The following is a 67,665-nucleotide window of genomic DNA, read 5'->3' on the forward strand; positions in this document are numbered from 1 at the left end:
AGCCCCCGGCGACGTCCACACGCAGTCACGGAAGGGAGACGCCCACTCGCCAGAGGCATCAGGCAGGGTTTATTGTAAGAACTGTACAAAGGAGCCCATCTGCCCACCAGCTTGGGGCCTGTGCCTGCCAGACCAACAGGAACAGGTTGTGTCTGCCCAGGGGGCGGCCTGGACCCTGCTCATCTCCTCATCCTCCGCAACCTGCTCGCAGTCCCGTGGCGAATGTCCAGTCCAAGAGATTTCAGTTTGGGGCCAGGGGAAGGACAGGCAGTGGGGCAGGGTGCTGGGCAGGGAGGAGGCTGACCCCTGCCGGGGGACCCTGGGAAGGCAGAATCACTGCAGGGAGAGATGGATGGCGTGGAGTCCTCTCTCCACCGAGGAGACTCAGGCTGGAGGTGGGGAGGAGGGCCGAGGCAGGGGGTAATGGAGAGAAGCAGAGGACGGGGAAGGAGTGGAACACACGGGGCGTGGTGGGGAGGGCTGCCCAGCAGGACGGAGGCGGTGGGAGGGCAGGACGACAAGGACAGAGGCGCTGGCCTGTGGTCGTGTGAGCACACACACAAACACATTATGTTTTCAAAGTTTTGCTGTTTCCTGAGTTTTAATCAAACTGTTCATGAAAAAACAAGAAAAAGAAGAGGCACTTAGGCCAACAGGGGACGCAAAGGGCCAACGTTACTGCACGGATTTGCACCTATACGTTTGCTCACCAGCACAGGCCCCCGCTCACACATACTGACACAGTCACAAATCAGGCCTGCACAGAGGACACATATCAGCCTGTGCTCCAACAGGGAACTTCAGACACTACAGGGGCACACTGACACAGATATACACAAATATATACATACATACACTCACAGCACAGGCCCACACTCATACCTGCAGGCATGTTCACATAAGCAGTCCTGCACAGAGGACACACACACACACACACCATTCTATATTCACAGTCTTTCAGATACTATAGGGACACACTGACACACATATACACAAAAATACCCATACACACATGCATATGCAAGTATCAAGGTTCTCAGTGGCTTGCATACACATAGTCACACACTTGAACACACAGCTCTAGGTACATACAAGTAGACATACAGGCCACAGCCACACAGGTGCACACACAAGTGAATAAATCCAGCTACCCTGAGCATATCTTTCAGTCCCTCCTCCCTCCTCGGCCTCTGTCTGTTCTCTGGGAGCCAGCAAAGGCCCGGCGCCATCACATCCAGATCAGTGGTGGCAGCAGAAGTGATGCCCGACTTTTCAGGCAGCAGGAAGTGGGAAGGTTGACCTGAGCCCGGTGAAGACTTTCTGTGACATACCCTAGTGTCGACATCTCTAACATGAGCTCAGCCATAACATCCTTAGGATCAGTTTGAAGAGAGGGAAATTAGGATGAAGGGGAGGAAGTGCTGGGCATGAGGAGAGCTGAGAAGGAGACCGCAGAGGCGTCAAGGGGCTATGAGGAACCCCGGTGGTGCCAATGGACAAGTGAGGAATGGAGGGAGAGAACAAGAATCTTACTGAGCTTCAGGGTCCCTGACCCCACCCCAGTCTGGATGCTTAGGCCAGGAGGAGCCTCAGCGCAGATGTACAACTGGTGGGACCACCCTGTAATATCCATCCATGCTTCCTAGAAAAAGAAAATTCCCAAGTGGAATCCTTCCTTCTGCTTTTCCCCTAGGGGCCAGCCAGGGGAGCCGTGGGCCTGGACAAAGCCTGGAAAGTGGTTCAGGGGCCGCAATCCCAGCCCAATGCATCAGTTTCCATCAGCCAATTAGGTTATGGGAGCCATTTCTATTCCAGTGACATTTCCCTTTGCCAGAGAATTCCTGAGTTGGCAGGGTGAAGCTGCATCCCAGGACGGGGTTGGAGGGCTGGCAACACCCTGGGGTCAGGTGTCTGTACTCACGGAGGTTAAGACGTCTTTGTCTGGGGTGGGGTTGGGAGACCTGAGCCACTTCCTGGGGAGAGGCCTGTAGCCCTTAAGACTGGAGATAGGAGGGCAGCCAGTCCCTCCCTCGGAGGATGGCTTCTCCCCAAGTTGGGGGCAGAGATTCTGATGTTCTGACCGTCCCCTGGGCCGAGAGGAGGGGGTGACAGGGCCCACTTGAAGAGCAACTTGAAGGCGAAATCATGGAGGCAGGGGCCTCAGGCCCAGCATGGAGCCCCCAAGAGGAATTCCCATTTCACATGGTCTGGGGAGGCAGGTGCTTGGGCCGAGGGGTCAGCCTAGCACAGCCAAATCCTGTTCCCCGTGAGGGAATTGGACGTAGCCTCAGATTCAAAGCCCTGCTTCCTCAGCGTGCAACGTGAATGCAGGGGGGCTTCCGGGGCTATGCCAACGCTCAGCTGGCCACCTCACCGCTGCCCACTAGACAAGAGACTCTTTGACCCCTGGGCGCACCGTCTGCCCTGGTGGTTGGGAGGGAGAGGGGGCAGTGTCTGAGGGGCCGATGGGCATGAGCCCCACGGCAGGCCCAGTGTCCCCTGTCGAGGCAGTCTCCTCAGCCTTGCTCAGCACACTGCTGTCCCCATTCTCGTGGCCATACAGCTTGCCCATGGTGCTGGCGAGCAGCCCCTCCTTCTCCGGGGCCCCGTCCCCGTTGCCGTCCTGGCTGTGGCGGTACATGTAGGACGCCTGCTTCACTGAGCGCTGGAGCAGGTGCCGGCGGTAGGCCCTCTGGATCTTGATGGCACACACCTCCTCGTGCTTCCTCTTGAGGGTGGTGGTGATGGGCTCATAGGAGACCTTGGAGGGGTTGGCCGCCATGAACTTCTCCTCCATGGTCTGCTTGAGGGCGTCCATTTCTCCAGAGTCACCCAGGACCTCTTTGGTCAGGGCAAAGAGGATGTCCAGGCAGTGGATCTTGTCCCCTGGCACCATGGGCAGGTCCAGGGTGATGAGCTTGATCTTGTTGGGTTTGGCGAGCCTCAGCGGCTCCTGCAGGGTGTCCACGAAGTCGGAGAGGCGGCTGTAGGCGATGAACTGCGTGGCGTCGGGGTCGAACTTCTCCCAGGTCTCATAGAACATCTCAAAGTCATCCTCGCCAAGGGGCTCGCTGCTCTCCTCCGTGGCCACGTTGAAGTTCTCCAGGATGATGGCGATGTACATGTTGACGACTATGAGGAAGGAGATGATGATGTAGCTGCAGAAGAAGCAGATGCCTATGGAGGGGTTGCCGCAGTCACCCCTGACGCTAGTGCCGGGGTTCTCCAGCGTGGGGTCACAGTCAGGAGGTCCGCTGTTGAGGATGGGGTTGAGGAGCCCGTCCCAGCCGGCCGATGTGGTGATCTCGAAGAGGCAGATGATGCTGTTGCCAAAGGTCTCAAAGTTGAACATGTCATCGATGCCTGACTCCTTCTTCACATAGGCAAAGTTGGACATGCCGAAGATGGAGTAGATGAACATGACCAGGAAGAGGAGGAGGCCGATGTTGAAGAGGGCGGGCAGCGACATCATGAGGGCAAAGAGCAGCGTCCGGATGCCCTTGGCCCCGCGGATCAGCCTCAGGACGCGCCCAATCCGTGCCAGGCGGATCACACGGAACAGCGTGGGTGACACAAAGTATTTCTGGATCAGGTCAGAGAGTGCGAGGCCTATGGGGAGAAGCTAGTGAGGTCTGCTGCCTTGAGGGGAGGCAGGGTAAGGGGTGGAGAGGCTTGTGGGGCTCACAGGGACTGGTCTCCTATTTTCTTCTCCAGAAAGGGCCTGCAGAGGCTTAACCCCCAGACCACTGCCCAAATGACCTGGCCAGTTAGGCTGGGCTCTTCCAGAGGCCTTGGGGCCAGGGGCTGCATCTTTGCCCTGACACGGGAGGTGGGATATGCCCAAGTTGATGGGGCCCATTCCCAAGGCTGTTTGCAGATGCCATAGATAAGAGAAAATGCATGTGTGTGTGTGACTCTGGGCATATCACTTAACTCAGTGACTCAGTTTCCTTAGCTGTAAAATGGGGGCGATATCAGTACTTGCTTTGTAGTTTATTATGAACAATTAGTGAGATAATGCCTGCCAAGGGCACAGCACAGTGTCAAGCATAGAGTAAATGCTCAACAAATGATGTCTAGTTACTACCATAACTACATGCACGTCCAGCACTTCTCTGGTGTGCACAGACACTGGAACTGCCTTCTCACGTTTTCCACTAATTATGTGGGCACATGTGTGCACATCTTTTGGTAAGATGGACGTTGGTTGAGGTATGTTCATGTGCGTGCAGGAGACAGGCTGCACCCAGCCTTTGCCCCTAAGCGTGAATGCCAGGCTGTGTGTGTGAGTGTGTCTGTGAGCCAGCCAGGGCCATGGGCAGGAGTGGATACCTGAGGAGGGGAGCCCTGGGCATCCCTGAGGGGCTCAGCCCGGCTCCGCCCTGCCCTGCTCACCCACAATGGAGAGGATGACAACCACAAAGTCGAAGATATTCCAGCCGACGGTGAAGTAGTACTGGCGTAAGGCAAACATCTTGAGCACACACTCCCCTGTGAAGACGATGATGAAGACCATGTTGATGTTGTACAGGATGTCCACTTTGAGCTGGCTCTGGTCGTCCGTCTCCACCATCATGGTGACCATGTTCAGGCAGATGAGGATCATGATCGTGATGTCAAACACCTGCTTAGTCACGAAGTCGTACACCACGCCCTGGATCTTGTTCTGCAGCACGGGTGGGGGGACAAGGAAGCACGTGGGTGCATATGGAGTGGGGGGCAGCGGCCGGGGCCCGGACAGGACATGGACAGGCAGGAGACACAGGATGACCCAACAGCAGGAGAAAGAGAAGAAAGAGAGGGGTCAGGCCTTGTGGTGGGCCTGCTGGGAGGGGAGGGCTGGCTGGCCCCTCTGAGGGGTCTGAGGCCAGGTCTTCCTCTGTATGGGGTCATTGGGCATCCTTCCTTACCCTGGGAATTTCCCTCTCTCAAGGTTTCCCACAACCCCCTGCCCTTCTCCCAAAGCCACCGCTTACTGGGGAGGATAGCTGGGCACCGTCTTCCTTCCCCTCCTGGGGGCCTTTGCCCCAGAGGACACTGAGAGTCCCAGGGGGAGGAGGTGGATGGACATGGGCGGGCCAGGAAGTGCAGGGCCAGGCGAGGGGAGTTCAGCAGGCTGCTTTTGTGCAGATAAAAAAGAGGTGCTCCTTCCTGCAGGGGGGACCCGCCTCACGCTAGGGACGCGGCACGCTGCCCGCACTGGTCCCCTCTAGCAGGTGCCTCCTCCAGGCTCTGACCACCCTGGTGCAGGAGGAAGGGCCCAGGGGGAGGGTACCTGGGGACGGGGAATTGGCTTCTGCGGTTTCTTGGAGCCCAGCTTCTTCATGGCATTATAGTATTTCTTCTGTTCCTCCGTCATGAAGAGGTCTTTCCCTCCAAAGTATAGTGGGATGGGGCCTGTAAGGCTGGGGTGGGGGGCCTCTTTCTCTGCCTCTAGGATCCCATACCTCAGGGACCACCCTTACAGCAGCCCCCAGCCCTGCACGGGGGGTCAGATTTGGGGGGTGAAGGGTGGAGGGGGACTGAGGATTCAAGTTCCAGAGAAGGGAGGGGCGGGAAGTGGGGGTGACGGGCAGAGGGGAGGGGCCAGCGGTGCCTCACAGCCTGCTTCGGACCAGGCTCTTTCCACCCATATCTCGTTGGGGCTCTAGAATAGCCAAGCCAGGGAGGCGGGATCAACTCCGTTTACAGATAGGGAAACTGAGGTTTGGAGCAGGCCAGTCACTTGTTCCGGGTCACCCGGTGGGATGTGCACCCAGGCTTCTGCCTCAACCGTGCCCCTGGCAGGCACCGTTTTTGAATAAATGAAGGAATGAGTGGGCGAAGGAAGGGAGGAGGGAGACCAGGGATGGGGGCAGGTGGAGGGCGTGGGGGGGGCATGGGAGGGCAGGGGGAGGACACGGGGGTGTGGGCAGAGCGAGGGGAGGGCGTGGGGGGCGTGGGGAGGGCCGGGCGGGCTGGATACTCATCTTCTTCTTCTGCTGATTGAAGTTGTCGATGATGACGCCGATGAAGAGGTTGAGGGTGAAGAAGGATCCAAAGATGATGAAGATGACAAAATAGAGGTACATGTAGAGGTTCACCTCGTATTGCGGCTGCTCCTCCTTCTGCGGGGCCACAGGACAGGGCGGGGTGTGCCGGGGTGGGACGGGCACGCGGCCTCCCCCGGCGCCCCATCCCACTGCGGGCAGGACAGGCCTCGGGCCCAGAGGAGGACCCCACCCTCTCCCAGGCTCCAGCTCTCGGGGGCTCCTGAGGAGGCCGCAGGGTGGGGCGGGGAGGGTCACGCAGCCCTGTGTCTCTGGGCTGAGTCCTCTCCCCTCGCTGGCTCAACAGCCTCATCTCAGCAACCATCACTCACCTCCCGGGAGTCCACGGCCGCGTACATGATGTCCATCCAACCCTTGAAGGTGGCCTGGGAGAGGGCAGTTGAGGGTGTGAGGGGAGGGGGTTTCTTGCCGCTCCTATCGTCCCTGAGCGTCCCTCCCCTCTGCCGCCTGGGCCCCCCCCCGGAGGTTGCCACCCAGAGCCCCACTTTGGCGTCACGGGCGTCACAGAGAGCCCAGAGAGGCCCAGAGACGACCACAGGGTCTCGCGGCATTGGAGGCAGGGTGGGTGGCCCCTAACAGGGAGTGACAGGGGCTTGGGCGCACCCAGAGAGCCTGGGGCACCTCCGCCCCGTGCGGCGGCACTCACCACCTGCAGCAGGGAGAGGTAGCCCAGGCCCACGTTGTCGTAGTTGACCTTGACGTTGAGCCAGCGGACCTGGCCCGTGTGCATCAAGCTCTCGCACTCGGACTTGTTGTTGACCTCGGAGATGTCGAATCGCTCAGAGGTGGTGGTGTTGATGCAGTAGTAGAACTTGCCGGCAAACAGATTGACGCCCATGATGCTGAAGATGAGCCAGAAGATGAGGCAGACGAGCAGCACGTTCATGATGGAGGGGATGGCTCCCAGCAGGGCGTTCACCACCACCTGGGGGCCACGGAGGCCGTCACCGCCAGACCCTCGCCCAGGGGGTGCGGGAGACCTGGTGTCCTCTGAGACGGGGCTCCCCACCTACACACTAACTGGGGGGCCAGGCAGAACTGGGCATGGTCATTCAAGGAAGGCTTCCTGGAGGAGGTTCAATCTGCAGAAGCGCCTGTGGGGGGAGCAGTTACATGCCTGGCTGTGTGCATGTGTATGTGTGTGTGTGTGTGTGTGTGTGTGTGTGTGTGTGTGGCAGTGAGGGCTGGGGGTGGGGGCTGCCGGCTGGTGGTCGGGGTGGGCTCTCTGCTTGGCCGGAGATGTCTCTGGAAGCAGCTTGGCCACGGGTCACCAAGCAGAAGACAAACACACACTCCTTCCTGGGCCCCCGTAGGAAACTCGGCCCACGTGACCCAGCCCCTGCTTATCTGCCCCCAGCCTTAGAGACCCAGACCTGGGCTCAGACAGGAAGGCCTGGGGGTCTTCACAGCAGCAGGGCCCTGGGTCAGGGCTCTGTCCCCCGCCAGCCCTGGCCGCGGGCCCACCGCACTATTCCGGGCTGAACTGGAGCCGGGACGGCTCCAGGGAGAAGTGGTTGGTGGCCTCCAGACCGAGTGGGCGGCACAAGCCTGGGGTGGGGGCGGGGTGGGGGAGGGGAGGCGCCTCCCGGGCTGGGCACTGCCGAGCTGGGTGGCTGCGGGGCTCCACTTCCCCTCAGCGAGAAGGAACAGGAAGGCGCGCCTGGGCCGGGCACCCTGCGGGCCTGCCACCGGCGCCTCGCGGCCTCTCGGGACTTGGCCCTCCCAGCAGGCCTCGCTCGCAGCTGCCCCGCCTTCAGGAGGGCCCCGTCTTCCCCACACCCTGTGTTTCCCCGGCCAGGCTTTTCTAAAGGGCCTGAGGGGACACTCTCCAAACTCAGCAGGACCCCCGAGCTCAAGGTGGGCAGGCTCAGGGCCTCGAGCACCTTCCCGCTTGCTCAGGTCTCAGAATGCTGGGGGGGCCCACCGGGGTTGGGGGGACACCCAGAAACCCCCAACCGGCTCTCCCTCCTCCTCTCCCCGCCGCCTCGGTGCCCTCCCGGCCCCTCCCGGGCGCTGCTGCGGCCTCTGCCGCCCCCTGGTGGTGGCTGGAGTACAGGCGCACGTCCCCTCCACCCCGCCCGGCGGGGGGCTGCCCCCAATCCAGAGCCCCGGTCGGCACGCACCCTCATGCCCTCGAATCGGGACAGCGCCCTCAGGGGACGCAGGGCCCGCAGCGTCCGCAGGGACTTGATGGGCCCCAGCTCCGAGTAGCCCAGCCAGTTGGCCACCAGGCTGATGATGGAGACCTGCAAGGGGGAAGGTGGGGGTGAGCCAGGCGTCTCCCCACCCTCCCTCCTCCACTGGCAGGACCACAGCCCCCGGTTCCATCGCAGTGGGGTCATCCATTAACCGCGGACAATGGTAAGCGGCAGGGAGGTCACCCACGTCCCCGGCGGGCCGGCCAGGTGCCCCGCTAGCATTGGCAAGGATCCTGAGTGACCCTCCCACGCACCACCTTGCCCCCTGCGTGACCCCGGTCCCTTGGGACAAAGAAAATAATCCCTCCGACAGGTGTCCCCAGCCCTAGGTCCCCTCCCAGGCAGTCCTCTATCCAAGAAGCGGGGGCCGGTCCTCGCCATGGGTGGCACTGCCCTGCAGGTCCTCGGCCACAGGGCAGGCCCGTGTCTCTGGCTCCAGCCCTGGGCCGGGCGCCGGGGGACTCACGTCCACGATGAGGAAGTCCAGCCAGCACCAGGCATTGGTGAAATACACCTTGAAGCCGTAGGCCACCCACTTGAGCAGCATCTCTATGATGAAGATGTAGGTGAAGACCTTGTCGGCGTACTCCAGGATGGTGCGGATGACCGGCCGCTGCTCGATGTAGATGTCCTCGAAGGCCTGGGGGCACCAGGGGACCAGGGCGGCTGGGCCGGGAGGCTGGCCAGCAGCACCCCCCACGCCCCGCCCGAGGCCGCTGGGCCAGCCCAGGCTCGGCTGTGGGCCCCTCGCACGCCCCCCACATCGCCCCTCTGTTCCCCTCCCACAGGCCTAGCAGTAGAAAAACTAGGGGGTTGATCAGTGACGCGTCTTCAGTACTACCTGACCCCCCCGGTCCCCAAATTCCCAGGGCGTTTCCCACGTCTCTACTGGTCGGCTCAGCGTGCAAAGGGTCAGACCCTGCAGAGCTGGCGAGGCCCAGGTGTGGCTCTCAGGAAAGGAGCCCGCTCTGGCACACCCTTGGAGTCGGCGTCCCCGGCCGCCCAGGTGTGGGAAGGAGGGAGCCCCCCGGGGGGTGGGCCCGGCCCCTGCCCGGCCCCAGGCAGCCTACCAAGGCCCCGCTGCTCAGCAGGATCATGAAGACGATGAACGTCTCGAACCAGTTGTGCTCCACGATCTTGAAACAGGCCCTGCGGAGGGTCCACCACTTCTGCCCGCGGCCCTGGGAGATGTCCACGTAGAGGCAGGGGCAGCGGTTCACACAGGCTGGGGAGGCAGGGCCCAGGCACCGCGTCACGGCCTGGGGGCGGCCTCCGGGTGCCCACCAGCACGCTGCCCCCAGCCGTCCCGGGGTGCCCCTCTCGGGCCCTCCACCTTGCCGCCACCCTGCCCCAGGGTCCCCCAACTCCTACATCTGGGAACCGGTCAAGAGGCCCCTCTGCGCCCTCTCCATCCCCCACACTTCAGCTGCTGCCAGGGCAGGCACGCAGAGGAAAAGACGGGGTGCAGGCCCCAGCCCTGTGGTTGTCAGCCGGTCACCCTGCCCCACCTTGCCCAGGCAGCCTCCACTGCACACACTCTGCACGGTTTTTATTTTTTAAATCCTTTGGGCAGGGAGCAGATATGGCTCAAGCAGTTGAGCACCTGCTTCCTACATGGGAGGCCCTGGGTTCAGTTCCCGGTGCCTCCTAAAAGCAAACGACAAGCAAACAAATGGAAAAACCAACTCAGGGGAGCGGATGTGGCTCAGTGGTTGAGCGCCGGCTTCCCACATGCAAGGTCTGGGGTTCAATTTCTGACCCTGGTAGATTAAAAAAAAAAATCCTTTGGGTGAAAATGTTTTCTCAGGCTGTCTCTGAAGGCTGGGCGGGCCCCTCTGCCTGAAGGTGCAGATGAGGAGGATGGTGGCCATCTCAGGAGCAGCCACTGCGTCCCCTCGGAGACGGGCACTGGCATTACCCACTGCCCACGCTGTGGCTCGGAGGGCCAGGGGCCGGCACGCTCCACCCTGGGGTGTAGCCGTCCGAGGTGAGGCAGGGGCGGGCGGCATCCGGGAAGAAGCCCCCCACTCCCCCTGGCTTTCGGTGACTCCCCAGTCCCCAAGGCAGCTGTGTCCCCTGCCAGCTCTGGGCCCTGCCTGCCAGCCCCTTGCAGCACCTGCCGGGCGGGGGGGCGCCGGCTCTCACCTTCGGTGAAGCACTCCTCGGGCTGCTCTCCCTCGGGGTCCTCCTCGGCCTGCTCTTCGGGGTCCTCCTCGGGGGGCTTGTAGTCAGCTGTGCTGCAGACGGAGGAGTTCCCGTCGTAGAGGGGCACTGGCGGCTTCTGTGGGGGCCACAGGGTCACGTGATCCCCGGGGCTCCCAGGGGCCCCTGACATCTTCCCCCCCGGCTGGCGCAGAGGGAGGTCAGGATGGGAGACCGGCAGGGAAAGAGGGGCTGGGACAGGCACCCCCATTCGCTCGGCCCTGGGCTATCAGGCTCTGCGACGTCTCGTGCGTGGCCGTGGTTTTGTCTTTGTGGAACTTAGGTCTGGAGCAGGGAGGACTGAAGCCTGGGAAGGGGCAGGGAGGGCTTGAGGAGCCATGGGAGGGTGTCGAAGGCAGGGGTGGCCCGGTGGTGGCTCAGCTGGGCTGAGGGTGCGGGGAGGTGCGGGGAGGCGTGGAGGGAGCCAGCAGAGAAGTAAGGGGCCTGAAAGTACATTTGAGGGGACAGGGACATGACAGGGGGTCAGGATGGAGCTGGAGGCACCCCAGCCTGCACATAACAGGCATGTGGTGACTCCAAGAGCTGAGCCTTCCCACCCCTGGGGTCTGTTTGGCGGAGGAATCCAGAAAGGATGGAAAATTTTCCCCAGCCAAAGCTCCTGCCCGGTGCCAAGGGAACTTGATCAGAGTGAGGCAGGGTGGGGGGAGGCTGGCGCTCTGGCCTGGCCAAGACCTCCCCCCACCTCCTCCTGGGGCCATCCCAGGCCACCTCCCGTGACCCCCAGTCTCCGCTCCTCAGGGGACCCCTTCGTGGCTGGGGGTGGGGTCCCTGAAGAGGAAGACAGAGAAGGAGCAAGCCAAGAAGACAGCTTGGGGCAACCCTGGCTCCAAAGTGGTGATCAGGGAAACAGGCGCTCCTGTTCCCAGTTGGCAAAAAGGGAAACTGAGGCACTGAGCTGCTTTTCCTGACTGTGTACTCCAATGCCCACAGTCCTGCTTGGAGCCAGGCTTGCCTCCCTTTGAAGCGTGCCCAGGCCCCGTCCCCTCCCAGAGCCTGCACCTGGCTGCTCTCCAGGCCTTCCCCCACCAAGCTCCTCGTACCGAGGTCAGTGCCACACTTCCCCGGATATTTATAGCTCGGCAGGACTTGGCCCCTGTTAAGTCAGCGTGTCACATATTTGGGGGGAATAAGGAGTCAAGAGCTTTCAGGGCAAAGTTCATTCCAGCCCTGGTGCTAAGCCAGGCCCAGAGCTGATAAGGTGGGGTGGGCAGGGGTCTCTGCCTTAACTTATGTACTCATCCCTCCCCTGCCAGAGCTGGAGGGGGTTAACAGGGCTCAGAGTCAGCCTCCCTGGGAGGCCCTGGCTGGGCCCGGCCTCAACCCTGACTCCTGAGGGTGACTGCCACCCTCCTTCCAGTGCCTTCCGCAGCCTCACAGGGGAGGAGCAAGAGGAGGGAGCGACTGGCCCAGCCGCAGACCCCTTGCCCTGGCTGGGTGGGTCAGGGTCCTGGCCCTGAGGCTACCTCCGGCTCTCCCTGCCCCTCTGGGCCCTGTCCTCAGAGTTCTTGGCCCACAGTGGAAGGCTGGAACCAGCCCTCGGTGGGGTCTAAGCAGAAAAAGGTCATAATGAAGGAACTTGGCAAGCCCAGAGGGCGCTGAGAGAGGCCTCTGGGGTCCCAGTCCTGGGGCTGTGGTGCCAGGGGAAAGAACCTCCTGTCCGAGAGCACCACCTGCTGGCCGGGGCTCCCAAGCTGGGATGAAGGGAGGCGCTGAGTCTCAGAACGTAACAACCGCGTTCCAACGAGGGGACAGTCACCAGGCACAGAGAGCTGTGCTTTTCAGGCAGCATCTCATCTGACGCTCACAACGATGCACGAAGATGGTATCGGTGCCCCCATTTTACAGACGGAGAAGCCGAGGCTCAGAGAAGTCTTGGGACTTGCCCGAGGTCACACAAAACTCCGCACCCGGGTCCATCTGTCCCCCAGCCCTTCCCGCCGCACCCTGCGGAGGCCTCACCTTGCCGTCCTCGGGCTCCGAGAACGTGTCGGTCTCCTCCTCGGTGGGCATCTCCAGGTCGGACTCCTCGGAGGCGATGGGCACCTGTATGGTCAGGTAGGGGTTGTTGATAAAGTTGAGGTGGTCCAGCTCGATGCCGCCGGGGGGGCCGTCCGCCAGGTGGTTCAGGATGTGGTGGTCCTTCTTCAGGTCCTGCTCATCCTCCTTGGGCGGCGGCTCCTTCTTCTCGTCCTCGGGGGCGCCCTCCTCGGCCTCCGCAGCCTTGCAGGGCTCCCCGAGGCCGAGCATTATCTCCTTGGGGCTCAGGATCTTGCCATGCAGGAGGCCCAGGAGGAAGGCCTTGGCGAAGCCGATGCCCAGCTTGATGCGCCCGATGGCGATCTGCAGGTTGTTCATCTCGCTGTCGTCGTCGGAGGCCGCCAGGCTGTCGGCGCTGAAGGAGCTCAGCAGCAGGGCCAGGAAGAGGTTCAGGACCTGGGCGGCGGGGGGGCGGGGGCCTCCGCTCAGCCTCGGGCCCTCGGGGCGCCGCTTTCAGCCAGCACGAGGGGCGTCGGGCCCACAGCCCGGCCCTCCACATGCTGGGCATGAGAATGACTCACTTAATGGAACCCTCCCAGCTCCCCACTTTGAAGATAGGGAAACTGAGGCCTGGGCTTATGATGGGACTCTGCCCAGGGCGGAGGAGGCAGGCTTTGGGGAGGGACGCGGGGTGACGCTTGCCAGAACTCTGCCGCTCATCTCCACTGCCGGGGGAAGGGGGTGTCACGGAGCACAGAGCAGGACTCAAGCCTCCAGGCTCCCAGGAGTGTTGGGAACCTTGGTCTCTCGAGCCTCTCTTCCTCTTCTGTCAAATGGGACTTTCAATAGACCCAGTGTACACTAGCGCTCAGACACCTGCCCTCTACTTTTCTGGAATGGGCACCTGACCTGCTGCCATTCACCCCCTCTCCTCTCCCTTGGGGCTCCCTATCCCATCTGCTCCTGGTTCTCTTCCTCCACCCCTACTGGGAGGGACTTCGGAGGCCACTGGTCCACCCCTTCCACTTTATTTTCCACTGGACAGACACTTCCTGTGTCAGGAGGGAGCGGCTTCAGAGAGCTCACAGCCTAGCAGAGAAACACGTTTGATCAGACAAGCAGTGGGTTTGGATGGCAGTATAGACTGGAGTGTACGAGCTTTGAAACTTAGGCTGCCTGGCTTTGAACCCCAGTTTACTAGCTGTGTGTCCTGGGGCAAGTCACTTCACCTCTTTGTGCCTCAGTTGCCTCATCTGTAAAATAAGGATAATTCTAGTACCGCCCTCCTTGCACTGCTGTAAGAATTAAATGATCGGGAGCAGTCGAGCACACAGCAGGTGCGCAGACATGCCAGCTATTATGCGTGCAATAACAGCAAAGTGTACAAGATACAGGGAAGAGTTTGATTACCTGAGGCCAGTGCCTTCGTTGTATGGCTGAGGAAACTGAGTCCCAGGGAGGTGGAGTGACTTGCCCAAAGACAACAGTACAGCTGGGACTGGAACACAGGTATCTGGCCATTGCACAGTTCATTTAGACTACAGTGTGAATGGCACCCTGCAGGCGCACAGCCCCACCATTCCAAAGAGTAGGGGAGCCATGCGGGTGAAGGCTACACGTGACCACCCCCTCCAGGCCCTCTCGCTGTCTCCTCTGGCTCCTCCAAGGTCTTTTCGCCATTGTCTTAACTATCACCTTAACACATCTTGAAAAAAAAAGTTAATATTGTCATCTGAAGGATGTGCTGGGGGATCCCTCCCCCACCCCATCCTGTGCCTCTTGGCTCCTTTTCTGCCTTTTGTACCCCACCAAAGTCTGTCTTTCCTCTCTTGGGGGCGGGGGGGGGGGGGGGGGGGGGGGGAGAAGCATCCAGTTGCCAGAAACACATCTGAGATGGGAATTAGCTGCTCTCTGGGTCAGCAGGGTTTGCACACGGCTCCTGCTGAGACAGAAATAGCCGCCTCAGGCGAGGCGGGGCAGGGGTGGTGGAGGAGGTGGACAGGAGGGGGCGGACGCACTCCCCTGGGGCGCTGTGGGGTGAGTTACGTATCACTTAGTCACTTCCTCTTCTCCACAATAACCTAGAGGAAGCGTCAAGGGCCGTGGACGCAGGGGCACGGGTCCCCATGCTCCCTGGCTGGGCGCCCTGGTGCCCTCAGGCCGACACCTGCTTCTGAGAGGCCTGGGGGAGGGGTAGGAGTGGGAGGGGACGGTGCCTTAGAGGCTGACGGTGCCACCTCCCTTGGCCACTCCACACCCTCTGAGCAAACCAGGAAAAGGGAGTCTGTCCGTGGGGGTGACAGCCGGGTGCCCACGGAGGCAGCGCCCGCGATGGCTGTGGGCTACGGGACGACTGGGTTCAAATCCTGTGCGGGCGACTAATTTACCTCCTGTGACTTTGTTTCCTCCTCTATAAAACAGAGATAAAGGAGCGAGTCCCTCACAGGGTGGCCGTGAGGATTAAAGGAATTAAAACGCAGAAAGTGCTGGTAAAAGCAACAAAAACGCCGGCCGTCGTCGCTGTTGCTGTTACTGTTATTTCTTTACTGCTGTCACTGTTGTTTACGGTGCACCCGGTCCTGCTCCCAGCTGTGTGGTGCTGCAGATAATTCGACCTGCCGCCCAGGGCGCTTGAGGGCATGCGGGCTAATGCCCCCAAAAGCCTTCCCCAGGGCCCTGCAGGTGGCAGGGCTCAGGTCCTGGGCCAGTTCCTCAACGGCCGTTCTTAGAGGCTGTGCCCGCCCCCTGCGTGCCTGTGGCTCCTGATTCCCCCTGGCCTGGTGGGCCAAGTGCTTTGCTGAACACATAACCGTGCGCTGTGTCATCCTCCCGGCCACCCACCATAATCGCCCCCACATGAGGCAGCCGAGGCCCAGAGAGGTTAAGTAACTTGCTCAGGGCATCCCAGTCAGTAAGCGGCAAAGCGGGGGTTTAAAATGATTTTGGTCTCACGCACACAGAGACAAAAGACCCTGGCAGGCCCCCTCGGTCACCCCCATGCTCTAAAACCTACACCCAGAAACCCACGGCCTCCTGCTCCCCATCTTGCCCCAAGGTCCTGCCAGGTCTCTTCTTTCTCGCCACTCCCCAGGACTCCCCTCCCAGGGCAGCCGGCCTGGGTTCTCCTCTCTCGCTGTCCCTGGGGGCTCGGGACCTTGTCCTGTCGCCTCCAGTCGAGGTGACCCCTCCGCAGCCGGCACGGCCCCTGCCCCCTGCCGGGGCGCAGTGATATCCGAGAAGCGCTGACCCAGCAGCCCAGGGATGCCACAGGCCTTCGCGGAACGTAGGAGGGGAGTCTTCCCACCCCGGTGCCCAGGGGGGCAGCTGGGCGCAGCACTGCGGGCCCTGGCAGGGGCGGCACCCCCTCCCCAAGAAGGGAGGAGCTGGGGTCAGCAGTGTGAGGAGGGTCGCCTCCCCTGCCTGGGCCACCGAAATGCCTCCCCGGCCGGGGCCTCGGGGCCCTGGCTCTCATGGGGCCCTGCCCCAGCCCCACAGGACACGCCCCGGGCCACGGAAGGTGGCAGGCGGGTGCCGTTCGTGCCCTCTCTGGATTCTCCCGGTGCCTGCGCCTGATTCTTTGTTTCAGAGCCTGGATCCCGCAGACCCAGGGACAGAGGAGGGTAGGACGGCGGGGGCAGGCAAGAGGCCCAGGGTGCCGACCCTGCGCGGCGCCTTTTTGCGCTCCGCCTCAGTCCATCCTCCTGGCAACCCTCTGCGGCAGCTATCATTTTTCTTCCCTTTGGCAGCTAAAGGACCCAGCTGGGCCAGAAGAGGGCGGTCATTGGCTCAAGGTCGCCGAAGGGTGAAGGAGCTGGGATGGCAAGGCAGGTCTGCCTGACACCATCATCATCTTACTTTATCAAAACTGCTAGGTCAAGACAGTGCTATTCACGGCAGCACCGGAGCCAGAAATGCAGATCTCCAGGCCCCGCCCCAGTGCTGCTCGGTCAGAATCCCTGGGGTCCAGGAATCTCTATTTTAAGAAGCTCTAGGCATTTAAAAAATGTTAAAATTTGAGGACCACCGGGTTAAGCCATATAAAGGTGCCAACTGGGGGGCAGAAAACCAGTCCAAGAATCACAGGTTGTGTACAGTTGAACCTACTAGAAAAAAGGCCCTTGAACGACAGCCCGACTTAAAGGGACACCTCGGCTGTGGGTTTCCCAGGCGAGGGCGGAGACGCCGCCGGCCTCACTCACCACGAGGTTGCCGATGACCATGACCATGAGGAAGACGGTGAGGCACATGGCCTGGCCGGCCACCTCCATGCAGTCCCACATGGTCTCGATCCACTCGCCGCACAGGATGCGGAAGATGATGAGGAAGGAGTGGAAGAAGTCGTGCATGTGCCAGCGGGGCAGGCTGCAGTCGGAGGCGATCTTGCACACGCACTCCTTGTAGCTCTTGCCGAAGAGCTGCATGCCCACCACGGCGAAGATGAAGACGATGATGGCCAGCACGAGCGTCAGGTTGCCCAGCGCCCCCACCGAGTTGCCGATGATCTTGATGAGCATGTTCAGCGTCGGCCACGACTTGGCCAGCTTGAAGACTCGCAGCTGCCGGGCGGGGGGAGGGCAGGGTGAGGGAGGCCCGGGACCCTGGACCCACCCAGAGGGAGCCCAAAGAACCGGAGCAAGTAGCTTGGCTCTCCCCACCCCACACCGAGCAGTTTGGGGAAACAAAAAAGTTCTTCTCTGCTAAGGATAAAGACTAAAGTATTTCCAAGTGGAATTAGGGGTCGGGATTTGCTTTAACATCCTCTCTGTCCCCTCTCATTAAAAGCTGGGGTGGAACATGGACACAAGTGATTTGCTCTTTCTTGCCCCATAGTAAGAAAGGGAACCACTATTTGCCTTTGAAAGTATTGAGAAGTATCACATCAGTCTGTCTCCTTAGCCCTCCTTTCAGCATTAAAACAAAACAAAACAAAAAACAGAGGTTAGTGATTGAAAAGATGAATTTGGTATTTTTCATGTATTCTATCATCCCAGGAGAATACAAAAAGAGCTTTAAAAGCTCAGGGATCGACAGAAATAGGGACTTGAGACCAAGGACATGGCCTTCTCTAGGGCTGACCTTTGGTTTCCTCAAGATGCAGCACCTAAGATGTATTCTTGTGCCCCCATGAATTTATTATTAAGACAAGAAGATACGCTATGCTCAGGGATAAAAAAAATCTATTTTAATAACATTTTTTTAAAAGTTGGCATGGAGGGGAGAGATGAAACAAAAACTGTAGATTGTTGACAGTCACTGAAGCTGGGTGACGGGTACATGGAGGTTTGTTGTACTTTCTGCCTTTGTACAGGCATGAAAGTTTCCATAATAAAGTTAAACAACTAATAAACGTGCTCCCTACGGGGTGGTGGGAAGAACTCTAACTGGGGAGTCCCAACCGCACTACCTAGGGGTTTCCAGAGCCTCAGTTTTCAAGGCTGCAGCAGAGGGCTGAAGTCCCTGCTCCACCCCCACCCAAAGTCTTTACGGAATCAGACCCACGCGGCGCCCCCAGCCGCCCTGGGTGATAAGGAGGGGAGCTCCTTTCCTCCCTATCTGACAGGTAAGAAAGGTTCAGAGAGATTAAGGGGGTGCCCAAGGGCAGAGGGAGACTGACGCCCAGACCTCTGGCTTCTTGGGTTGCCCCTCCGCACCGCCACGTCCACCCCCGCCTCGGCCCCTGGCCCTGGGTGCCTCACGCACCAGCCGGAAGGAGCGGAGCACCGACAGCCCCTGGACGTTGGCCAGACCCAGCTCCACCAGGCTGAGGGTGACGATGATGCTGTCGAAGATGTTCCAGCCCTGCTGGAAATACTCGTAGGGGTCCAGGGCTATCAGCTTCAGCACCATCTCCGCTGTGAAGATGCCCGTGAAGACCTGCGCGGTGGGGTGGGGGTCCCTGTCACGGAGCCTCAGGGAGCACAGGGCCTTGGGAGTGCCCTGCCCCATGCCCGCCTCCGGGCAGAACCTGCGAGAGGGACGCGGGGTGGCGTCCACCCCCACACGCACGCGAGCGTGTGTGTGCGTGTGTGTGCGCATGTGCGTGGAAGGGCCATGCCACCGGGTAAGAGGTGGGTACAACCCAGAAACCTGGGCCCATCAATTTATGGGCTAGTGGTGATGAGCAAGTCACAATTTTGGGAGGCCTTGACCCAAATATAATATTTGACATTCCTAGAGCACTTTGTGTTTACAGTATGACCCGCTGGCTTCCCAGCGGCTGTGAGCCGGGAAGGCTTGCCATGCTCATTCCACAGCTGAGAGGCGGAGACGTAGTCAGGTTAAGCGGTCAGCTCCAGGCCTCTCCGCCCAAACCCAGTTCTTGGGATGCTCAAAGCAGTCTGTTTCTAAACCCTACACCTCTCTACCCTAGTGAGAAGGGGGTCCCGGGACCCACGAAGTCTGTGTGACCTTGGAGGTCTAGGGGAGGCCAAAAGGGGACAAAGTCCAGGATCAATGAAGGACACCAGAGCTGCCCCCAAACCCGGACACAGCAGAGGGCTGCAGAGTCCCTGAAAGCCTCTGGGGCACAGCACCCTCCTCCTGTGGTCACCAGCTGCCCTGGGTCCACAGCCTGCCTGGGCACATGCTGAGCCCCTCCCGGGAGCTGTCTCTGGCCATGGCAGGTGCCCAGACGGCAGCACAGCGTGGGCCGGGGGTGGGCGAGCCAGGCCCATCACGCACACCCCAGCAGCTGCGCCGCTGAGCCCAGAGCACGTCCTTGCTCCACTGGCCCGGCCTGGCCGTGGCTGCCTCGGCACCTCCGTGGGGACAGAGGCACCTGCCTCTCAGGCTGGGGGGTCCAGAGTCTGCTTCTGCTTCTGGCATCACCCACCAGCCCTCGTCCTGCCTCACCCCTGAGGTGGGGGGAGCATCTTGCCCATTGGCCATCCTGGAAAAATTGCAGAGGGAATGGGGAAGGGTGGGGCAGGGCTGGAGGAGGCAGCTTTTTCCTTTGTCAGGCTCCACCAGGGGCTGGCAATGAGGTGATAATGCTCCTAATGGGCAAGGATAAGCGGGCGGATCAGCCGTGTCAACAATAGTGGAGCAGGGATGGGCCCGAGAGGGGATCCCGCCCCGCCATGCCGCATAAGTGGGAGCGAGCAGAGGGGTGAGGGGTGGGGACTCTTTCCAGAGGCCTCCTGGGAGCCCATGGCTAGTTGCCCCCACTTCCAGGTCCCCTAGTCCCTTTTGGGACCATGACAATCTCTGCAAGTCATGGGGAGTCTCGTCACCCAGCAGTCGCTGCCTCCAGGGCATAGATGGCCTGGCCTCCAGACCCCCCAGAGTCCTGACCTTAGGAAGCCCAGTGTCCCATATCCACTATTCCTGAACCCGAATACCCTGAAACCCAAATTCCACCTCTTAGAGGTCACCCCAGGTATCTCCCTAGTGCATCAACTCATGGCCCCCACCAGCTGGGCAGATGAGGCCAGGCTGAGCCCCCCACAGTGGCCTCTGCTTCCACACAGCCTAGACAACCCCAGCAGCCGGCCACCCCCTTCCCATCCTGGCTCGCGTGGCCACCCTCTCCGCGCGTCCCCCTACCAGGTTGCCCACGGAGAGCACGTTGTCGAAGTGCTCCGTCATGGGGTAGTGCTCCATGGCCATGAAGAGCGTGTTCAGCACGATGCAGATGGTGATGCCCAGGTCCACGAAGGGGTCCATGACGATCAGGTGGATGATGTTCTTGAACTTCACCCAGGGGGTGCAGCAATTCCATATGAGCACTTTGTGGGCGCACTTGTACCACCACGGCGGGCACTTCTGGTGGGCCTCTTCCAGCTCTGGGAGTGGGGTCGTAGCCAGCACCTGATGTGGGTGCCCCGCCCTCTCACGGGGCTTGAACTTCCGGCCAACTTTCCAAGCCCCGCCCCCTGACTCTCCCCGCCCCCCCAAAACCCCACCCCCTCAGCGGGACCTGCCAGCTCCGCCTCTCATTGGGGGCCTTCTAAAGCCCCGCCCCGGGAATGCTACCCCCAGAGCCCCACCCTCCAGCTCTTGAAGCTCCGCCCCTCAAAGTCCCGCCCCTTAATGCTCAGACCCCACAGCCCCACCCCCTCAGTGAGACCTGCCAGCTCCGCCTCTCATTGCAGGCCTCCTAAAGCCCCGCCCCTGGAAAGCTACACCCAGAGCCCCACCCTCCCGCCCTCGAAGTCCCGCCCCTCGAAGCCCCGCCCCTTAATGCTCAGACCCCACAGCCCCACCCCCTCAGCCGTGCAGTATCAAGCCTGACTCTGGGTGCTCCACTTCCAGGCCCACCTTCTTGGCGCAGCCCTGAGAGGCCCCAACTGCTCCTCTGTGAACCCTGGCCACCCCATGTCCCCCGGGACTTGGCCCAGGGCCCCGCTGTGGTCCTGCTGTCAGCCCGGGCCCCAGGAAAGGTGCGAGAGGGAGGCCGCTGCAGGGAGTGGGGTCCCCAGTCCTCCTGCTTCCCACCTGCTCCACCTCAGGGGGTTCCTTCCCCACTGCTCAGTCAGGCCAGCCCCTTCGGATTGCCCCAGAGTGGCTTTCTAGAAACACCCCCTGTTCTTGCCACCCCAGCCCTGAAGCCCTAGGGGCCACTCCTTGGCCTGGCCTTCTAGCCCCTCCACCCAGGGGGAGACGCAGCCATGATCCCATCTAATACTGCAGCAGCCTGAGGTGGTGGGTGCCAATGGGACCTCCCATTTCATGGAGTGGGTGACCGCCCCATGGAGGCCCAGGGCTGGGGCATGACTGGAGCCCGCCAGGGGGCCAGCCGACTCCCCCTAACCCCTGTGCCCAGGAATTAGCACCCCTCTCTCAAGGCTGCAGCTGGATCCTGGTCCACTGCGGGTGCCCTAAACAGTGTCTGAGGCCTGACACTTCCTGGACCAATCCCAGGAGGGGCAGGCTTGAGTGGCTTCCCTGGGGCCTTCCCCAGCAGGGCACCCAGACAGACGGACACCTGCAGGCCTGTCACAAAATACAAGGTAAGGTACCCTTGTGAAGTCCTGTAGGGCCCACCGTCTTGGTAAACAGCAAGCTGGCCAGGACAGGGGAGCTTACCTCTCCTGTCAGACCCCTCCTCCCCTCTTCCCTCCCTTGTTTCTTCCTTCCTCCCCACCCCCCATCCATCCATACACCCATCTGCCTCTTTCCATTCACACATCTTTCAGCCTGTCCACCCCTCTGTGGGTCTCTCCACCCCACCTCATTCCCTCACCCTTGTCTTCCTGTGGCAGTGGGAGAAGGGGTGACGGCTGGGGGGAGTCTGTGGCTCCAAAGCTGGGCAGAATTCGACCTTACACCTTTAACTCTTACCCAGAGGACATTTGAGGAAGGATCTCCGGTTTCCGGAGCCGTTGGGCCTCCTGGTTAGTATTATTAGCCTGTCCTTGCCCATTGCCTTGGCAGCCCCCAGGCCCTGCCGGAAGCCCCCAGGCCCCGCAGCGGCTGGGCCTTGCAGCCAGAACCGGGCCAGGTTAAGCCAAGACTATATTTATCACGGCCCTTTCTTCGACACCAATATTAAGTTACTGTCATCCCGAAGCTGGGCCCGGCCCGGCCTGCCCCACCCCTCAGGAGCCCCAGCGGCCTGGAGGGGCAGGAGGTGCCCAGCAGCGTGGGCGTGGGGATGCGGGCACGCACCTTCCATGGCATCCGAGATAGCGCTTTCGGCACTGCAGCTCTGCCGTGGGGCCCCCTTCTCCCCCTCCGACGCCCCTAGGCTGCCGTTGCAGTCTCTGCCGCGGGCTGGGTCCCCGTCTGCCTCCCCGCCTTCCAGAGCCTGGGCAGCCTTGGCCTGCAGACCAGTGAGAGTGGTGGGTATGAGGCCAGCTGCGAGCCAGGGGGATGGACAAGTTGGCTCTCAGAGCTTCTTCTCAGTCCCTTAGGGTGGTGGCCCCTCTTAGCCTGTGCCAGGCCTAGTGGGGTGGGGCAGAGGCCCAATTTTGGGGGTGACAAGGAAGGGACCAAAGTGACTGAGGTGACCCTCAGTCGCCTGCAATTCACGGGATGATGAGAAAATGGGCAACTACCCTCTCGGGACCCAGCCTTTCCCTCAGCACAGACCCATAGGCTGCCCAGAAGAATCACAAAACTATAGGGATTTATGCTGGAAGGAGTCTCGAGGTTTAACTCGTCTGGATTCCTTGTTATAGATAGGGAAGCTGAGGCACAGAGCAGAGAAACACTCTTTCAGCTGCGTAGAAGCCCCGAGCCTGGGGCTCTCCTTTCCCCTGCCTCGCAGCCCTGCGGCCACCCTGCGCCCCCACCCCCCAGCCGCCTGGGAGAAGCCAGTGGCAGAGCAGCCCTGAGGGGCGGGGAGGTCCCCGGGTCCTCGGCCTCCCTCCCTGAGTCCAGACCTTCTCCTGCTCCTCCTGGTGCTTTTTGAACTTCTCCATCATCTGCTGAAACTCCTCCTCTTTCTCCTGGTCCTCGGCCAGCGTGGCCTCGTTCTGCTCGGCGTACGCCATGGCCACCACCGCCAGGATCAGGTTGATGAGGTAGAAGGAGCCCAGGAAGATGATGACCACGAAGAAGATCATGTAGGTCTTGCCGGCCGCTCGCAGGGTCTGGGGGCGGGGGAAGGGGTGGGAGCGTGATGTGGCACCCCCTGCACCCCCACATCCCCACTGCCCAGGAGGGCAAACACAGAGGACCCTTTGCAGATCCTGGGGGGCTGAGGACCTTTGAAGCAGGGTACAGCCACCCTCGACACCCTAGGCCACAGTCCAGGGAGCTTCAACATATATACTTGGGACCCCGCCTTTCCCGTCTCCTGGATCAGAGAGCCCTGAGGTGCCAGCCAAGCACCCCCAGATCAGAGAGTCGGGATAGAAAGGTGTGAATAGGGGCTTTGGGGTCAGCGCCCTCTGGCTCTGCCACAGTGCTGGCGCCCATGAGTTGTCCTTGCTGTTCTGTCACCATCCTTCACGTTAGAAGCATCGCCAGGGACCGGAAGGTCCTGTTGCTCCGGGTCCCCCTGCCTGCCCCACAAGCAGTAGAAGCTAAACGAATGTGTGGACAGGGAAGCGGACTTGGCCCAGTGGTTAGGGCGTCCGTCTACCACATGGGAGGTCCATGGTTCAAACCCCGGGCCTCCTTGACCCGTGTGGAGCTGGCCCATGCGCAGTGCTGATGCACGCAAGGAGTGCCGCGCCACGCAGGGGTGTCCCCTGAACCCCACGCACAAGGAGTGCGCCCCATAAGGAGAGCCACCCAGCGTGAAAGAAAGTGCAGCCTGCCCAGGAATGGCGCCACCCACACGGAGAGCTGATGCAGCAAGATGACGCAACAGAAAGAAACACAGATTCCCGTACCGCTGACAAGAGAAGCGGACAAATAAGAACATGCAGCAAATAGACACAGAGAACAGACAACTGGGGAGGGGGGAGAGGGGAGAGAAATCAATAAAATAAATCTTAAAAAAAAACACAACAAACAAATAAATAAATGAATGTATGGACAGAATTGCCTTTCTCGGGTGCCCTCCTGGTTACGGTATGCCCGGGGCTCCTGGGCCTGGGTCTGCACCAGCTCTTAAGGCAAAGCTGGGGGAGGGTCTGGGCAGGTGGCCAGTGTCAGAGGGGTCCTCTGACGGGCCCCATGCCGCGTCCCTGCCGGGGCCTGGGCCATCCTGGAGTAGGCCTCTCCGGCCCTAAGGGGGCTGCAGGGGCTGAGGGCGGGGGGCGGGGGCAGCCATACCAGTTGGAAGAGGTTCTCCCAGTAGTCCTGCGTCATGAGCCGGAAGAGGGCCAGGAAGGCCCAGCTGAAGGTGTCGTAGCTGGTGTAGCCGTAGTTGGGGTTGCGCCCAGTCTTGATGCACTGGTAACCCTCAGGACAATGCCTGGGGACAGGACAGGGGACTGAGCTTAGGGAGGGAGGGGAGCTCCAGCTGGGAGACAGAGATGGGAGACCCCAAGGGAAAAACTCCCTCAGTCGTGCCTGTGCCCCTAAAAACAGGGCAGTGTTCATCCACGCCCATGGATTTTTCTTTACGCTTCCATCCACCCCAGGTCCTTGTCCCTAATCAGCCCCCACCTTCCCAGGGCCCTGGGGCTCCTTATCCCTGCCCCTGCCCCCAGCAGTGCTCACCCCGCGTCACTGCTGTTTCCACAAAGCAGGGCATCATTGGCGCCGTCCAGGAAATAGAAGTTCCCTTGGGGAGTCATGGGGACAAGGAGGCATGTCACCCACGTAGACACACCACGGGCACTGCACCCGTTGATCCAGACACTAGGGGGATGTCCTCTGGGTGCCCCTTCCCTCTCCCCCAGGGCAGCCCCCAGCTGGCCTCTGGGTAGGTCCATGGCAGGGAGCTCAGCCGTGGTGGTGTCAGCTCAGTGCCTGGCACGGGAAGTTGGGGAGCAGCAGGGGCCCAGCGGGAGCAGGGAGGAGGGTGCGCGTGTGCGTGGTGCCACAGGGGACCTGTGTGGCACGCCTGGCTGAGCGTCAGCGGGGCCAGGACGCGGGGAGCGAGGCTGAGGACGGACGGGGCACCTTTTTCTAGTTGGCAGGAAGGCATAGCGTGGCCCATAGCGGCCGTGCGAGGGCGTGCGTGTGTCTCGTACGTGTGTGCCTGTGAATGCGGGTGTGCGGACATGACGTGGGGGTGGTTGTGAGCGCAGATTGCGGTGAAGGAGAACAGCGAGTGGGTAGGTTAGGGACAAGGGCTTAGAGACCTTCACTCCTTAGAGCGAGTGCCTTAGGATTTTCCACGGCATTGGTTGCCACGCTAACCCTTTGAGGAAGTTGTTACCTCTGCAGGGAGGTCAGGGGACTTGCCAGAGGTTACAGAGCCAGTAAAGGCTGGCTCTAAGCCCAGGTCCTCTGACTCGCAGGGCAGCTCGCCATGCTCTTTGTCTCACAAGAGGCTAAGGAAGGGGCAGCCCTAGAGCCTGCTTGCTTCCCCCGCCCCCTCCATTTTTACCTTCGTCGTTGACGTAGGTGTCCCAGTTGAAGGTGAAGTTGCTCACCCAGCTCTCATGGGCGTGCCACGTGTCGTTGCCATACCACGTGTCGTTGCCGTGCCACGTGTCGTTGCCGTACCACGTATCATTGCCATGCCACGTGTCGTTGCCATACCATGTATCGGTGCCGTGCCACGTGGTGTTGGTGTCGTTGAAGGGGGGGGGCCAGCGCACACACTTCTGCCGCAGGTTTCCCATGAAGAGCTGCAGGCCCACCAGGGCAAAGACGCTCAGGCAGAAGACGGTGAGGATCATCACGTCCGACAGCTTTTTCACCGACTGGATCAGGGCCCCCACGATCGTCTTCAGCCCTGACCGGAGAGAGGGCACGAGTATTGGGGGGCCTTTGCCTATCCTGTCTCCTTCAAGGCTCGGCTTCCTAGGCACAGCTTTCTGGAAGCCTTCCCAGATGAGCCACACCCCTTTCTGATCACATCCTCAACGTGGCGCCTTCAAATGACCACAGAATCCCAACCACTAGAAGAATGGACTATCAAGATTTGATGGGTTGTTGCCAGGTCGTTAGAGCTCCATCCTCCACCAAGGTACACAGAGGAGCTTAATAAATGTCAATAGGCCAGCACTTTCAACGTGTGTTCCACAGAAGGCTAATCTCCAAGCTGTGCCCCTGAAAAAGTGGTTCTATACGTGTAGGAAAGTCTGCACTCTCTTTTCTGCTCTTGGAGAATCGTTATGTAGATTACCCTACTAAAGCCTCTGAAAAGTCCTGCAGAAACCAACAAAAACCGTTTAACTTTGTTTGACACCACATCTCCTTATTCGACCACAGAGCCCTTTTTCTTTTCATGCCTTTTAACACTAAAGGAACAGCAAGGTTCACTCTAAGAAACTCTAGACCGACCTTGAGATATCTTTGGATTCTGCCTCTTTGGACAGACAAGGCTTACCAATTCATAAGGAATTCCAGGGAGAGTCCCATCCTCCATGGAAGAGCCAGAACTACTCCCTGTGGGGCTAATCGTAATGTCTCTTGCGTCAATATTAGTTCATCTCCCTTTCTACCTGAGATGGAAAGCTGCACAGCAGCCTCTTTATAAAAACCCTACTGGCCCTGAGGATCCCGGAAGCCTGGCTCAGAGGAAAGGTTGTTTGGCCTTGGCCTTGTGGCCCATGAGCAATGTGGCCTCCTGTAAGCCCTTCACCTCTAGAGTCTCGCCTTCCTCAGCTGCAGGTTGGCTGTAGGCCGGGGTGCAGGGGTGGGGTGTGGGCCCAGGCTGAGGGTCCCTGCGCCTCCCCAGTACCTGGGATGACCGTGATGGTTTTCAGGGCCCGCAGCACCCGGAAGGTCCTCAGGGCTGAGATGTTCCCCAAGTCCACGAACTCTGTTAGGTACCTGGGTAGGGTTGGAGTAGGGGCTGTGTCAGAGCCAGGGGAGGGTAGTAGGGCAGGAGCCAGGGTGTCTCCAGGCCCAGTGCGAGGATTCCCAAAGACTGCTGGGAATTCAGGGTGCTGGGGCCTTCCACCCCCCTAAGTTTCCTATTGGGGCCTGAGAGTTAGGAAAGGCAGTGCAGGAGCTGGGGACCGGGGGTGGCAAGGATAGCCAGCTCTCCCAGTGGGCAGGGGCCACTGAGCCTGTGGTCTAGGGCTGCCGCATGCCATTACACATGGAGGGGGCGTCAGGAGAGCCTTTGAACCAGACCCCGGGAGGGGCAGCTCCTGGAGTTGGGCGGCTTGCCACCTGCACCACTGACCAGGTGGCCCCCGCGTCCACCCCTCTGCAGGGGTGAGCCCAGGCAGCTGCCTTCTCTGAGGCCTGGCCCCCTTACCCCCACCCCTCCCCCAGCTTCAGGAGGCCCTTGGGCCCTGCTCACGCCATCATGATGACGCTGAAGTCCAGCCAGTTCCAGGGGTCCCGGAGGAATGTGAAGTCGTCGATGCAGAAGCCTCGGGCCAGCATCTTGATGAGAGACTCAAAGGTGTAGATGCCTGTGAAGGTGTACCTGTCGGGGAGAGGCCGGCCAGGGCCAGGCAGGTCACGCCCGGGCGGGGTGCCGGTGGGGTGGCAGGGTTTCTCCCAGGGGGGAGGGTCACAGAAATGCAGCGTGCCACCCGGGGCACTGAGGCCATCGGTGGGGGTGACGGTGACGGGGTGCATCTCCCCCAGAAGATGAGAGCGGTGTCGTGCGGACATCCCGGGGCATGGGGACACTTACTCCACATCCTTGGACCAGGGAGGTGGGTCACTCATGGTCATGAACACGCAGTTGCTTAAGATGGTGATCATGATGAACATGCTGAACAGCGTCGGGACGAGGGTCAAGGAAAGCGAGGGAGCGGGTGGGAAGGGGAGACAGGCAGAGGGTCTCCTCGCCCAGCGCGCCCCGCTTCGCCCATCCCTGCCCCGCTCTGCCCCACACGTGCCCCACTAGGGCAGGATATGAGTGGATGAGCACCTTGATGGCGCCACGCCTGACGATGCTGAAGGGGCTCAGCAGGTAGAGCGCGGGCGTGGCGGAGAAGCGGAAGATGGACTTGCCCTTGTTGAGCACGATGAAGGTCTGGGGCAGGGAGAGAGCCTGTGAGGCCTGGGGACAGACAGGCAGCTGGGCGGTAGACAGACCCAGGGACCCTCCTGGCCCGGACCTTCTTGTCGCTGTAGTAGGGGTCCAGGTCCTCCAGGGGGATGCCGATGACCTCTGGCGGGGGGTCCCCGTAGATGAGGGGCAGGCTCTTGCCAGCCTCCAGGTCGCTGCGTGGCTTCTCTTCGGGCTCCTCGATCTCCATCTGCTTGTTCCGCAGCTGCTGGGCCTCCTTCTCCACTGCCCGCTGTTCTATGGCTGCCAGGGACTCCCGGGTGAAGGGGCGCAGGCACTCGGGGCCCAGAGGCACCAGGGAGGGCAGAGATGGGCGGGCCATCCTTGCATCCTGGGCTCAGGGGCCAGGGGGGCGGCGGGCAGCCTGGACAGCTGCGGCGGGCAGCCCCTGGGGGGCCGGGCGGCCGCCCCGCCCTGGGCCTGCTGTCTGCTGCTCACCTCCTGCCTGGCCAGGGGCAGGCCGGGGAGGTCGGCTCACAGGCCCTGCCTGGATTCCGAGATGTGCCTGCAAGGCCCGGCTGCTGCTGCTGCTGCTGCTGCTGCTGCTGCAGGGGGCTGCACCCAGGAGCATCCCCTGTGCCCTACTTACACTGCACTTCCCCCAGCAGTGGGGTCCCTCAGGGTTGACAGCAAACCTGACTGGCAGCCAGATCCTCTTCAGTCTTAGGGACTTGGGGCCAAAGCCCTGGCACCCTCCACTGCCTCCTGGATCCAAACTCTGGGAACTGTGTGGCTTCAGCCTGTGGGGATAGAGAGAGAACCACATCTGGCTGTGCCCACAGTGGGGTGGAAGGGAGTCAGGGTGAACTGTGGGGGCAAGCCCAGAGAGATGGGCCAGGGTGAGGGGCTGGTGGGATCAGACTAAGGCAGGAACAGCAAATGTACTTCATCCTGAGGGCTGACTTGGATCGACTGATACTGGCTGCCTGGAATTGGGGGTGGAGCTGACTCAGTGGGAGACACTGCTGTGATTGATTAGTGATGCCTGTCAGGGGCACAGGAGGGGAGAATGTGGCACATCTGCCTGTATTTGCCATCTCTGGCTTGGAGGGAAGGGAGAAGGAAGATGTGGGGGGTGTGGGGTCCCCTTTCCTGAGTTTTGGGGAAGCTTGGTTGAACTGGAGAGGGAAGGAACCCCGCAGAGGCACTGAACATCTTTCCTGCGCAGGGACCTGTGGGACCTAACCCATGGGGCTGGCGGGGGAGCTGGAGCAGGAAGCTGTGCATGTGGGGCCACACTAGGGGAGCCTCCAGAGGCTGTCACGGAAGGGGAGGACACACAAGAAGGATCGTAGGGATGAGGAGGTGAAAAGTTCCAAAGCAGGGGTAGGATGAGAGCTCCCAGGCACCATTTTGGGCTATGGTCCCTGTGTGAACTGGGTGGGGGAGAGCGGACCACCAGGAGCCTGAGGCCTGTGTGGGCTTGTGTCTCCTGGGCCAGCCCCTCAGTCTCTCCCAGCCCCTCTTCCCTTCTGCCCAGCCTTCCCGAGCCTGTTCTCTGTGGCCGGGAGGTGGTGGGTCACGCTGGTGGCAAACAGGCCTTGGGGGGAATGACCCATAGGAGCAGGGAGACCACTGCGGCCCATTCATACCCAGCCACCACCAGGGCCACCCGGAGCCACCCCTCCACGACAGAACCCCTGAGATGCACTCGGGGGACAGCCCTCTCACAGTGGACCAGATGCCCACAGCAGCGCCTCTGCCCCAGCCAGTGCTGGCTCTTCCTCGGATTTGGTCAACAGGTGAGAAGGGTGACAGGGAGAGGCAAGAGCATTGGGCAAGCCGGCCATGCCCACCCACACTGGCTCCCTAGCTGCTGCCTATCATAACCGCGGCCAGGGGTGTTTCCCAGGATGACTCTGCACCCTGTCCCTCAGCTGCTCATTGGCCCCATCGTGTGCATGGGGGTGCACACACATGCATGCACATGCACATGTCTGACCTGAACCCTCCCCTCCACGGCCCTGTCATACACCTTGCCACGTTTGTCCCTATCACCGACCCCCCCACACACACATGTCCATCCTTGGCCCTCCAGCTCATTGTCACCAAGTGGAAGACACTGCCCTGCAAGATGGCCTTGAAGGGACCCCGTGGCTGCTGTCACCCAGTCAGTTCATAACTCTTGCTTGTCAACAACCCTCTGATCTGAGTTCTGCCCACTCTCCCTATGGCAATTTGATATTGATATTATTTATGATAAAAGAGATATTGATTGTGTTTGTAAACTGGTCTGTTTCTCTGAGTATGACACCCCTTGGATTGTATTAAATTCAGAGGTTTCACTTTTACTTTATTAAATCAAGATTAGGGCTTTGATTCCACCACATCGTTGGGGAGTGCAGGGCTGAGTCCTCTCCCACCTTGGTGGCCTGATAAAACAGACTCTCACATGGAAGTAGACACAGGAGAGGAATACAGAGGAATGGAGAGAGCTCCATAGACACAGTGGAGGCCCTGGGAAGAGAGGTGAGCCTGATAGTCTACGCCTGACCTTGTGAAGAGAACAGAGCAGCTGAGCCCGGAAAGAAGCGAACCCCAGGGAGAGAGAAGAGCCTTTTGCCAGCCTACAACTGAGATCAGAAGAAGCTGGGACCACGGAGCCTCAAGAGGAAGAAGGAAGGCTGAACACTTGCAGGCATTGTCTGCCATCTTGCATCACCATGTGCAACAGACTTTGGGTAAGAAAGTACCTCTTATGGTACCTCGAGTTGGACTCTTTAGGTCCTCATGACTGTAAGCTTCTGCCCCAAATAAATACCTTCATAAAAGCCACCAGAGTTCTGGTACTTTGCATCAGCACCCCTTTGGCTGACTAATACACTCCCCATAACAGGAACCAAGAAGGACTCCAAAAACCAGAAACGCACAGTCTGGTTCCACGCCCTGTGCTCCTTGGAAGCTCCTCTTGCCTGAGCCACTGAAGAACAGACCTGGTGGTTTCTTCTCAGTTGACCTTCCTGGCCTTCTCTCCAGCCCCGCTCCCCCTCTGGCACTCTCTTTTCGTCCCTGCTCTGATACTCCTCCAGCCCTGTCCCTTGACGATGCCGTTTACTGGGGCCTGCTTTGCAGCCCTGCTTTCACAGCATACGTCCTCTTCCCACCCAGCCTTGGCCTTTGCCGCGGAAGCACCGACCGCCTTCTTTCTGCAGTCTGCTTGGCACTGCCACATGCGTTCCCGCTTCCCCGGTGGCCCAGGTGGGTGCAATGAGGCTCCCTTTTATGTGCAGTCCTAGCCCTCCCGGCTCTTCATACAATTAGTTAGCTCCCTCCTGGTGTGATCTGTAGATTTATCTTCCCCACCTGACCCCCCAAGACCCTTTCAATGGGGTCACACTGAATCCAGTGCCTGGCACATTGGCACATGCCTTTTCAAAGGCTGTCAGTGACTCCCAGTCCTCTATCCCAGCCAGGACCTTCCCTTGAGCTCCAGACCCACACATGGCACAGCCGACTGGCACCTCCTGCCTCTCTTCCCTAGCAGGCCCCCAGCAGGACTCTGCATCTCTCCAGCTTCAGTTCCTCTCCTCCTGCCCTCATCTCCAACCCTGAAGCCACCTCACCTCTAGACTTCCTGTGGTGTGAGGGACTAGGTGTCCTCCTTGGCTAGGTCAGTGCTCTGTTCAGATCCCCAGCCTGCCAAACCCCCATCCTCTGCAGCCAGTACTGCTTTCATTTGGCCCTTACCTGCTCTATTCAGATGACCTCCAACCTGCCTCCCTGCCTCCTACCTGGTCCCCTCCAATTCACTCTCTGCCTTTCTAAAACCACAAATCCGATCAAATCCTTCACTGGCTCCCCACTGCTTAAAAGTAAGCCCAGACTCCTCTGCATGGCTCCCAAGGCTGTCCATGATCCTGTCCTATCTCGTCACCACCCTTCCCCCTGAACACCCACCCTCTGGCCATGCTACCCTCATTTTCACAAATGGGCCCAGCTGTTTTCCACCGTGTGCCTTTGCTCGTGGTCTGCATGCCTCCTGGAGCATGCCTCCTCTACCACTGCCCAGTTAGTGCAGGTTTCACTGGCAGGCTTACTTTCCCACCTTTTGAGAACAACTATTTCATGTTTTCTCTTCTCTCCTCCACACCGCCACCTTCTCCCCATAATACTTCCAGCTGATGACCTTGCCTCATCCTTCATTGAGTAAATATTGGCTGTCACACACTGCCAAATCTACAGAATTTTCTCCACTGCCCTCACCTGCTTCTTTCCTCTTGTTATAATGGAATCATTGTCATCATCATCATCATCATCAAAAACCAGGCCTTCCACTTGGGCCCAGGACCCCAACCCCTCTTGCCTTTCCAAGGAGCTCACCCCCTAGTTAAAGTCTCTACTAAGCTATGAGCAGGCTCCAGCATCTCCCACCTTTAAAATAATGCCAGCGACGACAAAACGATCCCCCTGGCCTCACATCTCCCTTCATCCATTGCCCTATTTTTCTGTTCCTGTTCATGGACATGCTTCTTGGAAAGTGTCTCCACCAGCTGTCTCTACTTCCTTACCTTTTGTTCACTCTTCAACCCATTCCAACCTGGCCTCTGCTTCCCCCTCTCAACTGAAATCATTCTGTCAAGTCACTAACACCTTCTTTCCTGCCAAGCCCAATGAACACATTTCTTTCTTCACCTCCCTCAACCTCTTAGAAGCATTCAACCCAGTTGGCCTCAGCCCCTTTCTGGAAAGGCTCTACTCTCTCAGCCTCCATGATACCACACTCTTGGTTTTCCTCCTACCTCTCTGGCTGCTCCTTCTCAGTGCCCTTTGCTCATCCCTTTTTCTCTATCCAATCTCTGAAGTTTCTTAGGGTTCAAGTGAGTCTGGATGACATCATTTCTATGGTGGTAAATAATGTCATAGGAACATGACAAACCTGCCCTTTGAACTCCAGACCGGTATACCCACCTGCCTACTGGGCCACTCCATGTGGATAGCTAACAGGTATCCCAAATCAAAGGATCTGGAATGAAACACTTGTATTCTTCCACTGTTCCACCCATGGTCTTCCTCAGCCCCGGATTAGCACCACTCACAGAGTTGCTCAAGTCAAAAATCAGGGAGGGGAGGTACATACAATAGAATATTACTCAGCCGTAAGAAGGAATGAAGTACTGATATGTGCTATAACTTGGATGAACCTTGAAAACACACCAAGTGAAAGAAGCCAGACACAAAAGGTCACATAGTGCATGATTCCTTTTATATGACATATTCAGAATAGGTAAATCCAGAGAGACAGATTAGAGGTTAACGGGATGGAGGGAGTGATTATTTAAGGGGTACAGGCTAATTTTATAGGATGATGAAAAAGTTTTGAATCTAGAGAGGTCTGGTGGTTGCAAACTGTGGTGAGTACACTAAATGCCACAAAATTGTACTCTTTTAAAGGGTTAATTGCATATTATGTAAATTTTACCTCAATAAAAAAAGATTGGGGTGTCTCCTTGAATTCTCTTTTTTGTCCACCTTCCATGTCCAGCCTGTCCAAAGTTCTATTAATGCTATCTCCAAAATATACCAACTCCCATCTTTTTCCATCTTCCCTGGTGCCTGCCTCAACAATCTCTTGCAATGGCCTGTTTCCTGCTACCCATTTTTGCCCCTGCCCCATAAAGAAGCCAGTGACCTTTTAAAAACAAGAAACTAACCATGTTGTTTCTCCTGTTTAAACTTCTCTAAAATCGTCCTGCTGCCCTTAGAATAAAATCTGAACTTCTTACAGTGGGCTACCGGTCCTGGTGATCTAGCCCCTTTCTCCTTCTCCCACTGGGTCCCCTGATCGCTCCCCCTTTTTGTAGGCTGTTCCGGTCCTGCTGGCCTCCTTCCAGCCCCTTGGCCACTGGGCCTTTCCCTGCCTTTGGGCCTTTATCCAGTCCCTTGTTCTACCTGGACCCCTTGTCCCCTTCCCTCTTCACATGGCTATCCCTTCTCCTCCCCAGCTCTAAGCTCAAAGTTTTCCTTCTCCAAGAGGCCTTCTTCCTCCCTTGCTATCACAGTCCCCTGTGTTTTCCTTCATTAATTTATCACAATTTGTAATTATTAGTTTATTTGCTTAATGTATTTGTCTGTATCCTGCACTAGATCGAGATACCCAGAGAATGGAAACTGGGTCCATCTAGGTCATTGTGGCCAATCCTGGCACCAGGCACAAGTAGGTGTTCAGAAAGTGTTTACCGAATGAACAAATGAATGGATGAGGCTTCAGATACATTTCAAGAGAGAAAATGGTTCTGGTCTGTTTCATCCATCCACGCGTGCATCCATCTGTTCATGTGCACCCATGGCTAGGACACAAAGACCCACCAGTTGGATGTCCCATCTCCAGAGAGCTCATAGTCGGAGGTAGAGGAGAGAGGTGGACATGGGCACACGTAATGATGGCCCAAAGAGAAAGCGAAGCCTGTCCTAAAGAGAGGATTTCACTGTGCTACGGGAGTTAAGGTGGATGAGCAGTTGGTTATTTCTTGGGTGAGGGAGGAAAGACATAGCTGAGACGTTGGCTCTCAAAGGATAAGTAAGTCATGAACACAGGGAAATTCCAGGGAGACGAATCAGCCAGAGCAAAATGGGGGCAGGAAATAGGGAATGACACTTGAGTTAAGTCTTTGTGGAGCACAGAATGGGTTGAGGGCTTTGGGGGAAGGTGGGTTGGGCCAGCTGGGCCTGGGGATCTGGGCTCTATCCTGCAGCCTTGGAGAGACCCTTCCAGGGGCAGTGGATGGGGGTGGGGCAGTGATGGCCAGCAGGTAGGTTCCTTGTGCCTGCCTAGAATCGATTTCAGTGGGACACCAGTGGAGGAATGAAAGGGCATCTAGGATTTATAGATGGTGACTTCCTGGCAGGGACAGAAGCACCGACAATGCTCCACAGGATGGGCTGGATAACAAGTGGCTCCTTGGGCTCCAACCTGGAGTAAAAGAGACAACCTGATACCTGGAACCCTCCTTCCGCCAGCCAGAGATCAGCCTCCAGCCTCTGCCCCAACCAGTTCCCTGAGGTGTAGCAGCTGAGCGGCTGGGGGGCTCCAGGCGACCTCATCCAACTGAGTCGATGACTGTTGGAGTTGCAAGGCCCTGAGAGATCAATGAGTCCAACTCCCTCATTTTACAGATGGGGAAACGGAGGCCCAGAGAGGAACAGCGACTCACCCCCAATCACACATGAATACATATTCATTCAACAAACATTTTCTGAGCCTCTGCTCCATGCCAGCACTGTTCTGGTTGCCAGGGCCCAGGGGCGGCAAATTCCCTGTCTGCATGGAGTTTGCGTTCCAGAGGGAGGAAGCGGACAATAAATAGGGAAGCAAATAAGATAATTTTAGAGAGTGATAAATGAGACACTGAGCCAGGGCTAAAGCCCAGCTCCCCGGACGCCAGGTCCAGAGCCCATTCGGCAAGTGAGAAGCCCCGTGGGAGCCTCCGTCAACATGGAAGTTTGGGTGGAAGTGGTGAGCAGACAGGGATGGGGCGGGGGGGTAGGAAGGGTCCAGAGCCTGGGAGCCCGGCCGGGGCCAGCTGTCCACAGGCAGGGAGCCGGAGGGCGAGGCGGCTCTTCTTTGGAGCACGTCCAGCCCGGCATTGTCTCTCTGTGGGGCAGCCAGATCGGAACACCCAATTCCAGACAGAGTCTCAGGCCCTGGCCTGGGCGCCCTGCGTGTTCCTGGATCCCAGGACGGCATCAGCTCCTCAGCAGCCCCGAAACTGTGCGGAGCGGGCCGCCAACGAACCCCGAGTCTTCTCACAAACTGCCCTCAGCACAGATCTTCCCCATCCTAGAAACGGTGCGGCTGATGGTTCTTTTTCGAACCCGGGTGTAGGATTTTACATCTACCTCTGTTTAATTCCCCTGCAGCCACGGAATCTCCTCACCTACCGTCTTTTGTGGAGGCCTGCGGGGATGCGACCTCCTCACTCAGCCTGAAGCGCTCCCTCACAGCTTCCCCACAGCCTGTGATTCTGACTGTCCCCAGTTATGGCCAGAACTCAGGACAGACACCCCCCCATATGCTTTCAGAGCCCTCCTTCTTGAGACACCTGTGCTTTCAGGGGAGTGGACGAGACCTGCTCCTCACAGCCTTCCCTGTCCAATCTCGGGCCCATCCCCTCAGAAAAAGAAGGCGGCAGCTAGCCGGCCTTGCTTGGGCCACAGTTACTACCCCTCTTGCTCACCAAGGAGACCTTTCTCCACCAGCAGACCACTGGTCGCCAGCGGGTCTGGCTGTTTTGTTTCTCTGTGTATCGGGAGCAAAATGACCCAGAGCTGCCTGTGGCCCGAGGAGATGCTTCCTCCAGCTTCGCCTGCAGTGAGGGACACAGAAGTGTCTCCAGACTATGGCAGCTTTCTGGGAGACTAAAACCGACCAAACCCTTTTCTTTCCTGGCCAGAGACAGCACGGGGCATCCGGGTGGCCTAATTCCCAAATTCCTGCATTCCTGCTGTGGCCCGGCTCCAGCAGTGAAAGATCTAGCCCATGTCCCCCTGACTGTAAGTGTCAGGTCACAGCATTTTCTCTGCCGGGCCAGGCTGGGGGTGGGAAGGGGTGGCTGTGTTGTTTCTCTGCCAGCGTTTTGGGCCTGGAGAGAAGAGAGTGCAGCCTCAGCCTTGGCAGGCCGGGGCCTGGAGGAAGTCCCCTCCTGGCCTACCACTCTGTGCAGAGGAAATCTGCAACAAGTGCCCTTGGAGGGCGGCCTGGAGCTGGGAGCCTAGAGTGGAAACACCAACACAGAGACCTAGAGGATTCCAGAAACCGACTGGGGTCCCATGGGGCGGGCTAATGCTGATTGCATTTTCCACATGGGGCTAATTGGGTCAGAACAAGCCTCTCTCTTTTATTTAGGCACCAATTCAATTGGTCTTCCCAAGGGGTGAGGGCAATAGTGGTGGCCACACTTCTTTTGCACTTACTGTAAGCCCAAGGCCGCCTTCCTGGTCAGGGTATGATCATGGGCAGCCCCTCCCCCCACGACCATGCCCATTGCCAGCCAGTCCCCAAAAGCTCTCCAAGAACATCGGGTCATTTTCCCTCATCCCTCTGGCTCAGGGCCTGCTGAAATCCAAATCCATCAGATGGGCTGTTTTTGGATTTTGTGCATGAGCCTCCTCCCTCCCCAGCTCTTTTGTCTTTTCTCAAAACCTTTTCTCTCTGGGAGCAAGTGCCTGATGTTGGCCTGAGACGCAAGTCAAAGGAATTTCTCTCAAGATGTGGCATTCCTGGCTTCAGTCAGCTTGGGAAAGAGTCTAGTTTGGAGTGGGAGGGGGTTGGCCCCCAGATCACCACACATTCACCCCTGCTGTGCTCACGCTTGCAGGCACATGAGGTGGAGGCTTCAAAAGTGTTTCTTGAGGAAACAACCATAGGTGCCCTCGTGTGTGTGCCAGGGACCGTCCCAGGGCCTCCCCATTCCGTCCCGGCTAACAAGCTGCAGAGCCAGCGTTCCAGCGCAAGCTCTCTGCCGCCAGACCCCCTGCCGCCCGCTGCAGGCCTGGCCTCCCTCTGGCCTTTGGTGCCCCCTGGGCTGGGCTGGCCCTTGCCGGTTTGTGCTCTACCAATGGCAGAGCAGAGTCCTTGGGCCAAGCCCCTGAAGGGTGTGGGCTGGGGTGGGCTCAGGCCTCCTGGAGCTTTGTGTGGGGAGCTGTGGGTGGTGGGGACGGGGGGGGGGGGGGGCTCTAGTTTGGCAGAAAGCCTTTCGTGGGCTGTGGCTTTTATTTGCTCTAACTGACCCTCACCCTGCCCCCAAATCCCACCCTGGCCCACTTGAGCACTCCCACACACACACACACAAACACACATTTACTGCTTCTGAGTCATTTCCCAGCTGCTCCAAAGGGTGGGGAAGCTGATTAGTTCCACCCAGGCCTGGGGCTTCCTGCCCTCCGTCGGCTTGGATCTTTCCAAGGCGCCCCTGAGCGAGGAGACCCGGACTCCATGGATGCACCCCCACAGCAGGCCTCCCCTACGTGCGTGCCTGCTTCTGCACACGCAGCCGGACCCACCTCACCTGCCCGTGGGCACACCCACCCCCTGCACGCGGCACTGCCTGCTCCTACCCTCTCACCCCAGGAGGGGTCTGGCCTCTCTCTGCACCCCCCTGCACCCCCACCCCTCCCACACCACGACTGACAGGGCTTTTCCCTGCCCGGGGTCTCCTAAGAGGCCAAAAGAGGGTGGATCAAAACTTTCTGAGCCTGGAGGCAGCCAACCTGGTCATCCATCACCCCCCACCCTCCATCACCCCCCACCACACGGACTGCAGCCCCCAGTGGGGTAGGGCGGGCTTGGTGTTCTCCCCACTCGGGCCCCAGGCCCCCGCAGACCCAGGGATGTGGGTCTAGGACAGGCAGGTCCCTCACTTCCTGCCAGCCAGAGCCTAAACCTTGAAACTCTGACGAGTGGCCCCTTAGGGCGCTCCAGTTCTGGCCCTCGGGCCAGCCTCGACCCTGCCACTTGCTTGGGGAACTTTGCACAAACTCAGAAACTGTTCCAGGGGTGTTCTTCTCGCCAATTATCCTGGAAAAAGATCCTTCTCCAAAACCAGGCCAACCCAGACCCTGCCGGCCTCAGAAAAGACAGACGCCAGTAGATCTTTCTTAGATGCATTCCAGGGACTCTGCTTTGCTGTTTTGGCTTCGCAGCCCTCACAGCTACAGTTGTCACGGAAGGGGCTTTGCTGCCCATTTCATATTCTCCCTCCCCAGCCCAGGCACCCACCCTGTCACCATGGAGCATGTTCAGTGCAGGAGAAGGTGGTCCTGCTCCCTGCCCAGGCTCCCTGCCTCCTTGAAGCTCTCTCCTTCTTTCTCTCACCCCACGACATGATACGCCAGTTCAGTGTCACAGCCTGGTGATGGTCATAACGATGACAGCACTTCAGTAGGGCTGACGCTATGCCTAGCACCGCTCTGGGCACCTCACGTGGACATAAGCTCACTGTCCTCACCTCAATCCTATTGTGATCATCACCCCATTTGACAGGCAAGGAAACCGAGGCACAGAGGGGGTAACTGGCCCGAGGTCATTTGTGTATTAAACTGGGATTGGGCGCCCCTCAGCGCTCTCAAAAAGATCACTAGCTATGTTGCCATCCAGGATACAAACTGGTCCCAGATCAGAGCGGGGTATGGTGAGTATTGGGGTTTTACCTGTTCCTCTGACACTAGGGCTCCTGGGGGAGGGTGGGGGGCCTGCAGGGAGGGGGCAGTCTGCCCTTGGAGGCGCACATGGGCTCTCCAGCTTGCCACCCCCTCCCCGATCTTTGAGCCCCTCCCATGCCTCCTGCTGCCCCATCCCCCCAACAAGGGCTGTTGACTGAAAACTGTGGGGAATAAAAATAGCTGTTGCTGAAGAGGCAGAATGGGGGCCAGAGAACACGGAAGGCCTGGGGCACGGGTGGTGGAAGTGGAGGGAACCTGGGATGCCTGCCCCCAGGAGGACTCTTCTGATGGAGCCTGTCCTGGCTGTGGCAGGGCTGGGGACCCCTCCAGGAGTCCCCAAAACTGCCGGGAGCCCCAGCACCTGCCCCCAGCACCTCTCCCCAGGGGCAGGCCGAGGGGGGAGCACTGAGGACTGTGCCCCGGGGCCTTGGGAGCGAGAGCTGCCCCGCCCCCCCAGCCTGCACCAGTGCCAGCCTCTGCCCAGAGAGCTGGGGTGACAGGGTACAGAGCCCCGGCACTACCAGCCGGGCCCCTGAGTGCGTGGTGGGACCCGAGAGCGCCGGTGTAGGCGAAGGCCTCGGCTGCTCCTTCCCCGCCTGCTCTCTGAGGCCTCAGGGCTCAGGTTTTTCATTTCAGTTAAGTGCGTTGCTCTTCTCATCTGGAGCCTCTCCTCTCTCACCTGGAGCCTCTCCCCTCTGAACGGTCAGGCTCTTCCCTCCTCTTGCGAGGCCTCCTCCACGGAGCCTTCTCTGAGAACCCCTCCCCCAGCTGCACCCAGCGCCACCCCACCACCATCCATACCGTTTCTCTGTTCTCGGGGCCACAGTTGCCCCCCAAAGGCAGACCCTTGTCAGAACCACCCCAGCACCTGGAGAGGAGCTCGGTCTCTTCAGCATAGAGCTCAGATCTCCCCTCGGCCTGGGCTGGGGACAGGCGAGGGGGGCAGCTGGGACGGCCTTGCCGCTCCGGCCAGCCTTCTGTGTTGTGAGTCCCCGTCCCAAGCAGGTTCCCAAACGGAAATTACGAGCAGGGCCAGGCTTGGGACAAGGCCCACTTAGGTGGGACCCTCAGGCAACCCTCCTCAAACACTGCTCCAACCTCTGCTCACCCGGGTGAAAGACGCCTGGCATGGAGGCGGGGCCCAGGGGTCCGGGGGCACGTGTGGTCTGGGGGCTGTGCAGCCTGGGGAGAGGTCCCTGCTGCACACCCTGCCTGACAGCGGGACCCCGAGGCCCGGGACTGTTCCTTGCTACCCTGCCAACCTGGCTCAGCAGAAGGGGCTGCGTTCAAGGGCCTCCTGGCTACTTCCAGACCTAACCTCCTAGGGTGGGAGGGGACACGTTGAGGGTCTCCACCTGGACAACCACCTCCCCCAGGGGAGCCCCGTGAGCCTGCAGTCATGACCCCGCCCCTGCCCGCACCGAGGCGGGGACGGCTCAGTCCCTCCTTCCCGCACGAATTCATTCCTCCAAGCCTGAGTGGCCCCACCCTCGGGGCTCTCGGCTGGAGTTCCCTGTCCTTGGCACAAACGGCCACTCTGGTAAGCAACAACTCTCCGACCCACTGCCACTCGGCCCATGAGCCTCCAAAACACGTTCCCCCAACTCCACCTGGCACCGGGTGCCCGGCTCTGTCAGCAGGACGGAGGAGGGGGCTGGGGGCCGTGCCGAGACCCCCCCTCGGGGTTCCCTGTCCCACCCAAGGGTGCCCTCTCCGTCTGTGGCCCCCTTTCTTCCCCCAAGCCCAGCTTCGTGGCTCCCCTCGCCCCCTCCCCGCTCTGGGGGACCCCCAGGGTCTCCTCTCCTTCCCGGTGCTCAGTGCCCAGGGCCTCTCCCCTCCAGGAACAGCCCCTGGTGCCCCAGCGGGCCGGGGCCGGCGGGCAGGGCTGTCCGAGATGTGTCCTCTGCTGCCATCTCGCAGACTCCTGTTTCACCCGAGCAAAGGAGCCGCCTGCCACCCCCCAACCCCGGCCTCCTGCCTCTCTCCTCCCCCCACCCCCTGCCCACGAGCCTCTGCGGCCAGGCCCAGCCGAGTCACCGTCCTGGCTCCGCTCTCCTCTCCCGAAGAAACTGCGGCCCCGTCCCTGTCCCGGGCACCCTGTGCCTGTCCAGAGCCGAGCCTTAGCCAGGGGCCATTTGTGACCAGGGCGAGGACGGCGCTGAGGGCAGGGACAGCCAGCCAGGCAGGGGCAGAGAGAGCGATGACCGGGCGGACGGAGGCGAGTTTGGGGACGGAGGCTGGGTCGACGCACAGGAGCTTGGGCAGGGCCAGGACAGCTGGGCACGGCAGGGTCCCAGGCACGGGCAGCAGAGCCGGCAGGGCAGGGGCTGAGTGGGGCCAGATGAAAGGGTGACCTCCTCGGAGCCAGGCTGGGGCGGGGGCGCCGGCCAGGGTGGGGGCGCGGCGGGCGCGGTACTCACGCGGGCAGGGGAGCGGAGCAGAGGCCGGCAAGCCGGCTGGGGCTGGATCTCTGGGGGACTGGCCCGGGGGGCTGGGCCGCGGGGACAGCTGCTGCCGCTGATGTCACAGGGTCATGAGTGAAACCTGAGGACTGGGCCAATCTTCAGGTGGGAGCCTCGGCCGCCCTGCCCTCGCCGGGTGTGCTCTGGGCGCAGCCTGGACCGCCCGGGCTCCAGGGCCTCCCTGGCCCGGAGTGACAGGCGGGGACACACTTGCCCCTTTACACGCACACCCCCGTGCGGGCACACCCACAGGGGCACACTTAGGAGCCCACACATGCTGTTCTGTTCCCTCCCCGGACAAACTGACAGGCTCATTCTTACACAAGAATCTCCTGTCACGCACATTCCCAGACACACTCCCGGTGTGTCTGGTTCACACGCAGTCACTCTGGCACATGTAAATGCCACACACACACACTTGGCCACACGTCTAAATCAACCTTCATGCATTCACATGAGTGCCTCCACTGCACTCATGTACACACATATACACATATACACATATACACACATGCTTGTGACACACAGGTACACACTCATCAGGCTTGCAGGTATGTGTATATTTTTCTGTATGTTACTCACACATAATATATATTATTCACACACACTCATGCTCAGACAAACACAATTGCCTCATACCACGGATGCTAGACATTTTTCAAGGGTATATCTGTCTGTACCCCCTCCATGGTCGTGCTCACGCACTTCTGCATTTTCATGCATCTACTTAGGTACACGCAGTCGTCTGTGCCCACAGACACACTCCTGTACACGTGAACACTATGCCATGTGTCATGATCACTCGATTCTCACCAAATGTGTGCCTGTCTGTATATCTACCCCCCACACACACACCCAACCGCACACACCCACACATCTACCCAGCTGCTCAGCTGGACCACACAGCAGTCTCAAGGGTCATTTCTCCACCCCCTGACCCCCTTGGCTGGACATCTGTCCCTCAGAGCTCGATGGGGCGGGACGGGGCTGCTCTAGATCCCCGCCCTCCATCCCGGGGCTGTGGGCTGGGTGACCCCTAGTGGAGCTGTTGTGAAATGCCCCCGTCACAGCTCGCTCTGCAAAGCTGGCTCAAGGGCAGACCAGAGTCTCGTGGGAAACCCGAGCCCTGTCCCCCTGTTGTCCGGGACACAGCCAGCCTGGGCACTCCGTGCCCATCCCTGTACCCTGTCTTCTGGAGGCGCAGAGCTCCAGCTGCTGCCACGTACCCCCAGCGAGTTGTGCCTAGGACAGAGGTGCCTTTGAGAGGGTCCAGGCGGCCTGGGGCTGGACCTGGGCCCGGGTATGGACCCGATGGCGCCTCTTCTCCCAGCTGCCCCGCCGAGTTCCCGCCCAGACCCTGGAAACAGCCTCGGCCTTCCGTGAGCCCTTCCTTGGAGCCAAGCCTGGCCTTGGTTTGAGCAGCAATGTCTCGGCCATGGCCGTGGCCACTGGCTCCAGCAGGGAGTCGCCTCACACCCTCAGAGGTGTGCTTTCCAAACCTAGGAGAGAGTGTTAGTGTTCTCTAGACACAGCTTTGTATCTTGCTTGGCCCTCCGACCTTTCTGACAATCACTTTTGGTGTAGTTTTATTGCTAATGCCATCCAAGCATCTGCCCCATCCTGCCTCCCCTTGGCAAGGGGCAGTGGCTTCCAGCGTTCAGGGGGGAAGCGGGGTGCCGTCTCTCCGAAGCTGCTTCTCGGGATTCCTCTCATCGCTCTCAATCCTACCACGTCCCAGCTTACTTTGCTGGTCCCCGTGCCCTTGGCAGGACACTGCCCCCACCTGTGGGCACTGGAGGAGGGCTGGTGGAGCCAGCCGCTCTTCCCATTTATGACTCTGCCCCTTCGGGCTCTGCCTCACCACTGCCCAAAGCCCTGGACTCAGACTTTCTTTAATGAGGGCCGGGAGTAATTGAGGGGAGTTACAACACTGAGGGGGCGGGGCTGCTGCATTCCTTCGTGTGGCCTGGCCACGGATCACGTGTAGTCGTTCTAGATTAGGATATTAAGATGATAATTTTCTGACAGATGGTAGTCAAAACCGTCTAGAGGAAGAGGCTAATTTTTAAGGTGTGCGCAAAAGGGTCATTTGGATGAGGGGGAGGTTGGTGGGAAAACATAAAGCTGGATGTTAAATATGACTTTTTTCTACAACCCAAGGGGAACGAATGCCTCTCTCTCCTGGTAACACGCTTCCTCCTTCTTTGGGGGAAGTATTCCTCCCAGACGCCAAACGTATGCTTCTGGGGACAGGGGCTGGAGGCCCCTGATTACAGGAAGCAGCCCCCACCCTGCCACAGGGGTGGACATGTGGCCCAGGTCTGGCCAATCCTCTTGGCCACAGCAGCTGGTCCAAAAGCTGGGCATGTGACGCAAGCGGGGCCAAACTCTTCCTTCCTTGGGATTTACATGTGCTGAGACTAGAACAAAGATTTTCGCGCTCTCCTTGGGAGTCTCTGGGTTTGTGTGAAGTAAGTGAAAGAAGTCTGGAGCTGCCAGAGGCTGTTTCTCCCAACGTGGGGAGGCGGCCTGTCTGGAGAAGGAGGAAAGGAGAACATCACAGAGGAGGAGAGATGAAGGAGAGGGAGAGAGGGAAGGAGAGAAGGGCCTGAAGACTCCATTTGAGTCCCGGCTCCAACGACTGAGCAACTCCATCACGTCCTTCCAGATCAAACAGCCAGAAAAGCACCCTTCTGTCCTCAAGCTACTTTAGGTTGAATTTCAGTCGTTCACGAATAAAAGAATTCTGCATAAAGAGCCACTTGCCCTGATCCGCAGGAATTGGTCCTGTCGTGGCCTCCCAAGCCTGAGTTGTTCAGTTGGGGCGGTTTCCCTCATGCTTCCAGGGGTCCCAAGAGGGAAGGGCTCTGGAATGCCATCTAACAGCAAGATTCTGGTGGGATGGGACCTCGAAACCGGGTCCCCATCCCAGGGCACCCCATCAGAGGGACCAATGTGCTTCTTAGTCCCCAGAGTACCATTAGGAGTCTGTTAGACAAAATCACACACACACACATCTCACAAGAATAACCATAATTTGCAGAAACAGTACAAAGCCCCTAAGCAGGAAAATGGAATTTCTTCACTGCTGGTTTGCAAGGCTTCTTCTCACCATGCATCCAGTTAGTCCCATAATTCTGCAGAGAGGTATTTAGTTCCTTTCCTTCAACCCTCACCTGCTGGCTTCTTCCAATTTGTGCCTCTTTAGGAACTAAAGAGTCCCAAAAGGGCTCATTGCTGGGGCATGTCCCCTGAAGTGTTCCCTTATCTGTCCCAAAAAGAAGTGTTGACATGTCCACTCCTGTAACAAAGCTACCCTCTTCTCTCCATTTCCATTCAAGGAGGAGGGGGGCAGGCTTGTTTTTCCAGTTCGGTTGTGTTTAATGACTGCACAGTATTCCTTGGAGTGGACAGCCTTAAATACGTAACCGCTCCCCTGTTCTTGGACATTGGGTCATTTTCAATCTTCAACTCTTAAAAATACCGTGATGAACACATTTGAGTATAAATCTTTTTCCATGTTTAGCTTATTCCAGAAATAGGTTTGCAACAGGAAGGACTTTCAGTATATATTGTCTTGGGACACCAAAACAAAACAAAACAAAAAACCCCAACGATGGAAACAAGAGTTTTCCATCGAGGAAAAAAGAAAAGGAAATAGGTGGAGTGTTCAACGCCTCAAAGAAAATAATAGTGGGCAGAGCAAGTGACTGAAAGTCACCACCTCCCCTCTGTTGGACTGATGTTAGATATTTGATAAGCCGAACAGCCCAGGCAGATAAGTTGTGGCTTTTCTTCAAAGGGCAAATGCTTCGGTTTTCTCTGACAAAGAAGTTCATTAAACACCAGAAGTCGAATATTTTCACCTGAGTCCTGATTTCCAAAAATGTAAGTTTTATGTAAGGTTAACATACAACTGTATTCCTGAGGTAATGAAATCATCAGCTCTTCCCCTCTTTTTTCTTTTTTTCTTTTTTTTTTTTTGCAGAAAATGAATTTTATTTTCATGGTCCAGGTTGGCTAAGAGTTGATAGGTTTATAAGATTTTCAGGACCCTCTCTTTTCCACAGCCCCCTTTGGCCTGCTCTGCCTTCCTTTAGCAGGATGGAGATGCTACTCCTTGACAGCCTCTCTTCCTTGAACTTTGCCTCAGTTTACTCCACTGATCATTACATTCCCAGACTAATTTTCTGCAATGTCTATTTCAGTATTCCACTCCTCTAGTATGGTTTTTCCCAGGAGTTTTCAGCAACCCAGGGGCAGACATGGAGAAGGTAGGAGGCTGGTGTCTTCCTTTGGATTCCCCCAAAGCAGGCACTCAGACAAGGATTTGGGCTCAAATAGTTTATCTGGAGGGAGGTCCTAGGCAGCACTGTGAGGGAGTGAGGAAGTGACAGGGAAAAGGAGAAAAGCCAGGTGCCTGGGTGTCTGTCCTGGTTTGAGTCTTTTGTGGACCCCAGAAAGCTATGTTCTTAAGCTAACCCATTCCTACACATGGATGTGGGGCCTTTTGGTTAGATTCAGTTAAGGGACCTTTTAGATTAGATCACTTTAGATTAGATCTCATCAGCCAAGGGTCTTTGATTAGATTGTAGGACCCAGGGTGAGGCGAGTCTTAGTCCTTTTACTGGAGTCTTATATAAATGGAGACACAGAGAGAAAAGAGAGCCACTGCCATTTTACCCTTCCATGTGAGAGAAGACTCCAGGATCTCCTATGGCTGCAGAAAGACAGAGAAACCCCAAGAGGCTGAGAGAGAGGCTGGAATCAGCCGAGCAGCCCTGAAGAGATGAGGCATTGTGCGTGATCACTCCCAGCTGAGCTCACCGAGAACGCGAGCCTGGAGGAGGAGGCAGAGGCTGGCAGACCCGCCATTTTGCCTTGCCATGGGGTAGCAGGTGACCTTTGGTGAGGAAGCATCACTGATGGTGCCTTGATTTGGATACTTTTTCAGCCTCAGAACTGTAACCTTTTACCCTAATAAATCCCTACTGTAAAAGCCAACTCATTTCTGGTATTTTGTTCCCAGCAGGTTTAGCAAACTAAAACAGCAGCTGTGAACAGGACGACCCTGGAGCGGGAGGCACTCAGAGTTGGCCTGTGGCAGCGAGGAGGCTGGGAGGTTTATCCATCAACTCCCATCCCTTACTGGTTGAGGGGTGCTCCGGGGGTGACTTCTGGCCCATCTCTCCTGTGGCCAGAAAATATCCTCAGGTGGAAAGACTGTAGGTGTGTGTGTGGGGTGGGCTGGAGGTATGGATGGGTGCTGACAGCGTCTCTACTGTTGGCTCTCTCTCCATATTTATATCATATATATATGCACACGGTATATATATGCAAATATACATATATAGGCATATCTAGATGTTTTTTTAACAACAATGAGATCTTACTATGCTTACTGATTTTTTTCATTTGACTCTCTTGAACATATTTCCACATCAGTATATACTATACCATAATTGTCAATGGCTGGAAGGCATTCTACTGGGGGCACACATCCCTAGCAGACATAGACATCTGCTATTTCTAATTCTTGGTTGATAGAAACAAAGATGTAAGGAACAAGACAAATCTTTCTAAAATACGGCTGTGCATGTATCACTCTTTACTTCCCTTCTGCTCGAAACCCGCCAACAGTTCTTTTTTTTTTTTTTTAAGATTTATTTTTATTTCTTTAATTCCCCTCCCCTCCCCTGGTTGTCTGTTTTCTGTGTCTTTTTGCTGCGTCTTGTTTCTTTTTTCTTTGTCCGCTTCTGTTGTCGTCAGCGGCACGGGAAGTGTGGGCGGCGCCATTCCTGGGCAGGCTGCTCCCTCCTTCGCGCTGGGCGGCTCTCCTTATGGGTGCACTCCTTGCGCGCTCAAGCGGGGGACACCCTGCGTGGCGCGGCACTCCTTGCGCGCATCAGCACTGCGCATGGCCAGCTCCACACGGGTCAAGGAGGCCCGGGGCTTGAACCGCGGGCCTCCCATGTGGTAGACGGACGCCCTAACCACTGGGCCAAAGTCTGTTTCCCCCGCCAACAGTTCTGCATTACCCACATGGTGGAGCCTAAATTGTAGAGCTTGCCTTACAATCTCCAGTATTCGGAATGGCGCTGTGCACATCTAGGCACATCCTTGCTCTCGGTTTGTTGGTGGTGGTCATTCTACCTGGGTTGAGAATGAAGATGGAGAGGCGCTCCTCTGTGTCACTCCTGCTCACCCAGAGGCTGTATCGAGTTGATGACTGTTAAAATTGATGAGACATACGGGCACAGCTAATGCACAGTCCACAGGCCCCCTCCGCTGGAGTCAGGGACCAAAGCACCAAGAGAGGTGGCAACGGTCTCTCTAGTTCTGGACGCCAGGACGCTGCCAAGGGGAGCAAGAGAAGTGGAGGGGGTGGGGCAGGGTAGCACAGCGGTTGCTAATCCCAGCTTCCTGTCCGGATTTTCCTTGCCTGCTGTTCAGGGCCTAACTTGGGATGGTCGCAGCTGCCGAAATAGATATGCTCCCTCACCTGTTCGTAAAAGCAAAGAAGACCTTGATGACTTCCTGTCAGGAAGCATGCATACTTTGGTAATTTTTCCAAACATGGGAACGGTGGTGCTGAACTCCCCAGCTTCTCCACCTCTGAGAATCAGTGGCTCACCTTGGCCTTGAACCAGGGTTAGCAAACAGCTGCAACCTGAGAGTCAAGGGGCCAGCCGTGTGTTTCCGGCTCCTAATGTGAACATGGCCAGTGCTTCCTTCCTTGGTCTGCTCCAGAAACCCCGGGACGCCCTTCCAGCTCACTGAGTGACAGAGCAGATCTTTGCCCTCTTCACTCCCCTGACCCTCGACCCCCAACCCGACCCCGGTGCTCTTATAAAATTCTCTATTCCTCCATAACTCGTCATCTGAGTCAACCGGCTCTGGGGCCTGGAACCCAAGCGTCAGAGCCCAAAGCCGGCCTCCTCAGCCCACTCATTCACTCGACCACGCTCAGACCCTGTCCTGGGGACGAGCAAGGGGCCGAAGTACAGGGAGGAAGAAGTCTCGATGCCTGGGGAGTCCTGGCGCGGGGGGGTTGAAGGTGGAACCCCCGGGAGAAAGACCGTCTCCTGCCTGGCTCAGGCGGGTCCCCCACACGCTCTGAGTCGGGGACCGGAAGGCAGAGGGGCGGGACCGGCGCACGCGTGGGCGTAGACCTCGGCGCCCTCGGCGTCCCCGCTGTCTCCATGGTAACCTGCCGGCTCACCCGCCATGGCTGCCGAGGCCGGTGGGAGCTGGGGCCACGCCACCGCGCAAAGTGCAGCCCCGACGGTGAGGGCTCAGCCGCCCTTTAGCCGGGGGCAGGAAGTGGGGGTGGGGGAGCAGAGGGGGTCGAACCCGGAGGGAGTTGGGGGGCGAGGAGAGCGACCTCAGCCCGAGAAGAGGAGACTCGGCCGGCGGTGGAGGCGGTGCGGGGCGCAAGCGACCCCTGCGGGGCGGGAGAGGCAAAGCGCGAGGGTGGGGCTGGGGCCCGCGACCCCCCAATCCACCCCGCGCCTGGCTTGGCTGAGTGTCCCCCCTCCCCCAGCCCTGGGTGACCGTCCTGCAGCCCCTCGCGTGGGCGGCCCCGCCTCCGCCTCCGGGCCGCGTGAAGGAAGGTGAGACCCCGGGGTCACCCACCTCCGCGCTGCCCTTCTCCCCCACCCCTCTGAGCTCCTCGGGCGTCTGGGCAGGGGCCCTGGGGTCGGGGCGGGCCGGCGGGGCCGGGGGAGGCCGGGCCTGGGCTCGCTGACCGCCGCCCCTAGCCCTGCTGGAGCTGCTGCTGCTGCAGAGCGCGCAGATGCACCAGCTGCTGCTGAGCCGCCTGGCCGCCGGCGCCCTGGCCCCCCCGCAGGTGCGTGCGCCGAGGGGTGGGGCGAGGGCACGGGGGCGCCCGCCTGTGGGCCGGGGGTGGGGAGTCATCTGGGGTTCCTAACTCGACCCGTCCCCACCCTGGAAAGAGGACGGGCGACAGAGACGTGGACGCCAGCGTGCCCCTGTCTCGTGGCTCCGTTTGGCATTTCTTACGTGCCACGTGGTGGCCCCCACGGGGGTCCCAACACCTGGACCACACGGGCTTTGTTTCCAAGGTTGCCCTGCGCTGCAGCCTCTCTCCCCCTGGACTGCAGGCTCTGTGAGGGCAGGCATGGTGGTACCTGGTGCTGGGCTCGGTGCCTGACACTTATCAGGCCTCAGGAGATCCTGTCAAACAAGGGACTGAGTAAAGAACTGGGAACAGAGCCCAGCATTGGCAGAGCATGAGTTGGGGGGTGAGGAAAGGCTCCGTGGAGGAGCAGGCAGCATTTGAGCCAGACCTTGCAGGCCAGGTAGGGTTTGGACCCTTGGAGCAGGGAGAGGTTTGCTCACCACCGGGCCTGGAGGGCAGAACCAGGAGCCAGAGAGGAGGGGCGCAAGGGCTGAGCTAGTTCAGCCGGCAATGGGTGCCCTGACTAGTTTTGAGCAGGGAAATGGTGGACATGTTTGAAAGGAAGGAGCCTGCAGGGGCCAGCGAACCTTGTCACAGGCCTTGGAGGAGGCCCCTAGGGGGACGTGGGAGCCTCTGAACTAGAGGTGGGGTCCTGCCAGGAGCGCCAGGGAGGTGGGATGTTGGAGAGGGAGGAGTGAATGAAGGAAGAGCTGAGGTTGGCACTGGTGCCTGCGAGGACAGGCTAAGAAGTCGGCCGCAGTGCGGGGGCTGGGTGGCAAGAGGAGGCCGGTGAGTTGGCAGAAAGCTGACGGCAGGTGGAGGAGGGGCTGGCAGGGGACTTCCCCCAGTGGGAAACTGAGGACAGGCAGGAGTGTCCCCCACGCTCACCTCAGGCCCTCAGGAGCTCCTGGGACGAGCACCCCACCATGCGGATGGGACCCAGGTGGGGCCAGGGGCAGCCTGTGGACTGGCCAGCCACCTATTAGAGGGTGGCCTCGGACAAGGTGTTCAACTCTCTGAGCCTCAGTTTCCCCACCTCGCCAGCCTGGGGTAAAAGCTCAGTGATCAGTAGCAGACGCGGAGATGAAGATACAACGGGAGCAGAGGAGTGGGGGCAGGGAGTGCCTGATCCTGGGTCTCCCCTCTGCCTTTCCCATAACCCCCAGGTCTACGCAGATGGCCAGCAGGAGGGGCCTGAGGAAGAGGAGGAGCTGGGAGCCCAGGAGGAAGGGCCCGTGGTTTTCCACCACCACTACCTGCCCTGCCCCGTGCCCACCCTGGGCCCCCTGCTTCCCTGGCCGGCCCCTAGCCCGCCCCCTTGCCCACCCCTGCTCCACTTGCACGGCACCCCCAGGATTCAGCACTACCCTCCTGCCCCCAGGAAAAGGGAGGTGTAAGTGAGGCTGGGGGCCCTGCTCTGGGGTGGGGCTCTCCAGGGGCTGTGGATGGGGTGGGGAGACTTGTGGGCACAGCCCCCAGGCCACCCCTGGGCCTCAGATGGGGTCTTTTCCCTCCCCATCTTAGGAGAGCCGTACCCCCACCCCCACCCCGCAGCGCCACCGGGACTGTGGGAGCAGACGTGCCCCCGGCTTCAGGTAGGGAGGGGTGGGGCTGGGCCCAGTTCTGGGACCCGGGGGGGCAGGGGCCCTGTCGGGGGGCTCCTACTACTGTTCGCTCTGTGAGGCAGCTGGCCTGTCCCTTCCCCCCTCCTCCATGGGGTCCACTGAGGCTGGAGGGAGTCAAGATGAGGGTGCTACTGTGTCTCCCCCAGACTACTATGATGCTGAGAGCCTACCGTGAGGACGGACACTGGCCCAGGACCTACACCAGCTTCATCATGGGGTGGAGATGGCCCTGAGCCCCCCCCCCCTCCAGTGAGCCTGTGGCCTCTGCACCCATGCCTGGCAGCCCTCTCGCCTCCCCACCGTGCCGGGTGCATCAGTCTCCTTGCTGCTCCCCTGAGAGCCGGAGCTGCGGGGCTGTGGCTCTGGGCTGAGCGCTCTAGAAGCCACATAGAAATCCAACGCTGCCCCTGTTTCCTGCCCAGACTCCCCGGGGAAGTAGAGCCCGGCCCCTCAGCCCCTTCCCTTACGCCTCCTGGGCTGAGGGCTGTGAGCTCTCCTCTTGGACTCCTGGGGGAGTGGAGGGGGTGCTGCTTTTCTCAGAGCTCTTGGAAGGTCCCTGAGGGGCCTAGAGTGGGGAGGGCAGGCCTGGCTGTGGGAGGTCCTGGAGCTGAGCCCTCTCCCTTGGGGCCACAGCCCTCACCCCGGGAGCTGGCTCTGTTGGCAGAAGGGAGAGGTCAGAGGGAAGACGTGCTCCCCCCGGGCGTGACCTCAGGTCTCAGGGGACCAGGTGGGACCAGAGCTTCTCAGCCCCATCTGCCAGATGAGCCTGGATGAGGGGGCACCTCCCCAGGCCTGGGCTGACCCTGGAAGGGCCCCGGTGGAGGAGAGGTTGGCAGGAGGCTGAGGGGGACGTGGGGAGACAAGCCCACACCTAGTGGAGCCCCCTTCCAGCATTGGGTGTTATCCCCGAGGAAAGAAGGCGGGCGCAGGGCTAAGTCCAGGGCTCTGTATTCAGGCTAGAGAAAGAAAATGTCCCCTGAGTCCTCTGCTGCTCGTCATACAGCCCTTCAGCCAGGGCCAGACACATCCCAGGAAGCATGCCGAGTTCCCGTGGCCACCGTGCCATCGCCTCGCTGCTCATGCAGACTGCGACCGATAGGCCCGGGGCAGCCTCCTCCAGGCAGCTCGCACCCCGTAGGCACCTGTCCGCTTCTGGTGCCAGTGCTGGCCGAAGACAAAGCACAGCAGGACGGATGTCACAAACAAGAACAGCAGCACCGACACCACCGTGACAATGATGACCAGCTGGTTGTCCTGCATGGGCTCTGGGGAGGGAGGGGCAGTGGCCTGAGAAGGCGTCCCATCCCACCCACTCACTGGTCACCTTGCTATCACCCTGCGTGGATGGGTGTCTGCCCCAAAAGGATTACATAGGAGAAGAGTGAGTGCAGGTCCAGCCACCAGCCAGCCCTCTGTCACGTGCCACCAGCCCTGGGACCAGCATGGCCTGGAGGGTGGGGTGGCCCGGGCCAAGCCCCTCCCTGGGCAGAGCAAGCCACACTCCCCAAAGACAGAGAATGCCTGGGCCACCCAGGAGTTACAGGGCAGCAGAGTTGCAGGGGGCCTGGGGCGTCATCAGGCCGGCCTTCTTGTAGAGAGGAGCCAAGGCCAGAGTGGAGGTTGACTCAGTCACAGTCACACAGCTTGAGAATGCCCCAGCCCCTCGTTTAGCTCTAATGGCCTCTGGGATGATCGGGGTCCAAGCTGGGGGCTTGGGAGAGAGTTCAAGGAAGAGGGAGAGTAAGAGAGAAGCCTCTGGGCTTAAGCTGTCAGGGAGCCGAGCTAAGTTCCTCCCCCCACCATCTGGCTGAAAGTGGGTGCCTATTCCCTCCCCTCTGCCTTTGGGGTCCCCTCCTCACCATAGACCTCGAGGACCTGGGGCTCTGAGGCGCTCCGAAAGACGCCCCCACCCCGAGAGCGCAGGTCCAGCTCTGCCTGGCAGGAGAAGTTGCTGTGGCCGTACTCCCAGTGAGCCGTGCTGTTGAACGTGGCCGTGGCCTCTTGGGGAGCAGGGGTGGCCCTCTCAAAGGTCTCGTTGTACAGGGTCTCCTGGCCACGGAGCAGGGTGAGGGTGAGGCTCTCTAGGGGTGCCACGGCGGGTACCCTGCACTCGATGGTGAAGGACTTGCCCACGGCCACCCAAGCAGGCTGCAGCTTCAGCACCACCTGCTTTGGAGGCTCTGCAGGAGAGAAAGGAAGGAGCTCTGCTCAGGATGGGGTGCAGGCCCAGCGGGCCCCACGAGGCCCGGCCCGCCTCCCGCTGCAGCATCCTCAGATGCCCCGCTGGACTTGCGGGGAAGGGAGCAGCCTGGCGCTCGGCCCGCTGTGGAATGTTCATAGAAGGAGAAAGCAAATTGGGCTGGAGAATGTAGTTTGACGGACGTGATTGTTTCCAGAATGGACAACAGGGAGGGGTCTACAAAAAGAAGGTCCAGAAATTGTACAGCTAACTGGAAAGATCCAGAGTTGGGGTCTGTCTCCCTCCCCTGCAACCCCAGGAGGTAAATACAAATTGCTGAAATTAAACCATCAGATGGTGATGTTGCGAAACTTAGAGGTGCTGCTTCTTGGAACTGGGCGGTGAGCTGTGAGCTTCCTCACCTCGGAGGACCCGCCCTGCTCCCCCTGTCAGGACCACGGCAAGCCTCAGCTGTCGAACAGCTGCCTGGTGGTGGCCCGGGTCCCCACGGGCCTGGGCTTTTGGCTTCCCCTGGCCTCCGCCCCTGCCCAGGCGGGCACATTGGACTTAGCGTGCCGTGGGGCGGACCGAGGATGCCCTTGTGCCCAGGTGTTGCGTGAGTCCCGGCCTCTCCAGGAGGTTTTCGGCGTTCACGGGCAGGTGTGCGTGAGTCACAGCCTGGCCAGGGGCCCTCCGGGGAAGATCAGAACACCAGCGAGAACCTAGCCTTCTTTGCCTCGGGGTGAAGGGGCTACTGGACAGTGTGTCCCACTCTCCGGGTGACGTCCCCACTGCCAGAGGGGACGCCGGGGGGCTCTGGTGATGGGGTTGGTCCTGAGCTGGGAGGAGAACAAACAGCATATTGGAAAAGGACTCTGGGACTTGCGTAAACCTGGGGCAGGTTGCTCTCCTCTGAGCAAACGCAAAGTGTTTGCCTGTTCCTGAGACGCCAGCTGCCTCAAGGCGGCCCGCTGAGTGGGAGCTGGTCCTGAGCCAGCTGGCCTGGGCCCTGCTCCTTGTCATGCCAGGAGCTCAGGGGAGGGGGCCAGGAGAGTGCCCAGGGCGGTAACGGGGGAGCTCTGCGGATTCAGCAGACAGAGTCGGCCTGGCGGGGGCGGGGGCAGGAGGGCGCCGCGCGGCCACTCACGGTACACGCTGACGTTGAGCGCCTTGGACAGGTACTTCCCGGAGCAGGTGAAGTGGCAAAGGAGGCCGGTGTCCTGGGAGATGTTCAACACCAAGTACTGCCTCCAGCGAGGCTGCTGGGCCAGCAGGGTCTTGGTTAGGGTGGTCTCCAGACCCCCGGCCTCAGGCCGGGCACAGCTGGTGCTGCAGTTGACTTCCCGGGACCCTCTGAGCTCAACCAACAGTCGCTCCGGCCACACGTGTACCTCGAAAGCGTTCTCACCAGATCCTGGAAGAGCAGAAGGAGCCGGTGGTGGCTGCCGGTCCGGGGTCCCCGCCACCCTGTCCAGGGGAGCTGCCCGCCGCTGGCAGTCTGGACAGGGGGTCAGGAGCCCAAGAAGAAAAGCCAGGCTCAGCCCTCTGGCCTTTCCCCCTGTTCCGGCCTCATGAAGAGGCTGAGGAGCCTGGCCCCGGCTGTCCCCCTCCTCCGGGCTCACCTTCCTCCGGCCCCTCTGGCCCATCACCTCCAGGTCAGTCTTCCTCATGCACATCGTCCATCTCCAAGGGCAGGGCTCCTACTCGGCCTTCAAGGTCCAGCTCAAATGTCCCCTCCCCCATGAAGGCCTTTCTCAAGCTAGAGGTAGCCCCTGGGGCCCAGGGGTCTACCCCCCACCCTCCACAAACACTCTTGGAACACCTGCTAGGTGCCAGGCCCTGTTCTAGGCTCTGGGCCGGCCAAACCCTGGCTCTTTCCCGCGAGGGAGGCAGACAAGGAACAAGTAAACACTAAAGACTGCCAGATGGTGGAAAGTGCCAGAAAAGGGAATGGGGAGTGGGGTAGGGGTCACCGTTTTAAATTGTGTGCTCAGCAAAGGCCTCGCTGAGATGGGGCCGTTGGAACAAAGATTGACGGGCGGTCACGGTGGCCTGCAGGCATCGGGGATGTTCCAGGGGGAGGCGCCAGGGCAGAGCCTGGGCCGGTGGCTGCTGGGGTTGGAGGATGGAGGGAGATGGGGAGGGGCGGGGCTCGGCGAGCCAGGAGGGAGGCCGGGAAGACAGAGGGTCACCTGGCCTATGACACGCTGTCCTGGGGATGCGGGGCCACACGGTCTGTCCCTGAGGTGTCGCGGGCTCTTGGAGGCAGGGCCCAGGCGTTGCCCATTCCCCCTGTGCATCACTACGACGCCCTATGCAGGGCAGACGGTCAGGAAGCACCTGAAGCGTGAAGACCGAGCCCTGCGCGCCGGCCTCCCACTCAGCGAGGCCCCGGAAGGCCCTCTGCCCTCACCAGCTGGGCCCGGCTCGTGTCCTGGGCTCTCCCCACCCTGCCTGAGCCCTCAGCGAGGGAGGCGGCACATAATGAAATGGCAAGAGAGGGGCTTTGCAGGTGGACAGTGCTGGCTTTGCCGTTTCCAGCTGTGCCGCCTTGGGCAGGGCGCCTTCCCTCTCTGAGCCTCGGTTTCTTTCTCCCTCTGGGGGGCTGGCCATCCCTTTCCCCCAGGGTTGCCCTGAGGGTTAAACGAGGTCCCGCTGGAAAAGCACCTGACAGGTTGTCCAGGGCACAGAGCGTGCAGTCCAGGGCGGGGTCTTCTTCCAGACCCCCTGTGCCCCGGGAAGGGCTTTCGTTCTCGCTTTGTCCTCAGCCAGCAAGGGCTGCCCTCTCTGCCCCCCGGCGCCCCCTAGCCCACTTCTGAAGACCAGATGGGGGAGTCCCCTCACCTTCCCCTGCCCCCCACTGTCCCCTCACATCCTGGGGCCCCCACCCAGCCCACCATTCAGCCACCACGATCTGCCACATCCCCACGAAGCGGTGGGGGGGGGGGGCCCTGTTCGACCCCGTGTCCAAAAGGCCAGGACCCCCACCCTGTACCAACGGCGGGGTGGGGTGAGGCTTGTGTTCAAAACCTCAGCCGCGTCGGGTCCGGGGAGGCCGGGGAGCAGGGCAGCCCCACGGGTGCCGTCACCCCAGCATCTGGGCCGGCGCTAGCTCACCTGGGCAGCAGAGCAGGGCAAGGAGGGCCGCGGGCAGGCCCCAGCAGCTGAAAGTGGGCATCTCGGGCAGCGTCCGTGGGCTGGCGGGGAGCAGTGGGGGGCCGCCTGGAGGGAGGCGGCGGGCGCAGGTCAGGGAGTGGCGGCCTGGCCCCGCAGCCCAGGCTCCCAGCATCTGCGAGCCGATGACCACATTTCCTCTCATTATCTCAGCGTCTTCGGGAAGCCACATGCACGGTCCGCTCCCAGAGCTCCAGGCTGCCCAGAAGCCAGGCAGAGGAAGTTGGGAAGCCGCTGATAAGCAGGGCCATAAACCAGTGCTCCCAGCGTGCTGTGTGTGCGGCGGGTGCGTGCGTGATGGGCACACGTGTGGACACGCATGTGCATGTGTGCGTCGTGGGTGTGCAACAGGGTTCAGGTGTGCACACCCTGAAGGTGTATCCTCGTGTGTGCTGCGGGGGGAGAATGATGCCAGGTCTGGGGAGCCCCCAGCCCCATAGCATACGATATCCGAGCCACTCTGGGAAGAGAATATCCAATGCCAGGGCCTGTCTGGGACAGTCACCAGAGCCAAGTGCAGAGAGCAGACTTTTCTAGGGAAACCTGGGCAGGAATTTGAGCTTCTCTAGCTAAATGCAATAACCAACTCAGTTTTCATCCGAAACCTGCCCCTGCTGAAGCCGAATCAAGCTTGAGGCCCAGAACTTCAGGAATCGCACCCCACAATAGCCCCCAACAGCCCAGGCACGGAAGAGGGAACAGGGGTGGTACTGGCTGCAGCCGTACGCCCCCTCCCCCACCAGCCTCCATTTCCCGGCACGCCTCCCTGGCTTAGGGCTCTCCATCCCTCTCTCTGCCTCCAGGCAGGGAGCCTCGGTTGGGAGGGGTGAGGGCCTGAGGAGTCCCAGTGTATTTCTAATGGGGACACAAGAAGCTTCGTCACCTGTTGAAGGAAGCACCCGAGTGGCAGGCAGGTGAGAGAGGGATTTTGCTGGACATGGGAGGATCTGCCCAGAAGCTTCTGGTCCTGACACAGCCAATCCTTCAGTCTCCCAGTTGGGCCCAATATCCCCTGGGGGGGGGGGGGGTGCAGTTCTCCTGGCTTCCCCAGGGAACCCTGATGGGGTCTTCCCAAAGGTCCCGGCTTTCACAGCCCAGGCCAAACTCTGTCGCTGGCTGCTCAGACTGACGGCTGTTCCAGGCTGCCATTGTCAGCCTGGGTCCAGGGAAGTCCCTGGACAGAGCAACTGGACGGCGGAATGACGCCGGGAGGAAGAGGGGGGAGACCGGAAGGGGGCTCGGATGGAAGAGAAGAGGGTGGAGCTGCAACCCGAGCTGGGAGGGGCCTGATCCCAGCTGGCAGTGGGCTGAGAGCAGGAACTGCTACCCGCTCCAGGCCAAGTCCCAGACTGCGGGGGCGCCGGGGAGCTGCAGAGCAGGCGCTGCCGGGGTGGGGGCTCTCCTCGCGCTTCACCGGGCCAGGCCTTCCCCTTCCCTGACCCCACACGCTCTGTGGCTTCTGGGCATCGCTTTCAGTGTCTGTTTGTTTCCTTCTCTGCTAAGTTTCTGCTCCATCTGTCTTTGACCTGTCAAGATCCAGCGCAGTGAATGCCTGTTGAGCTTAAGTGAGCAAAGCGCTTGGCTCTACGAGGCGTATGGTTTCGAACAGGGCTTCTCAGACCTCCACCTGTGTCAGCACCCCGGAAGGCTGGCTGAAACACAGTTGCTGGGCCCTGTCCCCAGGGTTTCTGGTTCAGTAGGTCTCTGGTGAGGCCCAATAATTTGCATTTCAAGCAAGTTTGCAGGTGAGGCAGCTGCAGCTGGTCTGGGGACCGCGCTGTTTCAGTCCGAAGGAGAGAGCGTGTTCTCAATTTACCAGAGCCCTATAATCACAGCCGCAAGGAGAAACCAGAGATTTTGGAGCAGAAGCGTTGACCGGGCCGCAGGAAGGCTGGGTGCCACCCACAGAGCAGTGTTAGAAGGGCCCGTGTTGGAATCCCTCTCTGCCCCTTGCCAGCTGCGTGACCTTAAACGAGCTGCTTAATGTTACAATCTCTGAGCGTCAGTCTGCTCATTGGCCTGGTGGGGATACTAATCACAACAACCAAACTTTCTGCTGTGCTTCGTACAGATGCCAAGCGCCGGCCCCAGCGCTTTAGGTGGATCACCAGGCTTGGCTCTCCTAACAGCCGGTCGAGGAGATACTATCGTTCTCCCCATCATACAGATGAAACTGAGGCGCAGGTTGAGTCGCTGCTGAGCAAGAGGCCCAGGAGAGATTCCCATCCACACGCTTACACCAGAGCCGCTCTCACCGCCTCGGGGCCAGCTCAGGAAGGAGGGCGATGGCTCCTAGATGTCCCCTCGGAGCCTGGCACCCGGTCAGGTGCACTCGCCACGCCTCAGCTGTTGGGGCCCGGGCGTGCACATCTTCGTGTCCTTGCAGGTTGTGCTCAAAGTCTCCCTAGTAAGTGTGTTGACAGTTGCAGGACCTACTGATCCTGTACTCTGTCCCCAGGAGAACACCGAGGCCGGGGGGCCTTCCATATTGTCTTAATCCTTACATGAGAAAAGTTTGTGAATATGCATTTCTTAGAAAAAGACAGGTTAATGAAGGAATCGAGCTGACAAAACCAGGTTCCTTGGCCTTTTGTCTGGACCCGGGATTCATCCCAAGATCCCGAGTCCCCTGCTGCGTGGGGAGGAGCCTTTGCCCCGCCCATCTCAGGGGAACCTGCTCCCGGACCCAGGAGGCAGAGAAGCTGCGCGTGCGCGCCATCTAGTGGCCAAGTGAGTAAGCGTCCTGCCGCCCAGTTTAAAAGGCAGGACGGTTATATTCCAGCGGCAGCTTTGCTAGGAACGTCCCTTTACGATCAGAAGCAGGTTTGAAATGAACTGGGAGCTTGACAGAACGTTTTTAAGGAGGGTGATCTGTGCAGATGCTGTAAATTTATCCATAAATATCGAACAGCCAAAGAGCTGAGGGACAGGCTGTTCTCTCCGGAGAGGGCGGACCTTGTAACCACCAGCTGCCCTTTCCTTTCTTTTACCTTCACAACAAAGGAGAGAGTAAACCAACATGTTTTCCTAGAAACTCAAATGGGAAATAAACGATTTCATTTGGAAGGATGTCAAAGGCATCTCCTTGGCTTGTTCTAGAGAGCGATGGCAAAAATCCAAGAGAAAGACAAGATTATTCTTGTGGTTCGTGTTTTTACCGTGAGACTGTTCTCTTTCGGGGTCTGAATGTTAGATTAAGAAATATTTGAGAATAGTTGAAGAGTATGTTAAAAATCAATTACATACTTGCAGGTCTTTGTGAATTTTAAATGGCTCTCATTGCACATTCTGCTGCGAATCTAGCCGTTCGAGTGTGCAGAGGACACCTGGTTTTTCTGGCATCCCAGCATCTGACCACACCTTCAGAGTTCTGTTAAAGGGTGTGACCACCTCCTAGTCGAGGAATGGAAAACGCCAGACACTCACTTTCCTAGCCTCCTTTGCAGCTGGGGCTCGCACAGGTGGCCTTGGCTCCTTCCAGACAACCTACCCTTGCCTGAATCAGGAGGCAGTGACATGAAGAAGTAGAGGTGAGGCTGTGTTCGGCGTCAGAAGTCGTAGCTGTGGGGTCCGGCTTAGAAGCAGCAACAGACCTTATCAGACTGGTTCTGAGGCACAATTCTGGCATCCCTGACCCCCAACTTCTGCAAGGCTTTCCAGCCGTGAGCCCATGTCAAATCTGTTGCAACCAAGAACTTAAATACAGAGAACTTTCTAAATCCTTCTGATGGCATATAAAACAGCCTCAGCAGCTGACACTCCTGGCTCCTGAACAGCTTCCTGTCAACGTTCCAGTAAGAATCCAGAGTGAGTTAATTCCATCCATGTGTTCAGTCCTGGGCCTCCTCAGCCTTAAGTACAAACTCCTTGGGTCCCCCAGCTCCGGAGCTGTCATCCATATTCAAGTTAGTGCTTCTCTTGGCTCAAAACTCTCCCCATTTGCTTCCTGAAATCTGTTTTATTGGAGAGAAATTTGCCTACACCCCTCGCCTCTTTGCAGACCCTCCATTTCCTTGCCCTGCCTGGAGTCTGCCCTCCTCCAAGGATTTCCCTTTCCCCCTATGTCTTCTGAGTAGGGGCATCTCGTATCTCAGGGCTGGGCAGGCCTTGGGAGCTGGCTGGCTCCTCCTTGGAAGCAAGCCCACCCTTGTTCCTCCCTGAGGGCATGCCAGCTCCCCATCTCGAGGCCACTCCCCCTACCTGGGATTTCTGGAGGACTTTGGCTCTGTCTTCCTATCTCCATCTGCTCCTGCTGCCATCCTGGGCAACCTCCGTGTCCACTGGAGGGCCCAGTCACACCCGAGCCTCAACATTCATTCATTTCCTCATCAATAAGACCTTTTACTTTAATGCCCACTACCCATTCCTGCAGCCTAACCCTGACCGTATCACCATATTCACTTCCACCATCTCTCTGCCCCGTAGCCTGCACTCAAGATCACTCACTGCCCTGTCCACCTCCCTGGTCATCCCCCAACAGGCTCAGATTCCTTTGCAGGCTGCAGCCCCAGCCAAGGGGAGTTGCCAGTGCCCACGGTATGAGCGAATAAGACGTAGCTGAGCAGGAGGTGGGTCCTCCCAGTAGAGCTAGAGGTTTCAACTTGGAGATTCCTGGAATGAGAGTGGAGTCTGGGAGTGAGATGTGGGAACTGGAATTAGCTAGGAGTTGGTTTATAGAACATTATATATATACATATATATATTTATTGTCTTTTTAAATTAAAGATACATAGATCACAAAAAGTGTTACATTAAAAAATATGAGAGGTTCCCATATACCCCACACCCCACACCCCCCACTCCTCCCACATCAACAACCTCTTTTATCAGTGTGGCACATTCATTGCATTTGGTGAATACAGTTTGGAGCACTGCTGCACCACATGGATTGTAGTTTACGTTGTAGTTTATAGAACATTTGCCCTTCTCAGATACCTGACACAGAAGGACAAAGAGTAGGAGTCAATCCCCGAGCCAACAGTCAGAGGATTTTTCCCAAAAGACATTAAAAATCCCAGTGCAAAGGCCTCTGCATTCCCGGGTTTAAGGGCTCCCCCTATGATCACCTCAAAGCAGGGCTAAAAACCAGTTGACAAGCTCCACCCACCAAAACAACATCTCGAGCAGATACGCGAGAAAAGAGAGAAAGCTCCTTGGACATGAAGGAGGATCCTGCGGCTCCAGGGAAGAGAGCCGAACGACTTGCCTGATAGTTTGCAGCTGACCTTGTGAAGAGAGCGGAGCAGCTGAGCCCAGAAAGAAATGGATCTCAGGAAGAGAGATGAGCCTTATGCCAGCCTACAGCTGAGATAGGAAGAAGCTGGACCACAGAGCCTTAAGAGGGAAGAGGAAGGCTGAACCCTCGTAGACATCACCCACCATCTTGCTTCAACACATGGCAAGAGTTTGGCTAGAGAGGATTGTGGGAAGATGGCAACGGACTAACAAGCAGAGCTGAATACTCTCACAAAAACAACCGAGAAAGAACCAAAAGCTGTCTGAGGGACCTGCTTGGGGGTCAGCAGACCAGGACAATGCAACACAACTTCCAGGAGGGTGAGGCATGGAGAGGTGAAGAAGCTGAGATGGGGAAGCGGACTTGGCCCAGTGGTTAGGGCGTCCGTCTACCACATGGGAGGTCTGCGGTTCAAACCCTGGGCCTCCTTGACCCGTGTGGAGCTGGCCCATGCGCAGTGCTGATGTGCACAAGGAGTGCCGTGCCCTGCAGGGGTGTCGCCTGCGTAGGGGAGTCCCATGCACAAGGAGTGCACCCCGTAAGGAGAGCCGCCCAGCACAAAAGAAAGTGCAGCCTGCCCAGGAATGGTGCCACACACACGGAGAGCTGACACAACAAGATGACGCAACAAAAAGAAACACAGATTCCAGTGGCGCTGACAACAACAGAAGTGGACAAAGAAGATGGTGCAGCAAATAGACACACAGAACAGACAACCAGGGTGGGGAGGAAGGGGAGATAAATAAATAAATAAATAAATAAATAAATAAATAAATAAAAAGAAGAAGAAGAAGCTGAAACATGAGTTACCAAGCCCCTGTGGCAGCCGGGAAGCACTCCCCGCCCCAAGATATTAAGCTGGGGTAAAACCCCTGGCTCGCTGCAGCCAACTGAGAAAGGAACAGACATCTTCCTTCCTGTCAGCTGCTCAAGGGAAAAGGGAGGGGAGGTTGGGGTGCTTTTCTTCAGTGAATTCTGCCAGCAGAGCAGAATCTCCACTCTGGAGATTCAACACAGGAACACAGGAAAGCCCAGACTGAAACACCTTGAGGTGTTTGGAAAGGTGTGCTAACTAGTGCCATCTACTGACAAGTCTGGAAATTGTATGGACAAAACTTTACGCTCTCTGTATCCACCCCTGGGAGAAAATCTGTGCCACACTAGTGAGTCCCTGACCTGATTTTTTTTTTATCCGTCCCCTTGCAACTTTTTTTGCTTGCTGTCTGCTCTCTTTGTCCATTTGTTGTGCGTTCTTCTGTGTGTCTCTATTTATTTCCTCTCCCCTCCCCCCCGTGGATTGCTTGCTGTCTGCTCTCTGTGTCCATTCACTGCATGCTTTTCTGTGTTTTTGCTTGTCTCCCTTTTTATTGCATCACCTTGCTGAGTCAGCTTTCTGCGGCTCTAGCGGGCCGGCAGCACTCCGCAGCACTTGTGGGCTGGGTGGACCTCCATGGCACTTGCGCCTGACCTGATTTTGAAAACTTAAGCTGGGCAATTTTATAGACTGAGAATTAGTTGAACCAAATATTGAAGAAAAGCTGTGGGGAAAAAAAAAACAAAAGGCAAGAGAGAGAAATTTGCTGTCAAAGTAAATTCGCCAACATATTCAGATGCCTAGACATCAGCAAAACATTACAAAAGCTACACTAGGAAACAGGAAGAGATGGCCCCACCAAAAGAACAAACCAAATATCCTGAAGAGATACAGGATTTAAGACAACTAATCAGTGATAATCACACAACTTTCCTAAATCACATCAAAGAATTTATAGAAAATATGACTACACGGGAAGCGGACTTGGCCCAATGGATAGGGTGTCTGTCTACCACATGGGAGGTCCGCGGTTCAAACCCTGGGCCTCCTTGACCCGTGTGGAGCTGGCCCATGCGCAGTGCTGATGCGCGCAAGGAGTGCTGTGCCATGCAGGGGTGTCCCCCGCGTAGGGGAGCTCCATGCACAGGGAGTGTGCCCCATAAGGAGAGTCGCCCAGCATGAAAGAAAGTGCAGCCTGCCCAGGAATGGCGCTGCGCACACGGAGAGCTGTCACAACAAAAAGAAACACAGATTCCCAGTGCTGCTGCTAAGGATAGAAGCGGTCACAGAAGAACACACAGTGAATGGACACAGAGCAGAAAACTGGGGGTGGGTGGGGAGAAATAAATAAATCTTAAAAAAAAAAAAGAAACTATGACTACAGAAATAAAGACTATTAAGAAGAACTGGGAGAGCATAAGGACAATTTGAAAGCCTTTTTTTTTTTTTTTAAAGATTTATTTTTATTTATTTAATTCCTCTCCCCTCCACCGGTTGTCTGTTTTCTGTGTCTTTTTGCTGCGTCTTATTTCTTTGTCCGCTTCTGTTGTCGTTAGCAGCACGGGAAGTGTGGGCGGCGCCATTCCTGGGCAGGCTGCTCCCTCCTTCGCGCTGGGCGGCTCTCCTTATGGGTGCACTCCTTGCGTGTGGGGCTCCCCTACGCGGGGGACACCCCTGTGTGGCACGGCACTCCTTGCGCGCATCAGCACTGCGCATGGGCCAGCTCCACACGGGTCAAGGAGGCCCGGGGCTTGAACCGCGGGCCTCCCATGTGGTAGATGGACGCCCTAACCACTGGGCCAAAGTCCGTTTCCCTGAAAGCCTTATAGGAATGAAAGACACAATGGATGAGATTAAAAATACATCAGAAGGGGAAGCAGCTGTGGCTCAATCAATTGGGCCCCTGTCTACCATGTGGGAGGCCCTGGGTTCATGTCCCAGGGCCTCCTTGTGAAGGCAAGCTGGCCCGTGCCTATGGAGAGCTGACAGCTCACACCCGTGGAGAGCTGGTGCAGCAAGATGATGCAACAAAGGGTGACAAGCAGACAAGCAGAAGAATGTGCAGCGAATGGACACAGAGAGCAGACAGCAAACAAGCCACAAGGGGGGAGATAAATACAAATAAATAAATAGATAAATAGATCTTTAAAAAAATACATTAGAGGCACAAAGGAGCAGATTTGAATTGCTTGATGACAGAATTAGTGACTTAGAAGGCAGAACATCTGAACTGGAAAGGAGAGAAGATAAAGAGAAGAGAACGGGAAAAATGGAACAGAGTCTCAGGAAATTGAAAAACGTGAAACATATACACATTCACATTATTGGTCTCTCAGAAGGAGAAGAGAATGGAAAAGGGGCAGAAAGAATATTTGAGGAAATAATGACCAAAACTTCACAACCCTTATGAAGGGCATAAATATCAATATCTAAGAAGGACAACACCAAACAGACTCAATTTGAATAGACCTACCCTGAGACACCTGCTATGCAGAATGACAAATATCAGAGATAAAGAGAGGATTCTGAAAGCAGCAAGAGAAAAGTAAAGCATCACATACAAGGAAAATTCTATAAGATTAAGTGCAGACCTCTCATCAGAAACCACAGAGGAAGGAAGAAAGTGGTATAATGTGTTTAAGGTACTGAAAGAGAAAAACTGCCCGCCAAAATTCTGTATCCGGCAAAGCTGCCCTTCAAAAATGAGGGTGAGTTCAAAGTCTTCACAGAGAAACAAAAACTGATAGCATATGTTAACAAAAGACCAGATTTACAAGAGCAACTGAAGCGGGTGCTACAGCCAGAAAGGAAAAAACAAGGGTGAGAGATTTGGAGAAGAGTTTAGAAATGAAGATTATTAGGAAGGGTCAACTAAAGGATAAGAAGACAGATAATAGAAAGGTATGTCGACAGAGAACTAAAAGACAAAATGGATGAAGTAATGCTTTTACAGTAATAACACTGAATGTTAATGGATTGAACTCCCCAATCAAAAGACATAGACTGAAAAAAAAAGACAAAAAAGACATAGACTGATATAAATAGAATGGATAAAAAAATGAGCCATCTATGTGTTGTCTACAAGAGACCCACCTCAGACATAAAGACACCACCAGGTTAAAAGTGAAAGGTTGGAAAAGGGTATTCCATACAAATAGTAACCAACAAAAGAGCTGGAATAGACCAGATAAATGTAAAATAACAGTATTATAGTATATGAACAATAATTATTCAGTGCAACTAGCAAATTGTTTCTGTACTTTCTTCATACAAAATGAACACTTGCTTTTAATTGTGGAGGACTGGAAAAGAGAGATATTTTTGGATACTTCATTTTTCTTTAACCCTTTCTTATGTATATTCATTAATTAAAACAGTCCATCTGGATCAATAATGATTTAGCATGACTACTGTCGAAAAAGATTTTGATTTTTTTTTGCCTCATAAAATTATAAGTTATTGTTATCTGCAGTAATTCATTCCAATAAGATGTGAAGAATTCCCAAATTGGAATTTAAAAAAAAAGATTTATTTATTTATTTATTTATTTATATTTATCCCCTTCTCCCCTGTCCCCTTCCCCCGCTTCCCGGTTGTCTGATCTCTGTGTCTATTTGCTGTGTCTTCTTCTTTGTCCGCTTCTGTTGTTGTCAGCAGCACGGGAATCTGTGTTTCTTTTTTGTTGCGTCATCTTGTTGTGTCAGCTCTCTGTGTGGTCGGCGCCATTCTTAGGCAGGCTGCACTTTCTTTCGCACTGGGCAGCTTTCCTTTCAGGGCGCACTCCTTGCATGTGGGGCTCCCCTACGCGGGGGACACCCCTGTGTGGCATGGCACTCCTTGCACGCATCAGCACTGCACATGGGCCAGCATCACGCAGGTCAAGGAGGCCCAGAGTTTGAACCACGGACCTCCCATGTGGTAGACAGAGGCCCTAACCCCTGGGCCAAGTCTGCTTCCCCAAACTGGAATTTGATTATCCAGAAAGAATTATGACCTAAATGGAAATTAAGTAACTAAACCAACAATTTTTTTTCATTCTTAGAGATTATTATGTCCAATAGTTAGAGCTGTAATATAAAAATTAGAATTCTGCTATAAGTAATTTCTTTTTTTAAATAAAGATTTATTTTATTTATTCCTCTCCCCTTCCCCCCATTGTCTGTTGTGTCCATTCACTGTGTATTCTTCTGCATCCACTTGCATTATCCTGTGGCACTGGGAAACTGCATCTCTTTTTTGTTGCATCCTCTTGCTGCATCAGCTCTCCGTGTATGTGGCGCCACTCCTGGACAGGTTGTGCTTCTTTCATGTGGGGTGGCAGTCCTTGAGGGGCACACTCCCTGTGCATGGGGGACCCCTATGCAGGACACCCTGAGTGGCTCAGCAGTCCTTGTGTGCGGCAGCAGCACTGTGTGTGGGCCAGTTCACCACATGGGTCATGAGTCCCTGGGGATTGAACCCTGAACCCTCCGTATGGTAAACAGATGCTCGATCAGTCGAGCCACGTTGCTTCCCTATAATTAATTTCTATTATTAGAATTATTATTTACATTTATAAGTGTTGCTATACTATCTATTTCTTATAATTGATTATATTAAATCTAACCTGGCCTTAAAAATAAACCCAAAGAAAACAGCACCTCTATCAACTTTTTATTGCCTCATTATCTAATATGTACAAACCATCAAGGATCACCAGACCTTTAAAGTAAAATCTGCAACTTGGAAAAGAGAGCTCAAGATAAACAAAAATGACCCCAGAGAATACAGAGATAATACAAGGAACCAAAGAAAACTTAAAAACAAAAAGTCTAATTAGTATTCTCAGATCCTAATTTCCCTATAAGAAAGGGACATGGCTTAAGAGCCCTGGGAAATTAAAAATGATTGCTAAAAATAACAAAAATGTCATAGAAAATTTATCATCTCAACCTGTGCCCTCCCCGGTCACCATGATAGAAGAAGAGAGACCTAGGAGGTTGTGGCCCAGCTCTCAAATGCTTTAACTCAGAAGTGAGTTATGCTTCTATTCCCAGCATACTGTCCAAAATTAGTCATATTGCCCCAACCTAACTGCTAGGGAGGCAGGAATATTGTCCTCTTGGGTAACAAGATAGGGGAAAATGAGATAGGACTTGATGAAAATATAGCATTATCTGTGC

General features: G+C 57.8%; 4 protein-coding genes across 4 annotated transcripts; 1 reads left to right on the forward strand and 3 right to left on the reverse strand.

Annotated features, from left to right (window-relative positions):
• Positions 1-568: 568 nt before the first annotated feature.
• On the reverse strand, positions 569-27,632 carry SCN4A (sodium voltage-gated channel alpha subunit 4). Its single transcript, XM_058284527.2, has 22 exons — positions 27,555-27,632; positions 27,213-27,341; positions 26,643-26,734; positions 25,341-25,691; positions 24,506-24,569; positions 24,116-24,257; positions 22,774-22,983; positions 22,058-22,211; positions 19,994-20,232; positions 18,149-18,322; positions 16,648-17,004; positions 12,431-12,904; positions 10,394-10,529; positions 9,319-9,473; positions 8,715-8,888; positions 8,174-8,296; positions 6,697-6,975; positions 6,362-6,415; positions 5,970-6,107; positions 5,276-5,380; positions 4,396-4,666; positions 569-3,609 (listed from the first exon to the last, which is right to left on the reverse strand). Exons 1-22 carry the CDS (start codon positions 27,623-27,625, stop codon positions 2,384-2,386), a joined length of 5,118 nt encoding a protein of 1,705 aa, XP_058140510.2. The 5' UTR covers positions 27,626-27,632; the 3' UTR covers positions 569-2,383.
• Positions 27,633-27,657: 25 nt separating this feature from the next.
• Positions 27,658-28,469, reverse strand: LOC139437251 (sodium channel protein type 4 subunit alpha-like). The gene is made up of 3 exons (XM_071210912.1): positions 27,985-28,469; positions 27,752-27,899; positions 27,658-27,704 (listed from the first exon to the last, which is right to left on the reverse strand). Exons 1-3 carry the CDS (start codon positions 28,255-28,257, stop codon positions 27,658-27,660), a joined length of 468 nt encoding a protein of 155 aa, XP_071067013.1. The 5' UTR covers positions 28,258-28,469.
• A 20,272-nt stretch (positions 28,470-48,741) lies between these two features.
• On the forward strand, positions 48,742-53,650 carry PRR29 (proline rich 29). Its single transcript, XM_004454062.4, has 6 exons — positions 48,742-48,841; positions 49,098-49,167; positions 49,315-49,403; positions 50,642-50,868; positions 51,000-51,070; positions 51,247-53,650. Exons 1-6 carry the CDS (start codon positions 48,782-48,784, stop codon positions 51,273-51,275), a joined length of 546 nt encoding a protein of 181 aa, XP_004454119.1. The 5' UTR covers positions 48,742-48,781; the 3' UTR covers positions 51,276-53,650.
• ICAM2 (intercellular adhesion molecule 2) lies at positions 52,033-56,650 on the reverse strand. Its single transcript, XM_004454061.5, has 4 exons — positions 56,397-56,650; positions 54,427-54,693; positions 52,960-53,280; positions 52,033-52,365 (listed from the first exon to the last, which is right to left on the reverse strand). Exons 1-4 carry the CDS (start codon positions 56,623-56,625, stop codon positions 52,178-52,180), a joined length of 1,005 nt encoding a protein of 334 aa, XP_004454118.2. The 5' UTR covers positions 56,626-56,650; the 3' UTR covers positions 52,033-52,177.
• Between the last annotated feature and the right edge of the window lie 11,015 nt (positions 56,651-67,665).

This window comes from Dasypus novemcinctus, chromosome 21 (assembly GCF_030445035.2).
Source record: "Dasypus novemcinctus isolate mDasNov1 chromosome 21, mDasNov1.1.hap2, whole genome shotgun sequence".
NCBI classification, from domain to species: Eukaryota; Metazoa; Chordata; class Mammalia; order Cingulata; family Dasypodidae; genus Dasypus; species Dasypus novemcinctus.

What these genes read in the sequence shown, in the direction of transcription:
- SCN4A (XM_058284527.2), bottom strand. Translation starts at nt 27,625, where the DNA reads ATGATCACCATCTTAAGCAACTGCGTGTTCATGACCATGAGTGACCCA. An exon ending in TTCAGCGTCATCATGATGGC is followed by an intron (nt 26,735 to 27,212) that starts GTGAGCAGGGCC and finishes AACCCTACCCAG; the next exon opens with GTACCTAACAGAGTTCGTGG. An exon ending in TGCTCTCCGTGGGCAACCTG is followed by an intron (nt 18,323 to 19,993) that starts GTAGGGGGACGC and finishes CCCACCGCGCAG; the next exon opens with GTCTTCACGGGCATCTTCAC.
- LOC139437251 (XM_071210912.1), bottom strand. Translation starts at nt 28,257, where the DNA reads ATGGCCCGCCCATCTCTGCCCTCCCTGGTGCCTCTGGGCCCCGAGTGC. An exon ending in CCTACTACAGCGACAAGAAG is followed by an intron (nt 27,900 to 27,984) that starts GTCCGGGCCAGG and finishes TCCCTGCCCCAG; the next exon opens with ACCTTCATCGTGCTCAACAA. An exon ending in CCTAGTGGGGCACGTGTGGG is followed by an intron (nt 27,705 to 27,751) that starts GCAGAGCGGGGC and finishes CTGGGCGAGGAG; the next exon opens with ACCCTCTGCCTGTCTCCCCT.
- PRR29 (XM_004454062.4), top strand. Translation starts at nt 48,782, where the DNA reads ATGGCTGCCGAGGCCGGTGGGAGCTGGGGCCACGCCACCGCGCAAAGT. An exon ending in CGCAAAGTGCAGCCCCGACG is followed by an intron (nt 48,842 to 49,097) that starts GTGAGGGCTCAG and finishes CCCCTCCCCCAG; the next exon opens with CCCTGGGTGACCGTCCTGCA. An exon ending in TCCGGGCCGCGTGAAGGAAG is followed by an intron (nt 49,168 to 49,314) that starts GTGAGACCCCGG and finishes CGCCGCCCCTAG; the next exon opens with CCCTGCTGGAGCTGCTGCTG.
- ICAM2 (XM_004454061.5), bottom strand. Translation starts at nt 56,625, where the DNA reads ATGTGGCTTCCCGAAGACGCTGAGATAATGAGAGGAAATGTGGTCATC. An exon ending in TGCCCTGCTCTGCTGCCCAG is followed by an intron (nt 54,694 to 56,396) that starts GTGAGCTAGCGC and finishes CTGCTCTTCCAG; the next exon opens with GATCTGGTGAGAACGCTTTC. An exon ending in GCTCAACGTCAGCGTGTACC is followed by an intron (nt 53,281 to 54,426) that starts GTGAGTGGCCGC and finishes TCTCTCCTGCAG; the next exon opens with AGCCTCCAAAGCAGGTGGTG.